The sequence below is a fragment of the Sciurus vulgaris genome (assembly GCF_902686455.1).
Source record: "Sciurus vulgaris genome assembly, chromosome: 1".
Lineage (NCBI taxonomy): Eukaryota > Metazoa > Chordata > Mammalia > Rodentia > Sciuridae > Sciurus > Sciurus vulgaris.
The window spans coordinates 141,437,405-141,509,493 of record NC_136461.1 but is presented as its reverse complement, the minus strand read 5'-3'; positions in this window follow the sequence as shown (position 1 = coordinate 141,509,493).

Below are 72,089 nucleotides of genomic sequence, written 5' to 3'. Positions count from 1 at the left end.
TAGTTTTATTACATGTGTGGGAATGATTTTTCTCAGAGAATAGAAGTCTAAAAATCAGTGAGAAAATACCACTTGCCTTAAATGTGAATTTTTCTGGAAGATATTTATTATGTCAAAGAAGAAATTTATATGTAATTTTAGTTCTGACATATGTGAACCAAGCTTGGAACATATCTTGATTCTGCCTGCTTCTCTCGCTCTCTACAAATGTTGTTCTAGTCCCGGCCTCCATTCTTTCTTGCCTGAAGTACTGAAATAATTTCCTGACTTTTTCTTCTACGTTGTGTCTCCAGAATTCATTCTTTTCTCAGCAGCCAGTGATCTTTAAAAACTGAAGTGAGATTGTACCACTCTCTCTTGATGACTTTTTACACTAAGAATTAAATCCAAACAGCTGATCTTGTTCTACAAAGCTTGCACGATCTGATTCCTAGCTTCTCCAACTACACTTTGCCTTACTCTTTTCTCACTACACTCTCTTTTTTCATGTCCTGCCTTTTCTGTGTCCATTTTGTAATTAATATCATTCAAAGCATTTTTGCATCTTATCTAAGTTGTTGAATTTATTGCAAAAATTTATTAATAATGTTCACTATCTCTTCTTAATGCTTTAGGATCTGTAGCGATGTCTCTACTTTCATTCCAGTTATCAGTAATTTGTGTTTTCTCATTTTTCTGACCAATTTAATTAGAAGTTTATCAACTTATATTTTTCAAAGATACAACTTTTATTTTATGGATTTTTCTCTCCTGAATTTGTTTTTTACTCAATTGGTTCCCACTCATTCTTTTTTTCTTTTTAGATCTTTGAAGTACTGACATTTTCTCCTTCTCTCATTATTTAATATGCAATTAAAATTAACACATTTTAATTTTCCTTTTTTTCTTAGACTCCTGGATTACTTATAAGTTGTTAGTGTCTCAGTATTTGGGGGATTATTCAGATATCTTTCTGATATTAAATTCTAGTTCCTTTCTGTTGTAGTCAGAGCCATGTAATGCAGATTCCAGACTTAAAATTTATCACAACTTGTTGTCTAACTCCGCATATGGTCTGTTTTGATGAATGTCCCGTGTATGAGGACAATGTGTTTTCTTTTCTGTAGCTGCTGCGTGTAGTGTGTTACCAATGCCAATTAGTCAAGTGTATTGATGACGTTCAAATCTTTGACTTAATGACTTTCTGTATACTTGTTCTATCATTCACTAAGAGAGAAGTTTTGGTATCTTTTATCATTTGGATGTGAAACAATGTGAGAGGGTTCAGAGGGGAAAGGATTGGGTTGTGGGAGCCTTAACCCAATCAGTGAATTAATCCCCTGATGGGATTAATTGAGTGATAATTGAAGACGGGTGGGGTGTTGTTGGAGGAGGTGGGGCATTGGGGGCATGGCTTTGGGGTATATATTTATGTCTGCTAGGTGGAGTCTCTCTCTGCTCTCTGATCATCATGTGAGCTGCTTCCTTCCACTACACTCATCAGCCATGAAGTTCTTCCTCACCTTATGCCCAGAGGAATGGAAACTACTGTCTGTGAATTGAGACCTCTGAAACCATGAGCTTCCAAATAAACTTTCCCTTCTCTACAGTTGTTCTGGTTGGATCCTTTCGTCAGAGTGGCAAAAAAGCTGACTAAAACAGAAATCTCCACCTGTGAGAGTGGATAAACCTCCTTTCAATTTTGTCTATTCTAGTTTCATGTATTTTGAAGTTTTGTTATTTAACTACATAACACCTATAGGCTTGTTATGTATTTCTGATGAACTGATCCTTTTATCATTATGAAATATCCTTTCAAAAAGCTTATTTTTGACTAACATGCATTAGTTGCACATTTGTGGGGTTTGTAGTGAGTTCATTGTGATTACATCACACGCATACAGCACGTACTAATCAGCATAATTGTCTCTAGACTAGCCCCTGCTTGTTGTGAAGTCTGATATCAACCTTTGTCTACTTTTTGTAGAGCCATTTCTGCTTTCTTATATTTGGCGTTTGCATGGAATGTCCTTTTTCCAGTGTTTACTTTTACCCTATCTGTGTCTCTAATTCAAAGTGACTTTCTTGTAGTCCACATATAGTTGGGTCTTACTTTGTTACAAGTCTGATAATTTACCTTTTAATTGGATGTTTGGACTATTTAATAACATAGTTATTGATATATCAGGTTTAAGTCTGTTATCTTGCTAGTTATTTTCTATGTATTTCTTTTATTCCTTGTTCCTATTTTCTTCTTTTCTTGTGTGCTTTTAAATAAGTCAATTAACTTTTAGCATTCTATTTTACCTCTATTCTTCTTTTATTAGTTATGTCCTTTATTCTTTTAGTAATTACTTGATGGTTTATAATATGTCTTGAACAGTCTACATTCATTTAATGTTATATTACTACATGTTTAATGAAAGAAACTGACAATAATATACTACCATTTTTCCCATCTTGCCTCTACATATGCTATATATTTGAAAAAAACATGTTTTTGCCTTAAATAGTCAACTGTCTTTAAAGAAATTTTAAAAGTGAGAGAAATTGATTTTTTGTATAACTCATATATTAACCTTTCTTGTACGCTTTTTAAAATTTTTGTAAATTCTAATTTCCAATTGGTATTTTTGCCTTCAATACAACCAATTATAGTTTCTGATATATCAGTTTTTGTTTGCTTGAAGATGTCTTTAATTGTATTTTTATTTTTTTGCAAGATATTTTGCCTATATATAGAATTCTAATTTGACATTATTTTCTTTCAGCACATTAAATATGTCATTCCATTTTTTTCTTGCTAGCAATGTTTCTTGTTAGAAATTGGCAATTATTCTTTCTTTGTTCTTCTCTATTTGGAAATATAACATTAGAAATTATCCTATCCGAGCACAAATTGGATAATATCTAATGCTATGTTTTCAAATTCAGCGATCTTTTTTCTGCAGTATCTAATCCATGAATTTACTGATTCCACACCCCCCCCCTCCCCCCCGGATATTGTGTTTTTCAACTCTGGAAGTTTCATTATTTTTTTTTTTAAGTTTTTATTATCGTCCTCATTATGCTGATGTAATTCTTTAAGGTCTTAAGCATATTTATGACAGCCATTTTAAGGTTGTTGATTGTGTTGATTGCTAAGTCCATCATCCCTGTTATGTAAGGGCCTGTTTCTATTGACTGGTTTTACTTCTTGGCACAAGTAAGGTTTGGTACTTTTCATATATCTTGAGTGCCTTGATTTTTGTTATTTTTCTTTAACAATTATATTCACAGGCAGTTAACTTACTTGTAGAGCAGCTGAAACCTTTGTGGAACTAGAGAGGTCTTTGCTCTGGGACTAATTTAGTCTTGTTCCTCATGCATGCCTCTCCTCTAGTGAATAGTTCTATGGAATGCCCCACATATTCAACAAGCTCTCTTATCTTGGCTTATGAGAACTCAAATGTGCTCTCTGCTCTGGAGATTTTCCAGCATCCCCTAGTATTATTCTTTGTTTGGCATTTGCCCTGCATGTGTGCAGTTTTGTTTCGGACAAGGGCACTGGAGACCCTTATTCAGATTTCTGGAACTCTTTTTATGTATTGCTCCCTCCTCTCTGGTACTCTTACACCAAGTCCAGCCACCTCAACCTGCCTGTGTTCAGCTTGCCTCTTGCCTCCAAACATGGAAATAAACTTCAAACAGAAAGTCTGGAGCAATGTGAGGAATTCTCTCATTTGTTTCTCTTCTTTTAGGGGTCAGGATTTTGCATTATCCATTTTTCAATGACTGAAAACACAGATTTCATACAGTTTGTTCATGTTTATAAGGGATGGGCAGGTAGCTTAGCCGAGAATGCAAATGAGGAACAAGAATTTTTCTCCAGCCATTATGACCTTTGCTAAAAAAAAGAAAAAGAAAAGGAAAAAAAAAGTCTAGTTGGCATTAGTTTTAAGATCTTTGAACTTATTCTTTCTACTTATTCTTTCTACTTATTCTTTCTCTGTGACTCTCCACGAGCTGTCATCCTCTCATTCTTTACCTTCCTGTAGAAGCTTTCCTTGGTCACACTATTTAAAGTCACTAAACTATTCTATTAGTCCTTCCTCTCTCTTTCCTCCTTCCTTCTCTTTGCTTTCTTTCCTTTTCTTCTTTTCTTGTTTTCTTCCCAGCTATCCCCATCTATAATTATCTTTAAAGTTTTTTTACACCTGTCACATTCCCCATTTTCCTTGTCATGCACACTTCAAAAGCACAGAAACTTGTTTGTGTTCTCATGATTCTTGGTCCCTCGAGTGGTAGTTGACTCACTGCAGGACACTGGGAAATGCTTCCTGAAGAATAAAGATAACATCAAGATGTATGCACTGAAATTGTAAGGTCGAGAGGTGCTAAGCAGCATAATACCAAAGGCCTAGACATGAGCATAGGGTATTTTTATGTGTTCCTGGGAAATCTTCATGGAAAGTGGAGAATTATGTCCATGAGAAAATATAAACTGTGACATTGAATAGACATTTACTCATATTTGCTATTGCTCTCTGATGTAGACTAAATATATTATACTATTGTTGGAGGCATCATGTGGTTTGTGGCAGTTCATTCAAATTGGAAATCCTTAAGTATTTACTTGACCATTAGCATGTTTTGTGAAATATATCAGCAAAGTGAAGAAAAATAGTATTTTCTACAGTGGTGTACATGAACATTATGTAACCAGTTTTAAATTTGACTGACAATGAAGCCACTGGCCTGCTTTAGTATGAAATAACTGTGTTTATGTTACCTGATTTTAATTCCAAAGTAGATCAGAAAATAGCTGACCTAAATAGACATACTGTTCCTCTTAGTTTTACATTCTCATAGGTGCATGGCTTTTATTAATCATCCACTTCACTAAAATGTAGGTCTGCATTTTCCTGCATTCTTTTTTAAAAGAATGTCTCTCTCCAAGACCTTGGGATTTGATGTTCTCTTAGTATTATTGGCCTATATCATAGAGGTCTAATTCTTTCCCCAGTTAGGGATTAGTATTGAAAAATATAGAGGACATTGTCATAGGCTTTGGGCCCACTCTTAGTTAAAAGAGTCCTGCGTCTGTAGGGTAGCTGTTTTTTAAAATTATCCTCAACAATTTGTTACTGGGGCAGTTTTTGGACTATTCTTGCTAAGTATTGGTAGCTTTATTATTTCTTGTAGAATCATGAAGTACTGGAGATATAGCTCAGTGGTAGCATGTTGCCTATCATGCATGGGGCCCCGGGTTTGATCTCCAGCACTACAAAATATAAACAAATAAGATTATGAGTCCATTTTGATACAAACTGAGACATATCTTTGATTTTAAAAAATCATACTTCTTAGTAATATCTTAATACATAAACATTCTTAAAATCTGTGCTATATTATAACAGTATAAAAAGTATAAACTTAAACACCACTTTAATTTATATAATCAAGTAAATCAATAATTCATAATTTTTAGATATTTTAAAAATATCTAGAGTTTATGGCTTCCCTGCCCAGTCGATGTCAGTTCAGAATGAATATTTGAAGGTGAAAAGAAAAGACTTTGAGATGTGGTTAGAGTTAAGTGTTTATTTATGCTTTACTTACAATTTTTCAGATGTGAATGGGAAGAATCAGGTGTTAGTCCTTCAAAATTTTCTAAGCATTGTGACTCTCAGGCTCTTATATGTGCCAAGGTACTAATGCACATCACTGGTAGCTTTTATGTTGGAGCAGGAGTGATTTTCAAGGTCACATGTAACAAGGGACCAAGTGTAACTTATGTTTAAGACTCTAATTTACCTGGTCTCATTTACTGTTCTCATACACTTGTTATTAGGCCCCTAAAGATCTCCGATGATAAATTAGAAGGCTCACCCCCATGAGTAAATGGAATCTGCAAATGATTTTGTGCCCAAAGTATGTTACCTACTCTTTCAGATATTTGTTTATTAAAAGCACTCAGGGTCCCTGTCAATCTTGTCCCCCAGTTTGACTGTCCTAATTGATGAAGATTTTGTTCTGTTATTCCTTTATTTTTGTTTTTAGATTGGGCTAGCTCCCTTTTACTCTTGAAAAATAAAGAAGATAGAGAAATAATAATTAACCTCCTTTAGGAGAAGAAAATCAAACGTGTAAGAGTAAACAGAAAGAATATAATACAATCATAATATAATACTCTTAAGCTGTTGCCAGTGCCATGTTTCCAGTCATTCTTTACCCCTCTGCATAACTGCCTTCTATAAATATTTGTTGAACAAATGAGTGGATTAGTGAATAAATCAACCATATTAAGATATATTTAACATTCTTATGAAAATAGCAATTTTTTCCCAGATAGTTAAAGCCCAAAACACAGAAGAATTAGGACCTTAAGTCTATTCTTTCATTAGCATATTTACTAATAAATACTTAACAAATAAATGCAACCTACTCTTTGTGACAGATGCAATGTGCCCAACAGAACCATCACTGCTGACTTCTCTTTCTGTCCAGTGGTCATTGTTAAGGGTGTGGCAACACCCGCTGGCGAGAGATCCTCATGAATCTCTACACCTAAAGCTGAAGATTTGTCTTTTTTTTCTGATTTTTTTTTCTTTTCTTCTCCTTTTTTTGGTTCTGGGAATTGAACTCAGGGGCACTTAACCACTAAACTACAGAGCTGCATCCCAAGACCCCCTTATTTTTATATTTTAAAAATACTATTTTTAAATTCATTTTTTATTTTGAGACAGGATCTTGATAAGTTGCTTAGGGCCTCACTAAGTTGCTAAAACTGGTCTTGAACTTGTGATTCTCTTGCCTCAGCCTCCAGAGCTTCAGGGATTATTTTTCTGTGATTTTTAAACTAAGGAAGGTCAATCTGTTGTTAACATATTGTGAATATTTTAATTTTGCTTAACAGTCTTTATGTTCAAAGAGTTTGGATAGAAATTTGCTAATGAGAGGTTTGTTCATAAGCACCACCATATTGCCTGACCTTTTTTAAGATGTCCTACTTCAAACACCCACTTTCTTGCAAAGTTTCAAATTCTCCATTTGCTTTTGGTACTCAATTTTTTTCCCCCATGAGTTTAAGATGCTTTTCTAAGAGGGAAAAGTGTATCAATAAGTTCTTCAGCACTGCTAAAATTATCAGTGAACATCTTGTCAGACAGTGATGTGTGAATCTGTTTTGTATGCCTCTTTCCAAGGCCAGGTTTGTTGATGGAGAGAAATGCTTTCTCATTTTTAAACTCAAGTCCCACCCTGTGTGGATCATATTAGTATAATGCAGACATTGTGGGACAAGGAAACATATGAATGTGTTTTCTAGGTTACTTGTCTGACCATGTTCCCTTAAAAATTACGTTTAAAACAATGAACTCTGCCACTTGCCACTAATGTTCTTTGAATGTTTCCAGAGATCTTTTATTTGTTTTGGTCCAGGAAATGATAACCTTGTTTTAAGAATCTCTGAATTAGAAGTGGAGCTTTCTTTTGTATGTTCTTTAGTGTCCTTTGATTTGGTTCCAGCAAGCATCAACCACTGCAGCTGTCCTAGAACAATTTGCTTATCCACTAATGCCAACTATGAAAGAGGAAATAAACTAGGTTTGTATAAATGTAGCATTCTAATGTGACCACTAACATTAAGTCACTAATGCGACCCTCTCATTAACTATTACTTTCAATTAGGTATTCTCAAACAATTAGCTTTTGAGCTACATAATCTTATTTATAGCATATACATTCCCTGATGAGAAAAGAAATTACTTTGGGGAAAGCTGAGTCTTAAACTTTTAATTTAGGTACTTAATTCAGATACATTACTTCACCTGGACTTTCTTCTGCTGGCATTGCTAAACTCAACTCTCTTGATCATGTGATCCTTCAGGCATCACAAGCCTCTTAAAAAGAGAACTACAGGAATCCATGAGTGCTTTTAGCACATAGAAAGTAATACAGCAGAGACCTGCTCTCTGCAGACAGGATTAAAAGTTTTCAGATTTTCAAAGCATTCTCAGGAGAAGGACATCTTATTAATACTATCTAAGACCATATATTTGTAGATTCCCATTATTATATAAGTATTTGTCATAAGCTTCTGTTTTTGGTTCTTTGGCTCGATTTTCATTCATGAAAACTGAGACCAAATTATTGTAAATGTTGCTCTGATAGATATCAACCCTTCAATGGCATTTATTGTGTCTGCAGTCACTTACTACTTCCTAGAGTGTGGTATCAAATTCTTTACACATAGGACAGGTACTTTCCCTGCAAAGAGCTTACTATATAAATGTGAAGTCTTATGATAAACATTAAATATGCATTCACCCATTTTTCAAGAAGTTCACAGAGGATGCCTAATATTTTGTAGACACTGGAGAGATGTCTGTACTAATAGACAAAGTCCTGCTCTCACAGAACTTTCATTTTGTTTTAGGCAGAGAATTGGGTGGAAAAGGACAGATAGTGCCAAGAAAACCAATAAATAAAATAAGAATAGATTGGGATAGATTCAAACTATAAAGCTTTTTCTCAGCAAAGGAAACAATCAACAATGTGAAGAGAGAGCCTACGGAGTGGGAGAAAATCTTTGCCCCACATGCTTCAGATAGAGCACTAATCTCCAGAATCTATAAAGAACTCAAAAAACTTTACACCAAGAGTACAAATAACCCAATCAATAAATGGGCTAAGGAAATGTGCAGACACTTCACAGAAGAAGATCTACAAGCAATCAACAGATATATGAAAAAATGTTCAACATCTCTAGTAATAAGAGAAATGCAAATCAAAACTACCCTGAGGGCTGGGGAGATAGCTCAGTTGGTAGAGTGCTTGCCTTGTAAGCACAAGGCCCTAGCGCCAAAAAGAAAAAACAAAAAAACAAAAAAAAAACCAACTACCCCAAGATTTCATCTCACCCCAAATAGAATGGCTATTATCAAGAATATAAACAATAGGTGTTGGTGAGGATGTGGGGAAAAAGGTACACTCATACATTGCTGGTGGGGTTGCAAATTGGTGCAGCCACTCTGGAACAGTATGGAGATTCCTTAGAAAACTTGGAATGGAGCCACCATTTGACCCAGCTATCCCACTCTTTGGCCTAGACTCAAAGGACTTAAAATCAGTCTACTACATTAACACAGCTACATCAATGTTTATAGCAGCTCAGTTCACAATAGCTAGATTGTGGAACCAATCTAGATGCCCTTCAATTGATGAGTGGATAAAGAAACTGTGGTATATATACACAAAGGAATATTATAAATGGATGGAGAATATCATCCTAAGTGAAATAAGCCAATCTCCAAAAAAACAAAGGCCAAATGATTTCTTCGATAAGTGGATGATCATCCTAAGTGAAATAAGCCAATCTCCAAAAAAACAAAGGCCAAATGATTTCTTCGATAAGTGGATGATGATAAGTGGATGACGATGGGTGGGAGGGAGGCAAGCAGGAGAATCATACAGAGGAAGGAGGAAGGATGGTTTGTACAGAGGAAAATGAGGGGTGGGGAGGGGGTGGGGGGAAGGAAAAATAATAGAATGAGACAAACCTCATTACCCTATGTACATGTATGATTACTCAAGTGGTGTGACTCTACTTCATGGACAACCAGAGAAATGATAGTTGTACCCCATTTGTGTATAATGAATCAAAATAAAAAAAGATAATAATAGATTATGATAGGTGGAGAAAAGAAGTAACAGAATACTTTAGAAAGAGTTGTTGGGAAAGGTTTCTATAGAACTGACATTTCATCAGCAATTTGAAGGATGGAAAGAATTTTGCAGTGGGAGACCCACCTTGGCAGAGGAGTGAGCAAGTGCAGAGGTCCATGTAGCAGCAAGTTTGACCTATGGAGAAATGATGATAATGTCAGTGTGGCTGCAACACAGTGAAAAAAAAGAATAAGAGACTGGGGAAGCAGTTTGTTTGAGAAGCAAAAATTAGAACTTCAAGGCCAGGAGGCATTTGTTTTAAAATAGCGAAGTCATTGGGACATTGTAAGAAAGCTGTATCTTATGAAACTTTAGCAAAGATACATGGGACTGCTGTATAGAGACTAAATGATAAAGGTAAGAGTAGAAATAGGGACATATATTAATGATTCACATGTGAGAGGATGGTGAGTGGTACCAGAATAGAATCAACGGTGATGGAGAGCAATGAATAGATTTGAGATATATGTTGGAAATAGAATTGATAGAATTTGATGATGGTTTGGTTGTAGGGGATGAGGGAAATGGAGAATAAAAAAAAGTTTGTTGATGTTCAGCTTGAATAACTGGGTTTCATTTGCTAAATGAGAGGGAAGACTGGAAATATGTAAACTGACATCAGAAGCAAATAAGGAGGAAGTAAACTACAGTAAGTCATGGGGTCATGGCGGTTGTGTTTTTCTTTGTTTATATATTTTATGCATGCCATATTGAACAATTATATGCAAAGTTCTATATGAAGTGGTATATGTAAGAAAATAATAGATAAAATTTCTTGATTCAGTCATATTTTATTTGAGTGAAATTATGTTCTATGTATTCTGGTAAATCCATCATAGTACTAATTGTTGCTCTCCAAGTTGAAAAATTGACACATTGAAAGCCAAATTAAAACATGATGCTATGAATATTTTATGGAAATCTACATAAAGGATTGTGGGAATGGAGAGAGAGAAAGACATAGTCATCCCCACAGAGCAGGGCAACTGGAAACTGATCAGTCTAGCATCCCTATATGTGAGGAGTTTAGGGTTAGTGGTAGGGCAGAGGGATCAGTGAGCATCTCTTGACACTGTGTTGGAGAACAAGGCTCACTTGTGGTACCCAGATCCTCATGGCACTGCCACTGCCTCCAACCTAACAGGTAGGCCAGGCTTGCAAAGTGAGATATAAATTTTGCCAAGTATAAATGGTAAAAAGAGGATTCCTAGGGAGAAGACAAAACGTGATTTAGAACACAGAGAAGGAATTAAAGGAAGTGAAACGGACAAGTAGACTTAGAAATGGCTTGTGAATGATATTCTTGCCTGCTGTGCTCAGGAATCCTGCTCCATTCTCAAGGAGATTCCTATCTGGAGTGCAAGTTGTGCCACTCATGTGCCTGCCAGTGGACTTATAGGCCTTATGTATGACATGGCAGATTGAGAGCTAAATACATTCTCAGTGAAGACTTGATGGTCAAGAGACTGTGTGTCTTTGCTAAACTGTCATACTCAAAGTATTGAAATTTGTGTTGTACATCCCTAAGAATGAAATCAGTGATGTCTTCCTGGGAGCCAGTAAGGACCTGCAAGGGACTTAACTGTTGAGAAATTTCATGTTTAAATCTTCAGGGCTAATTTCACTTCTCATGCTCTCTTTTTCTTTTTTACTGTAGGCTTCAAGGAGTAAGCCCACCTTCCTTTCCTCTTCAAAGCTATTATGTTCCATTCTGTGTCTTGGGTTTCTTCTAGTTTTGATATGGATTCCAAATACATGATGAGTCTACCAGTTTCCAAACCTCATTTTTTTAGAACCCACCCAGGTAATAAAGTGGTTGAGAGTTTGGGCTGCCTGGCCAATGATCAGGTTTGAATACTTTGTCATGTATTAGCCATGTAAACTTGGATATGTTCTTAAACTTTTTATGTCTTACTTTTTTTTCTTTTAAACATATAAGATGAGGATAGTACTAATGTTCACCTCATAAGCTTGTTGAAAAGTTTAAATTAAATAATGCATATAAACTTAGTGTAGTTCTGTAAGGGTATAACAGTAAGTTCCCAATAATGTGCAGTTATATTTCATAGCTTAGAGAAAGCAGTTGGGTAGGCACTCAATAAATGTTACCTGCTAAAATCACTAATCCACATCACAAATTAACAAAAATAAGAATGATAAACTTCAAATACCATATGTAATCCATTTCTAATGGCTGTAACATGAAGCAGAATCATGTTCAGAGAAACTTTTTCTCTGGTCCTGTGTTTTCTTTTTTCCTTGGCATGTGTGAAAACAGCAAGCTTCCCCAATTCCTCTTAAACAGTTCGAGAACACCTGGGGGCAGTTCTTCTGCTCTGAAAAACTATTCCTCTGGCCACTGATCCTTTTCTGCACCACTTGTGGCTCCCTATGGCCATAGTTCTTGCTGCTGCCCCTGTGATTGCTGCCATAACTTTTCCCGATGTTTAGCTGCTGCCTGGAACCTGCTCCCCTTCCCAGTCCAGAGAGCTTAGAGATAGCCTGTCTCCTGTCTTAGTCAACTGTTGCCTTTCTGGGATCTGTTTCGGATTCAAATGAAGAAGCAGCTTTTTTTCCATTGATGGGGCCCTCTGTGTTGGAAGCTACTATGAAGTACTGCCTCTTTCTCTCAGTGTATAACAGAGAGCTCATAAGAGCTTTTTGAGATTTTACTGGTTACTTTCCAGCAGCCAATTATTCCTAAAATTCAGACATGCTTTCTGGATGTTTTAGTCAGCCTTTTGCTGTTGTGACAAAAAAGACCTGATGAGAACAATTTTAAGGAGGAAGAGTTTATTTTGGGGTTTCAGAAATCTCAGTCCATATATAACCAGCTCCAATTCTCAGGACCTGGGATAAGGCAGTACATTATGGAGGAAGTGTATGGTAGAGGAAAGCAGCTGGGAACATGGCACCAGGAAGCAGAGAAAGAGCTCTCCTCATCAGGATAAAATAGAAACACTGAAGGCATGCCATCAAGAAGCCACCTCTTCCAACCACATTCTACCTGCCAACAGTTACCACTCAGTTAATATCTATCAGGGGATTAATTCACTGATTAAGTTAAAGCTCTCATAACCCCATCATTTCACCTCTAAACCTTCTTGCATTGTCTCATACATGAGCTTTTGGGGGATACCTAATATCATCTAAACTATAAAACTGGGGAAGTAGCTGGGAAAGCATATAGTGTGGAGGATTTCATGGTGGTCCTATAAAACTCACACTGGGACAGTTATCAGAAGCTCCTCTAGATTTTTTTTTAACCTTTATTCTATAAAACTAACAAACAAAAACCTCCTAGGTACTTCTGACTTTCCTTAGAAAAAGCATTTGCTGACTGTTTTTCCCCTGAGAAGTTCTTTTTAAATTTCTCTGATGACCTGTTTTCCAGATAGCAGCACTATACAAAGAGAGGACACCTTCTCTGTCCCCAACAACAAATTTAAGGAATAAGCTATCTATGAGAAAACACTGTGAATACAGGTACATGCAAAATATTAACAAAAAATTATTTGATAAATTTCTCAAAATTTTAATTTTCTTGCTATGTTTGTTAATTTTCCTTTGAGAATTAGAAAAATAGGAAGAAAGGCAAGATTTTAAGCATTACTTGGGAAAAGCACTGAGAGGAATGAAGAAAGATAATAAAACAAAGTAAAGAGAAAAGGATAAATTAATAAAAAATCTGGATTTCACCAGGTACCTTATACCTGTTATAAAGAAGCCATGTTCTCATCCTTTTCTATTTTTAAAATATTTTTGTTTTTAATTTAAATATTACCATTCTTTATGTCTAATTCTTAAAAGTTACCAAATCTAAATAATTCAGAAGTTTGACCATTCCATTTCTAAAGGTTTAAAAGATACACTTCACAATAAGGTAAAAGTAACATTTGATTTTTGTCTAATGGTCCCAGATGGGATTCCATAAAAATAATACTCTGGATTATCATTTCAAAAGAAATTTTTTCAACCCCCTCCAAATTAATAAACTATATAAAAATAAAGCAAAAATAGGCAAAAGAGTATTTTGTTTCACAAGATTAGATTAAAATGTGATATATTAGCAAGTAATGGATTTTAGAAAGGAAAATCAAGACTGTACTTTATTAAGGCCTCCACAGTATTTAGGAAATTTAGGTGGAATAGTTGGCAGCAATTTGAAGGCACTAGTGAGCAAATATGACTGATGAATGTGGGGAAAAAGAACACTTTTATACTGTTAGTGATATTGTAAATTATTACCACCACTCTGGAAATCAGTTTCCTCAAAAGACTAGGAACATAGCTACCATAGGATCCACTCTACCACTATGTGGTGGTATATCGCTAATAAGTGGAGGTTGACACATAATGAGGGGGAGGGAAGGGTTAGAGTTAGGGTTAGGGAGGGGGGCAAGTATAGAGGAAGGAACTACTGTATAGAGGGTAAAGAGGGGTGGGAGGGGTGGGGGGAAGGGAAAAAAATAACAGAATGAATCAAACAACATTGCTCTATGTAAATTTATGATTACACAAATGGTATGCCTTTACGCCATGTACAAACAGAGAAACAACATGTATCCCATTTGTTTACAATAAAAAAAAAAAAAAAGAATTAAAGTCAACACAGTATAGCGGTGTATGCATACCCATGTTTATAGCAGCACAGTTCACAATAACCAAACTGCAGAACCAACCTAGGTGTCCATCAATGGATGAATGGATACATAAAATGTGGTATATAAACAAAATCAACCTTTTTAAACCATAAAGAAGAATGAAATTATGTCATTTGCAGGTAAACGAATGAGCCTGAGAACATTATGTTAAGCAAAATAAGTCAAATTTAGAACATCAGGGGTCATATGTTTTCTTTCATATGTGAAAGCTAGAAAGAAAAAAGGAAAAGAAAGGTGTTTGGGAGAATATCATAAAAATCAAAGGGAGAGCAGTAGAGTGGAAGAAAGAGACCAAGGGGAGGGAAAGAGGAAATACTGGGGAATGATATTGGCCAAATTGTACTGTTATGTTTTGTGCATGTATGAATATGTTACAATGAGCCCACTATTATGTATAATTATAAGGCAATAATCAATATATTTTTAAAAAGAAATATTAGATAAAAGTGGAGGATAAGCCAGAGGGTGGAGCCCTGAGTGGGCATTCAGTTCTACATGTTCCTTCAGTAGAATACCAAGAAGAACTGGCCTCACAAAGGCCCACTCAGTCTTCCATAGGCCCAGATGGACCCCTACTTAGAAATCAGGAAATGTGTAGAAGGGGTAAGGCAGAAAGTGTCTCTTTTAAATTTAAGGTAAAATTGTCCTAAACTTCACTATCAAATTGTGTTATAAAACTTGACACATGTAATCCCAGAGGCTCAGGAAGCTGAGGCAGGAGGATCCCAATTTCAAAGCCGGCCTCAGCCACTTAACAAGATCCTCAGCAACTTAGTGAGACTCTCTCTCAAAATTAAAAATAAAAAAGGGCCATGTTTCAATCCCCAGTACAAAAACAAACCCCACAACTAGATGGGGGCATCCTTTTCCCATTCTCAAACCATAGGTGGGAGTTAATCACTTACTTTCCCTTTTGCTGTTTTCACTTGTTTGTTCTTCTGTTAAATGGTTAAAAACCATTAATTATGAGGACTTTGACTTTTGATTACAGCCAACATTTCCTTCTTTTAGTGCTGCCATCTCTAATTTTCCTGATTCACTTTTTCCTTGACCTTTGTGAGTGGGGCAGTTCTTCTTGTACTTAAAATTATCACTAATTTTAACACTTTTTTGCACCACTTGTAGGGGCCAGAAAGGCCACATAAATGCCTGGAGCAGCTACATATATCAGAATTGAACAGTTAGTATTACAGCAAAGCTAAATTTATGCTCTGGTCTTCATGCATTTAACTCCATGAAGAGAGGAAGTATTCCTGTTTTGTATATTGTGTCTCCATGAAGTACAGGCCCTGGTGTTTAGTCAACAGTCAGTGATTGGGAAGTGATTGACTACATGAATTACTGCACTGAATTTTCCTCCCACAGCTCCTGGGAAGTGTCTCTCTTTTATGTTAGTGATACTCAGAATTGCAAAATTTAACACAATATACTGAAGCCTTCTTATTTGACTTGTTTTAAGTAAAAAAAAAAAAAAAAAAAAAAAAAAAAGAAAGACATTTTACATTACTATGTTTTCCTTCTTCAAAACTTTTCTTCCCTTGATATCTGATTCCATTTTTCTTCCTGTCTCTCAGGACTCTCCAGCTAGATCTTATTTCACTACCTGCTTCCATTCTCTCAAGGATGATAATGCTTCTTCCTTTCTTTTTATCTCTCCTTTTTTTTCTTTCTTTTTAAATTATTTTTACAGATTGCATTTTGATTCATTGTACACAAATGGGGTACAACTTTTCATTTCTAAGGTTGTACACAATGTAGATTCCCACCATTCATGTAACCATACATACACATAAGGTAATACTGTCTCAGTCTACTATCTTTCCTTCCCCCACCCCCTCCTGCCCCATTTTCCTCTACACCATCCAAATTTCCTTCATTCTTCTCAACCCTGCTACCCCCCCTATTATATATCATCATTCACTTATCAGAGAAAACATTTGACCTTTGGTTTTTTGGGCTTGGCTTAATTCACTTAGCGGGATATTCTCCAACTCCATCCATTTACCAGCAAATTCCATAATTTTATTTTTCTTTTTGGCTGGGTAATATTCCCCTTCTTTGATCTACTTCATCAAGTCTGATAGCTTTCAATATATTTACCAATTATCCCCCTTTTTACTTTAAAGAATAATTTAAATTAAAATTTTATTCTTTCTTTTTAAATGAATACATAATACATGTGTATATTTATGGGGTACAGTGTGATATTTCAATGCATGTATACAATGTACAATAAATCAGAGTAATTAGCATTATATCTTTAAATCAGTGCTTTTCTCTGAAGTCCCACCTGAATGCTAAAACAAAAATTCTAAAATTACAAGTTGCCTTATGAAGATCTCCACATGAATGTTTCTTACATTTACCTCCAAACTCTCATTTCACTACCAAACCTCCTCTGTATTCCCTTCACAATCTACCACTGCATATGCTTTTGGGGTTCTCATAGTAATAATGTTGGGTTAAGCACTACACGTCAAAAGTGACTAAGATTTTGACAGACAAGCATTGAGTAGAGACTAATAAAAATTATTTTTGAGACAAACATCATTAACCTATGTACATGAATGATTACACAAATGGTATGAATCTACATCGTGAACATAGAAATGAAAATTTGTACCCCATTTGTGTACAATGAATCAAAATGCAGTCTGTAAAAATAATAATAATTAATAATAATAATATCATTAATAATTAATATTATTAATATTATTAATTATTATTATTGTATAATTTTAAAGGCTATTAAACTAAAGTCAAAGTTTTTATCAGAAGATATAATATGGCAAAGTATCTTCAGCTGGAAGCCAAAGAAAGCTTTCCAAAGTGGGTAATATTTAGACTGAGGGGGTGGAAGAGGCGGTTACAAAGAGAAGGATCAGTGTGTGTGATATGCTGGGGTGGGAAGAAAGGGTTTGCTCTGAAAGGACAGGAACCTCATTAAGGAGAAGGATGGAAATGGGTAGAATTCTGTTTTACATGTCATGTACAGGAATTTAGGCTTTATTCCATATAGCAATGTGAGTAATTAAGGAATTTTCAACAGAGGAGTGACATAATTATGCATATGAAAAGGGCCATCACCTACCCAGTCACCCAAACCAACAGAGTGGTTTCCTAAACTTCCTTTTGTTTGAGATCTCCCGTCTGTCATATGAACCAATGACATTTCTCCAAGTGGTGGGCCTCCTTCTTTCCTTCATGTCTTGGCGCATGTGTCTTTGTCCCTGGTGCCCACTTTCCCCACTTGGGGGATCTCTAACTGTCCTCTGTGTTTGAAGAAGATCTTCAGGAAATCTCAAATCTTCTGTCCTTCTCGTCTGCATTCTCATCTCCAAGTCACCTGTCGACATTCCCATAGTGGTCTCTATGTACCTCTATCTAGTGCTCATCGTACTGCTTTGAAGTTGTGAATTTTATTTCCTTTCTGTTCATCTGGGTTTTAAAGATTTTTGAGATCAATGTCTTCTTTCATTTCTGGATTTTGAAAGGCTAGCAGAGTACAATAGAAACTCCTACTGAATTGGTTTTGAATAAAGAAATACAGGAACCAAGACTGCTCTATTATTTTGGGCACGATTGCACACTTATTTTCTAATAAAGTTTACTTACCCATATGTGTTGGGTATCCATATGGATATATAAATTTGCATATTGGATGTCTACTGAAATTACCTACATATATGCATAAAATAACATTTTGTGAAAAATCTCTGACAAGCAGAAAGCTGGGCTTTCACTTTGGTTTTTGTTACTTTCTAACCACATCATTTATGAGAAGTTAGCCTACTTCTCTTGGGTTTTTTTTCCTTAACTGCAAAATGATGATAGCTGCTAAGATAGTTATGTGAACTAAATATAAATCAACATAATGCCTAACTTAATAAATAGAAATTCTTCCCCTTCTATTTTTCCTTTTCTTTCCTCATCTTTTAAACACTCAAGTAAATGTGGACTTAGAATGTATGGCTACTGGTGAGTTCTTCTGAGAAACATCATACAAAATAAGAAATGACTTCACATCTTCAATACTAGTGATTCAGAAAGTCTCAAATCCTGAAATGTGGGGTGGGCAGTCAGGGAGGTTGTAATATAGTTATTATCTCTGCATATTATATTTTACTTTATATATCATATATTTTACCTTATATATTCGTATTGAAATATTCAATGATTTTTTCTATTATTTTTATTAGACTTATTTTTAGTAGGTCAATATGTTTGTGTTTTATAGGCAAACACAAAGCAATGCAAAATTTATTGTTTACTAAGTGATATGTATGTAATGGGTGATAATACATCTATACTACTGAAACAAAGTATCACATCAAAGATGATAGATTAATGTATATATGTATATACATATAACCACTTTATTTATATGTGTACTTATATTGAAGGGAAATTGTTTTAAATATAATACTTTTTCATTAATGAATAATAATTTCTTATTTAAGGACCTCTTCATTGTTTTGTATTGCTTGCAAGTACAAAAAAAGCAGTATGTAATTTGTGCTTTATTAGGAAGAATTAAATAGGATGACTTAAATAGGTTTATAAATTGAAAAGGTCAAAATTTTTATTAGTTTTTTGAATAGTGGACTGCACTCAGCAAACTATTATGCCTTCTACTTTATTCTCAAGAACTAAATTACACTGGCATCTCTGTTCTCATTTTTTATTTATTAATTCTTTTTTATTAACATATCAAATGTACAAATTAATGAAATTCACTGATATTTCCATACATACATATAACATGCATTGATCACATTCATCTTCCCTACTTTTAACCTTTACCCCTCTCCCTTTCAATCCCCTTTGTTCATTTAAAAAGTGTGGACTGTTATTTTGTTAAAATACATTGCTATTTAGCTCTTGGGGATTGAGTGGTGACTAGTTCCTAAATTATACTTTACACTTATTATAGATCAGAATGAGCAGATATTAAGTTATGTTTTGGCAGGGTAGAAATGGCTACAGGCATGGGAGGGTATCCATTTTTTTGGAGAGACTTCAACATCTGAAGATTGAGTACACGAGAAAATTTTCTTTCATAAGTCATCTCTCTGGAAGTTTCATGAATGGAAGCAGAGGAACATAATAAAGAAGATGTGGTAGTGCTGTAGATATTTATCATTAGAGAAGTCCAACTTCAGATGGCTAATAAAAATGGAGACATAGTTTCGAGGTGGAAAGAGCATGTTGGCAAGAGCAAATATGGCCCCAGTATGGACCCATGGGTACACTTGATTGCCAAGATGATTTAGCTGTGGAGTATGAGAACAGTCATAGACTAGACAAGTATATTTAGTCAGGATTCTTCAGGGAAATAGAACTAATAGAATAATTTAGACAAGGAGAGAGAGAGAATATTCTTATCTCCTCTGCTTTTTGTTTTATTCATGTCTCAGTGGATTGGATTAAGCCATCTCACATTAAGGAGAGCACTCAACTTTACTCAATCTATAGATTTAGGTGCTCATCTAAGCCATAAATATCCTCAGGAATACAACCAGTAAACAACTATCTGGGCACCCCATGACCCTGTCAAGTGGACACCTAAAATGAGGTGTCACAGCCAGGTTTGCATTCAGAATTCTAGAATCAGAGTAAAATCTCAAATGGTAAAAGTGTAGCTTGTGTCCACGTCAGAAAAGTAACAAAAATAACTTAGTTTTGAAGATGAAGATCTGGCTGGGTCTCAGAAGCTAGGGACACCCAGAATAATAGAACTTATCATAGCTGCAAGGGTAAGCAAAGTCCTACAAGTCCCGATATGCCACAGTGAAAATAAATTTCTAAATGATTTTGTAGGAAGGAGACTGGAGCAGTCTTATGACTGGGAAAGGACTTGGCCATAATTGATTTTGGCACTGACTTTCATTATGATTCACACACTCAAAGCAGGGAATACGGAAAATGCCCCTCTTTAAAATTTGCATAGAGATTGAAGTTTCCCAGAGCAGGGATATTCACAATATTGCAGGTTTCTGAATGTCAGTGTTCTTTTCGATGTGGTACTCCTGTGCCTGGCAGCCTATATGAAGTGATGGTTTTACCTGGAGTGGAGCAACTTTACACTTGGAGTGGGCAGGTAGTGCTCAGAACGAGGACAGTCTGAGGAAGGAATTAAAAATGAGTGAAGAGTCTGAAGACCCAGGACAGTACAGATGGGAGAGAAATGCCCATTTGGGCTGTGAATATCTGGAAAGTGGTGCAACAGGAGAAAAGAAGCTGTTGAGTCTGGAAAGCATCTTGGCAGCATTTTGGAAAGAATTATTTGACAAAAAAGAAGCCATAGGAAAAGTATCATGAGTTAAAATTAAATGACAATGAAATCTTAATCTGGAGTTAAGATTTTAACAGGATTTCTTGAAGATTGGATAGCAAGTAATGAGTCAGCTGACTTGGAACTGAAACCTGGGTGAATAATCTGATAAATGCTTGATTACTGTGACAAACTGCATCACGTCAACTTGAATGTCATTATAACTATCTGCACTTGAATAATTCTGACATAAATTAAGACAAAGAAATAAAGACCCTGCACAAGTTCGAGTTGTTAAGTATTATCTCTGGCTGTTTTAGTCAACTTTTTTACTGCTGCAACTAAAAAAACTGACCAGAACAATCATAGAGGAGGAAAAAGTTATTTGAGGGCTCATGGTTTCAGAGTTCTTAGTCCATAGATGGCCAACTCTATTCCTCAGGGTCCGAGGTGAGGAAGAACATTATGGTGGGAGAATGTGGCAAAGGGAAGTGGCTCACATGATGGTCAGAAAGCAGTGAGAGAGTTTCTACTTTCCAGATAAAAAATATATACTCCAAAGTTGCACCTCCAAGTCCCACCCCTTCCGGCCACCCCCTGCCACTTCAGTTATCACTCAGTTAATCCCTGTCATGGGATTAATTCTTTGATTGGTTTAAGACTCTTATTACCCAATCATCTTTCCTCTGAACCTGCTTGCATTGTCTCACACAGAGCTTTTTGGGGACACCTCACATCCAAACCATAACACTGGTTAATTAAAATATAAGTGGTATTGTTTCAGTAATACATTTTCTCTATTTTTAATATATAAATGTAAAATACATACTTCCTGTACAACATAGGAAAATGTATTTTAGACTTCTTTTAGTTATATGCAATGAGACCATGGGTCTATGGCTTCAAGTGCATCCTTCTATTTAGACATTCCTTCAACAAATTATTATTCATCATTGGTATTGTAGTAGGTGCTGATTTGGGGGGAATAAGTGGAAGATTTTCATTATAGAATATATGGTATAGGTAATGAAGGGTCAGGAATGACAGAAAATTCAAAGAAAATTTAGAAGCATGTAGTAACAAGGTCAAAAAATAATTTATAGGTCATGTTAAGCACTTTGGACTTATCCTGAAGTCAAAGATGACTTGAGATTTTTGAAGAGTGTTAATCTGCAAAACTATTTTCAAGTTTGCTTTTAAAGATATTGTTATGACAGTATAGTAAAATATAGTTAGAAGGAAATGACCTAGAGGCAAGATACAGTTCAACCTCATCAGAATGTTAAGAACTTTCAAATTAAAGTAATGGCAGTAGAAAAAAATGAAGAAGCAGATTTAGAAAATATTAAGGTATAGACTGGGTAAGAGTCGGTAAAAACTGGATGTACTGGGTACACGAGAGCCACAAGGGTCAAGAATGGCTCTAGTTTTCTGGAAGGTAGACTGGACAAAATTTGGTGTCATTTACTAAGAACGTTAATTCAGGCAATCTGATGTGAAGGGATTGCATAATAAGATTTATTTTAAAACATGTTAAGTAAAGCATGGGTATAATATTCAAATGGAAATATTCACTAGGGTCTAGACATGTCAGCTAGTGCTCAGGAAAAAGTTGGGGGGAGAGATTTTGATTTAGTAGTTATCAGCCATTGAAGTAATGGGAAAGGATGAAGTCACTGTCATGAACTGAATTGTATCCTTGAAAAACCTATATATTGAAATTCTAACCCCAATGTGACATACTTTAGAGAGAGGGCCTTTAAGGAGTCAAATAAGTTTAACTAAAGTAGAAATGTATGGTCCTAATCCAATAGGGCAGGTGTTATAAGAAGAGGAAGAGATACCAAAAGTGCATCTGCATAGAACAAAAGTCATGTGAGGGCACAGTGAGAATGTGGTCATCAGCAAGCCAGGAAGCGATCCCTCAGAAAAATCAACCGTGACTTCACCCTGATCTGGGACATTTCTGTGAGGAAATACATTTCTGTGAAGAAATAAATTTAATGGTATTTTCTCATGACATCCAAAGTCAAATAATACAGTCAAGAAGAGTACATAGGGCTAGGAGAAAAGACAAAAACAAACTGGAGGATAACATCATTTATAGAAGAGAAACTAGACACTACCAGGAGCATCCCAGAGCTAGCATAGAGGTAGCTGCTAATGATACAAAGGGAAGACTTGACTGAAAATTGAGGACCCCAAGAGATAATGAGAAATTACATATTGAGGAAAGAAGGGAAGAAATTAAAAAGTGGTAGGAGTGTTGATAAATTATAGAGTTATATAAATTGAAACTAAAAGTTAACAAATTATGTTTATGCCTTCAAGCAAGGTTTGTTTATTTGTTGTTTGTTTTCCCTAAAAGAAAAGAAGAGGGTGGGGTAGAAACTTTAAGAAGATAGGGAAGATTAATAAAGCAATTGAGCACTCTGCTTCTGGTTAAGATGGGGTAATAAGAGCTAGATTTACTTTCTTACATTAAATAATGTAAAACCTGTACACAATATAAAACATGGTTTTCAGACACCAGATATCAGGTAAGGAAATACAGTTATCCCTTCCCTAAGAGACAGGGATAAATAAGGTAAATCTTGTTGTACCAGCTTGTTGCTTGGAGAGTTCCCAGACATAATTTGGGGAGCAAGAACCTACATGAAGCTTGGCAAAATTCTTGAGTTTAGGAGAAACCCAGAGACTTAGGGGAAGCCTAGTTAAGTAGAGTTTAGAAAGTAGAGTCCTAGAGAAGGGAAGGAGGGAAAGGAGAAGAGAGGAATGATGAGAGAGTGACCATGAGGGAAGGAGGGAGGGAGGGAAGGAAAGAGAGAGAGAGAACACACACAGACTCAATAGAGTCTCTTCAATTCTTCAATTGATCATGGCGTGCATATGGAGGAACCATACAAGGATGAAGAAACTCCTATAGGTAACAGAGGAAACATTTACTAGAACTCACCTGTTCCCACTTGCCTTAATAGAAAAAATAATTGCAGTTGCTGGAGCATCTGGTAGAATACTCAAAAAGATATTTCTATAGCACTATGGCAAAATTTGTCCTGAAGACAGCTCCAGTCTTGCCTATAATATCAAGCCTCAAGAAAGCCAGACTTTCCCCAACTAATTTATAACCAATAAAAATGTTCAGGGCTATAGGGATCCAAAAATATCTAGCACCCAAGTATTTTTGTAGGAATGTGAAATACTCAGTACTCAGCAAGGTAAGATGTAAAATGTCTAACATCCAGTGAGAATTGTAAAATATGCAAAAAGGCAGGAAAATATGACACATAATGAAGGGAAAATTTCAGAGAAACAGACCCAAAATAATAAATAATGGATTCCATAGATAAGGAAATTAAGACACTTGCCATAACTATATTCCATATGTTTAGGAAAATAATGAAAGAATAAAACATATCATGTGGAGATATGAAAGATATATTAAAAAAAGACAAATCAAAGAAAAATACATTGAGGTGACAACATATATTGATGTTTTTAAAAGTCAATTCAAAACTGCAGAGGGAAAGATTAATGCACATAAACAAAGCAAAATAAGATGATATGCAGAATGAAAAATGACTAAAAGGTAAATCATCAGTGATTAGTGAAACAATGCAGACTGAATAATACACATTAAATTGGAATATCTGAAGGAATGGTCAGAAAAATATATGAAGAAATAATGTTTAAATTTTTGAAAGTTTGTGAGAAGATATAACCCCAAGCATAAGACATTGGGAGAAATCTTCCTCAAGGTACATCAAAATGAAATTCCTTAAAATCAATGTTTAAGAAAAAATCTTTTTTTTTATTGTAAACAAATGGGATACATGTTGTTTCTCTGTTTGTACATGGAGTAAAGTCATGCCATTTGTGTAATCATAAATTTACATAAGGTAATGTTGTTTGATTCATTCTGTTAAAGAAAAAATCTTTAAGGTCTAACAGAAAAAGGATATAAAAGGAACAGGAAAATACAGGTAAGAAAGACAACAGACTTCTTGGTGGAAAAGTGCAAGTGAGAAGTCAGTGGAGCAGAATCTTTGAAATATGGAAGAAAAACTATCCCTGAAAAGTCTCTTTTGGAATAAAAGTGAAATAAAATATTTTTTTAGACAAAAGGTGAAAAAAATTAGTAATTAGTAGACCTACATGATAAGAAATTTTAAAGATCCTTCATTTTGAAGAGGGGAAATACTAATTGGAGATCTGGGTTTATACTTAGGACAGAAGAGCATCACAAGTGTTAAATATTACATTAATACAAATGCTTTTTCTTCCTATTTGAAAAATTTTCAAAAGACAACTGATTGTTTAAAGCAAAAACAATGGCAAAGTTGTGTGAAATTTACATTTAAGAGTAAAATGTATGATATAATAGCACAATAGTTATGGGGGCAAAAATTCAAGTACATTGCTAAGAGATTCTTACTGCATGTAAGCCTTTATAATAGCTGAATATAGACTGTTATTAGTTACAAATATATATTATAGAATAAATGCAATTGCTAACACACATGCAAACATAAATACATGAATCTCAAATGAGTTATGGTTAATGTCAACAGGAAAAAAAAGTGCAATCATAAAAATATTGTATAAATTCATAGGAATGCCAAGAAATGAATAAAGGAAAAAATGAACAAATAATCGAAGTAGAAAATTTATAGTGGGATGGTAGAATTCAACACAACCATATAAATATTCACATTAAAAGTAATTGTTTACACACCCTCAATTAAAAGGCAGTGGTTCTCAGAATGGATTAAAGAAAAAGAACCAACTATACTCTGCCCATAAGAAACCCTCTTAAATCATATTAAATGTAAAGAGATGGACAAAGATATACTATGTTAACACTAATCAAAATAAATCTGATGGAAATTTTAAGTGATGCAATCAGTTTGAAAAAGTTTGGCAGTTCTTAAAAAAAAGCTAAATATATAACTACCATATGATCCAGACATTCCACTGCAGAGTATTTATGCAAGAGAATGAAAGCATATGTCCATACAAAGAATTGTGCCTGAATATTCATAGCAGCTATGCTTGTAATAGTCAGAAAAACTTGAAAAAAATCCAAATGTTCATCAATAGTTTAACAGTTAAATAAGTTGTGATTTATTCATAAAGCAAAATACTACTCATCAATAAAAAGAAATGAGTCACCGATAAATAGGACATAAATAAATCCCTTAATATTGAAATAAGCCATATATGATACTATGCACATTATATAAGTTTCTTTACCTAAAATTAAGAATATATAAAGCAATGTTTAATGACAGATAGGAAGATCAGTGTTTGCCTGGAGATGGAGAAGATAGGAGGTATTGAATAACAAGTGGTATAGAGAAATCTTTGAGGATGCTGGGTATATCTGTTACCTTGATTGTGGTTGGCAGTTTCACTGTAGCTAAAATATGTTGTAAGTTATAAAGCAGTTCATTTTAAATATGTAACTATAGTTTATTGAATGTCAATTACACCTAATAGGAAATAGCTATTGTAGAAAGTAATCAAGAAAGATGATTAAACATATGAAACTATTATTAGCAAGGGTTAAAAGTCCAACTAAGGTTGAAGACCAGGAATTGTTTTTCTAAATTTCATACAACTGCACACTTCTTTTCATCAGTGTTAGATGTTGAGTTATAGGAACACAATGAAATTTTCAAGGGACTGGATTATTTTTAAATAAATAGTAGCATTTGCTCTTGGGTGATAAAATTCATATCTCTGGATAAAATCAGTTTTATGAAGTACATTCACTAATGCACAAGGTCTGAAGAAATTCACTAAATGTTACCTTGAAAGAGTTAATTCAGTAGAAAGTGTCAAATTTTCTACTAGTGCTTAGGCATTTGAGAGAATCTGAATTAATGTATTTTCAACTATCTTGATAACATGCTGTATTAATAAATGTCTTCCAATATAATATTTGCTCTACCAGCTCATTTCATATCTCCCTTGTACTTTTTAATAAACTGGTTATAGATGAGCTTAAAAGCACTGAATAACAATGGACAGAGAATTGTATATTTAGTACATTCCTTGACCTACAGTGTTGGAACATAAGCTTTCAAATAAAGATTGCAAAAAAAAATTCCATTTAATTGTTCTTAGTTCTGCCGTTTGCATTGCATGTCTGTGTACAGCACCTTGCAATCCTAGTATAGAGTGTTCTGCAAGGGTAGATTTGCTGTGAGCTTTGCCTCTTTCAGCAATGCTATGATCAACTATAACTCAAAAATACCAGATGGCTGACTGTAATCAAACAATAATGTAACCGAGAAAGATTAATCCTGATTTTTGAATATGATGTTAAGCTTTTGCAAACCTATTTCAGGTTAAGCTGTGGTGATTGATTTATGGTATTTTAGACATATAAAAAAATAGGATATTGTGATATTTGAATTGTAGGTCTAGATTTGTATTTACCATTGTAAAAATCTCAGGATCTGATCTCAACTCATCCTTGTAATGTGTCCATATCCATATGCTTAATTTAAAATAAGTAAGTTTAACTGTACAGTGAATTTAGAATCACAATGAAAGCTTTCCTTGATTCCATTAAGGTTGCAAGGTCAGGCTCCCATCCTGTGTCTTATCCACATGTCATTCATAGCATTATCACACTTATTGAAATCATTTTGCCTTTTTCTTCCATGTGAACAATCAAAGAGCAGGAACTGGGGTTTTCATTTTTATGTTCCCAGCAGCAAGGGAAAATATGTTTGTTCAATTAATGAGTAAATAAAATTGAAATCATGGCATCCAGTAATTATAGTCATCTTGAATATTTTCATCTACATCATCAATGATATAAATGTTTTAAAAACACAAATTTGTTTTCATAACAGAGTACAGTTTTCAGTATATTACATGTTGAACAGTGCTAGTCAGCAGATACTCTTAAAGGCCAATAAAAGTACATTTGATTAATTGGTTCCATGGCTAAAAGGAAATTAATAACTGGTTTTCTCTACTGTCCATTTCCTAAACAAATAGAACTAAGTTTTACAGAGAGATACCATTTATTTAGGAAATGTGTTCTACAAGGTAATTGGTACTTTTTCTCCTCAAAATCAAATGCCCTTGCAATATCCATGTTGTTGCAAAATGAGTAGAATGTGTGGACCTTGGGGATATCTTGGTACTGACACCTCCTGCTCCCTTGAATCCTTTTGAGGGCCAGGTGTTGCAAAACAGGTTCCACTGAGACATCATTGCTTGTCACCTTATTTTCTTGCTTAACTCATGAAATTCTTTGTTTTCCTTCCATTGCATTTGTATGGCAAATAACTGTCCCAAATTAATTTTAAGTACTTGCCTTTTTGAAATCTACTACTCCTAAGTTGGAAACAAAAAATGGGATAACGTAATTCACACATTTATTGTCTTTGCCCCACCTACCTAGTGCCTTCAACACTATCTAGAACTATCTTTTCCTACCTGTTACTTATTCTTTCCACAAAAGTGATTTTGAATCAGGCTTCTTTTAAAATGTTAACTCTACCACGCCCCATTTTACCCTCTGCTGCCATTCCTCACCTCAGCAGATGATCACTGGGTTCCTGTTCCAAAGAAAATTAGAAGTAGGATGTCTTCATTTTTCTCCCACCACACCTCCTGCTTCTGTTACTGTATAAAATGTCTTCTTTTTTCCTGGACCAGTTCTTGTAATTTGTTCCTGTGTAAACAGAATCTTTGAACTATTGGTAATCTCTCCTCCCTTTTCCTTCTTTACAAGCTCGTTCCTATCAACATTTAAACAGGTTCAAATTTAAAATTCTCACATTCCCTCTAGTATTTGATATCCTTACTGTAGCGGAATATCTTTTAAATTTTGTGTACTTCTGTTATTTTTATACCTTCATCTTTCTTTTACTCCTCAATATACAGAATGGTTTTCCAACCTACTTTGTCACTGAAACTCATTCAGAAGAGCCAATAATGCCTACTTTACAGAAAAATGCCACAAATACCATTCAAAATCTATGTAATTTCTCTCCTATTGATATTTGGAATCGTGGATCACTATTTTTTTTAAACGTTTCCTTTGGTTCCCCAATCAATTCTCTTTCCTGATTTTCCTTTAATCCTCATCTCAAACTGGTATGTTGTCTGCTTTATATTTCTTTTCCCCTTAAGAATTTTTATTTTTCCTGCAAGTGAGGCCAAGGTCCTGTTTTCTACTCATTGCACATGTTCCCTGAATGACTTGTTCTCTCTTTTGTCCTGGCAGTTACCATCTCTGGTTGGAATTTTCAAATCTGTATCTCAGATTGCTCTTCTGAGCTTCCTTTGGTATCCAACAAGAGGGTGAGAATCCTTTATCCAAATTGCTTGGGACCAGAAGTGTTTCAGATTTCAAAATATTTTCATATGCCTAATGAGATATCTTGGGGATGGGAATCCAAATCTAAATACAAAATTCATTTATGTTTCATAAACATCTTGTACATGGAATCAAAAGCTACTTCTATGTAATATTTTTAAGCCTTTTCACACGAAGCAAAGTTACATGGTGTGGAATTTTTCCGCTTGTAGAAGTGGTTGGTATGCAAAAGGTTTTGAATCATTTCTGATTTTGAATTTTTGGATTAAGGGTTTTCAACCTATATCTTCAGGAGGACTTCATTTGAGTTTCACATATAAATTAATTTTGATGTGTTTCAAAAATCTGTCCCCCTCCCAGCTGTGCTTTTTAATTCCTGTGATGTATTACAGGGAGGGGCAGCTTCCAATTGCCCAGCTCTAGGTATAATTCTGGACACATATTCCTTCATTCCCATATACAAAATTAGTTGATTATCCAATGCTGTGGATATTGCCTCTGAACATCCCTCGAATAATCCAAATTCTCTCAATGCATACAACATCTTCCCTCCTTTGTGCATCTCTCTCACTTGAGTTACTAATTAATCCAAATGGTTTCTCTGCCTCCAAGTTGTCGCACTCTAATCCCATCTCTACCCTCAAGCCAGACTGGTTATTTCTCAACCATCCAACTATGAAACATTCAATTTAAAACTTTTCAGTGACTCTACATCATCTTCAGAATACACAGCAAGCTGTTAGCGTGTCTTACAAGTATTTCATGATTTGTCCCCTGCATCCTACCCCAATCTCAGTCTTCTAGCACTACTTCCAAATTCTCAACATGCCAGGCTCTCTCTCATTTCTTGGACTTCCCATATGCTGTTTCCTCTGTCTGAAATATTCTTACAAATCCTCAACTTGAGCACTCAGTTTTCATTCTAAGACATCATTTACAAAGTCTTTCCTATTATTTTGAGTCACATTTAACTGTCACTCCTGTTTTCTCCAATAGAATCCTACACCACAACCTATGTAGCATCAGTTAGAGTTCATCTACATTTCCCCTTATACTGGGAGTTTTATGACAGATAAGCCATGTCTGTTTTATAGTTCTATTCCTAGTGAATGAAATACACTGATGCTTAGTGAAATTGTTGGGGAGAAAAATTTCTCACCCATTATAAGGTTCACAACTGAGACACCTATAATAAAAGACATTAACAAGAGAAAAGCATACACATTTACTTAATACATTTTATATGACATGGAAACCTTCAGAAACAGACCTAATGAGACAGAGAAAAACTTTTTATAGACAGTTGTGCAGAAGTTTTGATCTAATGGTAATAAGTTGGGGAAAGTTTAGAAAGGGCTGTTTATTCAGACATTTCTGTGTCTCTGTGTCTTCAGAGATAAGGATATTGGTTTCCCTTGGGTACATGGTAGGCACCTCTGAAACCAAAGTTTTATGACCCACTTTAGAGAAAGGTCGGGGAAATGATTTACTGACTTCTTTAGGGGAGATAGGAGAAGGGGAAGATAACAGAGAACTTTGTGCTTGTTCTATCGTCTCTAGTGTCTAGGTGCCACATTTTGTGACAACATATCCCGATCCCTATCAGAAGTTTATTGAATGAATGAATGAGTATAAATAATGAATTAAATCTAGCTTCAATCATTCACTTATGGTGAATTCTGTATGTCAGTAGAGTTTCTTATCTCATTAACATCTATATAAAATTGGCTTGAGCCCACATTTCTGTCTGTAGAAATTTAGATTTGACCTGGAAATTTTGTCAAGTCTCTAGTAAGTTTTTGTTCTCATGAATACTTTATCCTCAGCTCTTAGAACTATTATTGCTTTTCTGCATAAAGTGAGACCAGATATAAAACTCGGATCTTTTCACAATTTTCAGAGCCTGTATTCACCCATTTTCTGTTGCCAACAACACAATATCACAGACCGAGTGAGTTATAAAGAAAGAAGGTCTATTTTGGCTTGTGGTTCTGGAGGTGCAAGGTTGAGGGATCCCATCTGTTGATGGCCTTCCTTCTGGCAGAGTCCTGAAGTGATTCAAGGCATCCCAAGGTGAGTGGCTTCGAGGGCATATTTATTTATGCCTCTTCTGGTCTTTCTCCCTCTTCCTATTAAGCCACTAGGTTCAATCATGGAGGGGAGGACTTCACCCTGATGACTAATTCTAATCATATCTCAAAGGCCCCACCCCCAAACATAATAGATGGATGTTTTCCATTATCTTAATGCCTCATAATGGGGATTCAGTTTCAACACAGGAAGCCATGGGGGCACCTCCTCCAACATATCTCAATCATAGCAAAGCTTACATATAATAATCATAAGAGGGAGAAACTACTGAAACAAGGGGCAGGAGAGCATGGTGGGATATAAGGAGGGTTTTATGTTTCAGCAATGCAAGCAGTTTCCCATGAAACTTAGTTATCACCAGGGGTCTCTAACTGATAAATTTCAGTGGTTGACTTCACTTCCTTTTCTGTGTTCTTTTCTCTATGTGTCCTTTCTCAATCTTTTATAAAAGCAAATTCCTCTTTGCCTCATGCACAACAGTTTAGCTGCCCTCTGACCTTATTGTCTTGGCTCTTGTCTGATCCATGCTTTCACATCTCACTTTTACCTTAAACAGTTGTTGAGAAATATGATCAGTCAAGGAAAGGTCCTTTCTTAAAATAATGCCTTTTCCATCTCATTGTGATTCTTTTATTTATTCCTTCATTCAACAAATATTTATTTGAGTATATAATGTGCTAGGTACTCTAGGCAAGGTGATATGAACACGAAAGTTAAAGGATGGTGTCCTTACCTTGAAGCACTCAGTCTCAGTTGGGAAAGCCACACCATGCCCTAGGAAGTTATTTTTACATACTTAGAGAACACAGAGGAGGGGATGGCTATAGCAGGTTTGGATGGTAGACTGTTACCTGTGTAGGGGAAGGGAACGTTTAGTCAGATATTTCATTGTTGTGACCAAAGACTTGACAAGCACAATTAGAGGAGAAAAGGTTTATTTGGGGGCTCATAGTATCCAAGATCTCAGTCTATAGACACCTGACTCCATTGCTGTGCCTGATGTGAGGGAACATATCATGGTGGAAGATTATGGTGAAAGAAAGTGACTCAGAACATGGTTACCAGGAAGCAGAGAGAGAGAGACTTTGCCTTTCACCAAGTACAAAATATATACAGGGATGCCCCAATGGTCCACACCCTACCTGCTTGTGGTTACCCTTCAAGTAATCCCTGTTAGGAGATTAATGAACTGATTAGGTTAAATCTCTCACAACCCAATCATTTTGCATCTAACTTTCTTGCATGAGCTTTTGGGGGATAGTTCATATATAAACCATACAGGGAATAAGTGCTGTACTATAGAAAGGAGGTAGCATATCTAAACTATTTCAAAAAACTTTGGTTTAGAAAGTAGTTGCGGTATTCCTTGAATGGAAAGAGGAATCTGAGTGGTATCAGAGCATTCATTTTATAGCCAGCTTACAGAGGAAGCAGGTGGATAACCAAGGACAGTAAAGTTTAATAAATTCTTTTCTGATGTTGGCTTTGTAGAAGCAATCAGGAGTGTGGTACAATGGAAATTCCAAGTGTCTAGATTTGTCTATTGTAAATCTAGCTCCCCCACTAATTAAAAGGTAACTGAGCAAGCTGTTCAATTTCTTTGACTCTCTTTCCTCTTAAGTGATGGAAAAGATCTTTAACTCTTTTGCAAACCATTATGAGGACCAACTGAGAGAAGGTTTGTGGAAGTTTGAAAGAAATACATAAATAAAAGCTATTCATTAATATTAACTAAATTCCCCAAATCCAAAGGTCAGTGTTCGGTATGCAGATGCTGGCTTACAATAGGTTTGTGGGGGTGGGAGTTGCGGTTGGGGGAGTGGGAATGGGAGTGGAGGTTCAGTCCCAGTTGGACACAGGGGAGTGGAAGGAAGTGATGGGAATGGGAAAGACAGTGGAAAGAACTGGACATGACTTTCCTATGTTCATATGTGAATACGCGACCCGTGTAATTCCATATTACAAACAACCACAAAAATGGAAAGTCATACTCCATGTGTATATGATATATCAAAATGCATTTTACTGTCATGTCATGTATAACTAAAAAGAACAAATAAAATTTTTAAAAAAAATTTTCAAATTTTAGTAGTATAAAAGCTTAATATTCAGAAATTTAAACCTGACGGCTCTATGAACTCAAAGTTCCAAGCCTTAAAAAGACTCCATGAATATGGGTAGAGTAGATAAATAAAATTTTATAGCCAACTTCCTTTTAATTTTATATTTACATGTACTTAGCTGCAGTTCTAAATTGACAAGGCAACAGAAAGATGAGTCACAGGAAACCTAAATCTGAAGTTTTCTCACTCCAGTAGATTGAGGATCGCCATACCAGATTCTTAATACCGACTGTGGTTTCTAGGTTTGGTCCATTCAATCTGATGGTGCAATTTGCTTGGAGATTTCTCCTTCGCCTGTGTGTTTAATAACAAAAGGTGATTTTCAAACTGAGAGTCAAGTTACAAAACAACAAACTGTAACATCACTTGAAGGTCACACACACCAAAAGGCAAACTGAGATCTATAGAAAGGATCCTAGTGTTGGCAGGTTCTGCTCTGAAACTGTTTCAAGAAACATTGCCAGAGGTAAAATGCACCTTTAAAACAGAAAAGGTTGTGGAATTAGAAAAAAAAAAAGTTCCATAATTAACTGATGTAGATGATTATATTACTCTGAACAAAACATTTTATAACAACATATTGGGCTTAGGAATTATTTACTAGTAACCTTCTTTTCTCAAATACAGAATGAATTATTTGCAATTTCATTTTTTTTTGTAAAGATTGATATACAAAGAAGAAATCCAAGTCTTTATCAACCATTCTTTTAAAATTAAAAACTAATAGCAAAGTTCTTTTTAATGAGCAAAATCATTAATAAATAGAATTTAAATATTACTTTTTTAATTGTTTTGTATAGATCTGTTGTAAATGTAATTTGGAAAGCAAGGAGGCTGCTTAAAGCTATGATTTATATAGTGTGTTTTGATGTATTCTAATTAATATTCATTTACGTTATTCAAAGAATTAAAGTAAAAATATATTGGGACAGTTCTAGGACAAAAATAAATGGATGAAATCACCAATAAATTTGATTCAATCCTTTCCTCAGTATTCTACTTAAAAACAGAATATAAAACTACTCATTTCAATTCAGAATGACCCAAGGAGTCTAAGTACATATTGTTCTTTAGTTTCTGCCTAAGAAATGAACATTTGATCTAATTTTAAAATTATCACAGAAATGATGCAAAAGCATCTAATCCTATCCTTTCATGACTAGGTAAAGCATTTGGCTGACTAATTTTATATAATAATATGATTATTATGTAAAACTTGCATTTGATCAGGTGAAAATTTCTGTTCTGATTTCATGCAAATAGGAATTGAAATGTGAACTAGTATTGTATTCTTTTGATTATGTTGAACAATAACTAATTATATCTTATGCCAATTTCATTCATGATTAGTGCAATTATGAAATTATTAAGTTCCACAACATGGCTAAGCTCTCTTGATGTATTATTGACTCAACTAGAAGTACACTGACCTAGTCATAGAAGTCCCTGTTCTAAAATAGTGTTCTTCAAAAAACTTAATGCTTTATAAGTAAATGTTTTCTTTCTCACCCCTAGGAAAGAAAAAAAATACATTTAAATAAGAATTATACAGCAACCTTACAGCAATAAGTATTTTCCTATAAACACTGTATTCCCAAGAGGGCATGAAAGGAAAGATGTCTTAAAAATTATGGTGATTTAATTTTATTTTGCCCTAGAATGACATTCTCTTGAGTATTTGTGAAAATGAAGATGAATATGCAGGGATACATTCGGTTGATTTTGTGCCAGATGGCCAGTTGCAGAGGCTGAACTAAGCTGAACTGATTGATTCGTTTTTGCCATATTGCATGCTGGCGCTTACCAGAGTTCACATCATTCAAGTACTAACAAATTTGGTAGGTTTGTTCTTTTCTAATACATCTTAAAAAACTTTCATGGGATGACCTCTGTTTTAAAATGAAACTTTTCCTTTATTATATCAAATGGTCAGCTCTGCCAAAATTTTCTTAAATTGAACTTTAATAAGAAAAGAAGTAATTTGTACTTTCAATGTACTGTTTTAGGCTTAGATAAACTATTCATGTTGAATGGTAAATATTTAAAGTTAAGAAAAATAATTGTCTGTTCAAATTTCAGGGAAAAATCCAGTATAAAATTCTTACGATTTAAACTAGTAAGTCCACATAACTTTCTGGGAAAACAGAGGACATAGTTCTTATGTTCAAGGTGCTTTATCCTTACATTCAGAAGATAAGTGGTGTATCTGTTGTAATATTGGTGTCAAAGAAAAAATTAAACACACTTACTACACACAGTTACCCAGTACTGTATTCAAAAGCAAAGTGATAAAGTTGTGAAAATACAAATGTGCAGGACCCAGAGTAGAGTATTCTGTTACAACTCTGTTTCAGTACTCTCCTGGGGTATTCTGGTCTCTCTCTTGTTCATCAGCACTAACTTGAAGGGATGGACAGAGAAATGTGACATATACAAAAGCTAGGGGGCAGGATTCCATAGGACCACATATTCTCTTCATTTTTCAAGGTCTCTACACTTGGAGGCTACTGCTTCAGTCATGTATGTGTAGATTTTGAATATAAGGTGCTTCACAGTGACTGATAGTTTAAGAAGCACACAGTAGCGGAATTAGCTACCAAAACCCTGAATAAGAAAAAAAATTACTAAAACACTACTGACCTGGGGTGAGCAATGACCCCAGTGTTTTTCTCTTTTGTGGTTGTGTTCACATTCAACTCAAATGAGGAGATGAATTTTCAAAACTTTAGTGTCCCCTGCTTTAAAATACACATTACATTGATTATACTATAATGGGATGAGTGTTTAAAGAATTATACATTTGGCATAAAGTCTCAATTTTTCTAAAGAGTAAGATGTTCTTGGTGTCTACCTCCAAAATCCTTAAAAATAAAATGGAAAAAGAATAATGATTGTAACTAACATAAATCAGTTTTAGATCTGCTAATACAAAGAAAGATTTTGAACCTTTATTGGCAGACAATTTCACAATATTAGGGGAGACTATAACCTAGAAAATACTTTTCCAAAAAATTATCTCTTGGCATGACATATCAAGCTTTAAATTTCTAGTTATTCATCCTCCACAGATATTTTAGAGAAAATGGAAAAAATTTAAAAAAAATATTATCTCAAGGTGCATGAGGCCAAATTCTAATCTATTTTAGTCCTCATTGATATGTTTATCAAGATTGTGTAATATCGTCTGTGAATGATGGGTGGATGAAAAATTTAATAAGGAAACAGATTTTATTGTGAAAAGACCACTAAAAATGGCATTACCTAGAAATGAAATTTGACCTTTATTATTTGAGTTGAAAGAGAAAAAACTTGTCAAATTATTCTGAGAAATTAGCTTTTTTTCATCTTCTGAAACTTGTGACTGACTGAACATATAAAAATTTCTGCCATGCCAAAAACTCCCATGGCATCCATGTTACCTATAGTGATTTGGTGAATCAAGCAGAGCAGTTAACACGGCAGACTATAGAACTGAAGGAGATTAAAGAGTGAACCCACAGTACTTTATTGACCTAGGTCCCCACATTAACCTGATCTGATCCTGTAATTACTATGAATAGAATAGGGCTTACAGTTCTCTTTAATAACACCCCAGGCTTTTTTATTCTATAAAGAGATTTTCTATTCATGTTCTTTACTCCTTTCCAGATTTACAGATTTGTAGCAAGAAAGAATGTGTATGGCTTTGCTAACACACCGGGAGAGAAAGATACCTAATATTCAGGGGCAGTAAGGGACACAGTCCAATTTGTCCACTTTTTTTTTTGTTTTTGTAGTTGAACTTACTTTAAAGTCATATTCAAATTATCCAATCACCTCTTGCTGTTTAAGAGGAATAAAAGTTGAGTAACTAATCAACTAATAATAAGGAAGATTTGGTTTTAAACTTAAGAAACTACTATAATTCCACAATTTCATAGTATTCTCCTCATTGTAACTTTTAGAGTGCTTACCTTTAAACTTATATTGGAAACCATTAGCTACTTTGACCTCATCAGAAGGATACATAGTCAGAAAAATTATATATTTGAGTCATATGCAATGCTATAATTAATAATCAGTATTTTCTTTCAATTTAGAAAAACAGCTGCAGCAAGCTGATAAGGTATATTATGAGAGTAAAGTAAGACCTGACTATTAATAATTATGATTTAGAGTAATCAAAAGTAGTGATGTAATCACTTCACTTTTAAAAATGGATTAAAGTCTATAAGTAGTTGACCAAGTTAAGCATGAAAAAGTAAGAAGTGCTCAATGTTAGGAATTGTAAAGTTAGAGTATCATGAAGTCTAAAAATATTAAGTAAGGATGTTACTTCTGCATTAATAGGTCTTGATTTTTATTACAATTATGCAAAGCTGAAAAGCACACCTTGAGCTTTCAGAAGTCATAAGAGTGCTTGTGAGTGAAGTCAGGGTGCAATTGTGAGAGAGTAAACACAAAGGGTTATGTGAATCTAGGTCAGAGAAGGGGTTCACACGTCAGGGAGCTAGCTTTATGAATATCACATTCAACGCATCAAGTAGGAATACCCTTTGTATGATTTCCATGAACATTTTATTTGTCAAAGTAATTATCTTTCTTAAGTGTCAGCAAGACTCCATTAAGGGAATAAATTGTTAGTCACATTTTTTGAGTAAATATTTAAAGATTAAGTATGTTCAAGAAAAAATGTGAACTACAAAATAAAATAATACTTTGACAGTTATGGGATATTGGACAAATGATATAATTTCATTTCTTTTTTAATGTCTCTGTTTAGGAGTTAATACAAGTAGAATATAGCATTCAATGTTAGAACTTTGTTTTAAGATCTTTTAATTTTCTCTTCTTCCCAAATAGAAGAATTATTGTAAGTCATTTTGATTAGACTGTCAAAAGCTTCTTTGTTGTATTTTACAGAGAATAAGAATAATCTGTATCACGCTTTTAAGGAGAAAGAATTTGAAATTAGGCAGGTTAGTAATTGGCCAAACAGATTCAGTTTGCTGGTATTCATTATGAAAACAATATTGCTTTAGAAATGTCATGTGCATAATATCTATGTAATGGTGGGATTCTTTTATGCTATTTTTGATATTTGAGGTTTTATTGTTGAGAGAATATTGCTAATCTGACTAATGACATCATGAAAATATTTCAGGCTAAAAGAAACAAGTTAGCAATGACTTATTTTAAAGAAGTATAAATATTTTGTACTTTGTAAGTGTACTTGGTAAAGGATTCACAGCAAATCCCCATCTTTTTGGTAACTATTTTTACCATTAGAATGAAATAGCATTTGGAAACAGTAGGATAGTTTTCATCTGTAGGATTAAAAAGAATCTGAACAGAAAATGGATTCATATAATCTTCTTTTGGGGTACCAAACGTAGAAAAATATATAGCCATTGATTTATTATAAGTGGGTTGAATTTTCTCTCCTGGTGGGCTTTTCAAACCTTCAGTTTCTGTTCTTACCCTTGCTGTGTGAATATCATTTTTATATCACTTTTTAAAAAAGGAATTTCCCCTGAAAGTCCACCAAAAATAGCCTGGAATCTGATTATCATCCTTCCAAGAAAATTTTCATGGGTTTGGGTCAGTATTATACCTCTGTTCAGCTCATTTAATTTTTACCAGGTTCTATAATGACAGAATTGTTCATGAATGAGAGTGGGCATTCTGGCCTTTAGGACCAGACAGGATTTTATCTGAAAGACACAAAAGAACCACAATGAAGGTAATAAAATCCCATGCTATTAGGAAGTCTATGAGGTGGTGAATTTTTGTGGTTATAGTAGATGATAATGTAAATATTTCCCTTTCCCCCTTAGAAAATTTAAGTTGAAAAATAGAGTAGAGGAAAAAACGTACTTTAAGAAAACCCTTCCCAAGTACTTACTTTAGGATGCTTTTTAATTTTTAAATTTCTGAAATCATTTTAATTTTCTCTAGCTCAAACATAATTGTCTTAACAATGAAGAAGCTAGAATGTGATTAGGACCTTTAAGGTGAATATGAGAAAAAACAAATCATATATTTTAAAATTCAATCACTATTGTGTTTCAATGCCATAAATGCAAGTTTTTAAATAACAAATCATATTTTGCATAATCACTCACAATTATTACAACGTATGGACTGTGAGTCCTGAGAAGCTTATCTTGGACTTTAGATTGATATTGACTGTAGGTAAAGATTTTGACATTTGTTTTAGAAAAAAATTGCTTTTAAATGCATGCTTTACAGCTATAAATAAATTAATATTTCTTTTGATTTAATAATCTATTATAAATATTTTACTTTTCCCATAAAAATATAGAAGCTTTGTTATAACTTTATACTATTATAAATTGGTTTATATTTTCCTATTGCTGAAAATCATAAAATTATTTAATTTATAGTTGTATTCATTAGTAATTATAGCAAATTTGAGTTTAAAAATCATAAAGGAGGGTGAGCAAGTTTCTTTCCAAATGTAAACTAAAGCAGTGAGATTCACAATTTTATATCCAAGCAGTTAAGTCTGCTATGTGGTTTAGCTCTTAATTAACAGAAATTATTCAAAAAGACATCATTTAAAAATTTTTATATATAATCATACTTTGCATTTTTATTGTGTTCTGTTTGTTGACTGTATGGGGATTCCTTGAGTACAGGTAAATCCCCCAGAGAGTTTTATTTTCTTTTTAAAAATTGGTGATTTTTTCTTCCTTTCCCTTTCATTCCTTTCCCTTTCCCTCTTTCAAAATATGTATTTTGCACTCCATAAGATTCATATACTTATATGGGGCTCCTATTTTTATTCACTAAAACATTGATCTGTTGGGAAAACACTTAAAAAAATTTTTCTTTGCTAGAAAGTTTTACTGTTTTTTTTTTTTAAAGAAAAATATTGACCAAGATTGGAAAGAAACACATTATACTGCTGACTATTTGAATGGTGGAGGTAAAACTAAAAGTTAAATCAGAAATGAGAATACACAGCAAACAACAAAAATATGAGCTTAATTTAAGAAGACCCTTCTTAAGCATTCATTGCTTGTTGCTTTGCATTACTTATGTGAAAAGAACAATGTGCTTTGCCATGTTCTAGATAATTCCTCTCTTTGGATTTAGTGTGCATGTTAATATGATGAATAATACAAAGATACACACACATACACATGTATATATTATTTTACAAAATTCTTGGCTATAGGTACATAGCAGAGTTTCCATTTTCCAGTTTTTTTATCATTTATTTCTTTATGGATTATCAAATGCAAATATGTCATGGGTCTGGAAAACAAAGCAGATGGGCATATCCCCCCTGCCCAGGTCAATTATATTCTTTATATCATTGCAGAACTTTAGTTTTACTCAATTTTTCTATCAATATATGTGTAATTGTGTGTGCTTGTGTGCCTGCATGTGTGTTTAAATTAACCATAGATTTGCAAGGAAGAGCACCTTTACATAATAAAGTTTATGTTGAAACATTTTATATGCTATTTGAGCAAGTCTAACTATTAGTAGCATCATATATAAAATTAGGTCTACATTCATGATTTTAAAAATTTACAAATAGGTGCTGAGCATCTATTCTGTGTCAGGTATTTCTCATACGTTTAATCATAAAAGGTAAATATTATCACCCTTATTTTACAAGAGAAATTAAGGCGTAGGCTTGCCAGAGCTAATTCAATCAATAAAAGCAAGAGCTAGAGTTTTTAACATGTCCATTTGCATTCACTTGGCCTCTTCATCCCAGCATTAGTATGAAGATCTAAAGTTTACAAAGTATCCTGACATAAAAGATTCCAAGCTCACAGTTGACATAAAAAAATAAATTCTAAAATACTTAAAAAGCAAATGAATTTGATGGCATTTATGGTTGTTCCTTACTTGATGATTTGACAAAGGATAAATGTGTTATTTTACATTTTATAGAATGACTTTAACCAATGTGCAAGATCCACATTTTTTATCCAATATAAGTGACCTATTGGGCATAAGTGTTTCAAATACAATCTTCTGTTTGTAAATCAGAACCAAGTACTAGATGATATATGAATGAGATTAGAAAAGGAGATCTTAAGGATCCCTCTTGATTCTTTTTGTTTTAAAAACTGACAAGCGTCTATTTGCATTTGCAGATTGGCAGGTGGACTGAAATATACTAGCATTGACTTTTTGACACCTTTTAGAGTTTCTTTATTTCCTGTCAAATATTTTACACTCCGGTTTACTCCCAAATAATGAAATATCTTCATATTGACTTGTTTAATTCTATTTTTAAACTACAGAATTTTTAAAAATTTGCAATGTGTATAACTTAGTTTCATCCCTACTCTCTGCAATAGAGTGGGGAATTTTTTTTTTTTCAAATAATTTTCTTTTCTTTTTTTTTGCTTTGACCTCCCAAGATTTAATGATGATATAATAGATTAAATGATGCTGGGAAAAAACATTCATTGTGTTCACTTTTGGCTTTTGAAAACAAAGGTGCTGTGAAACTCCTTCTTTCCAGTCTGGCCATTCTATCAGTTATTGAGAAGTAGATGGGTTGAGGAAGGGAAATTCAATCACAAAGTGCTCAGACACTTCAAATTTTCATTAAAAGGGCTGAGGAATCCAGTCCAAAGTCTAATAAACCAAATTATTCTAAATGAATTGTAAGATTTCATACTTTTGGTGATAGTAGCAAACAAGTGTCCTTTCCTAGCAATTCATTCAAATTAGTAGTAAGAAACAAACACACCAGTGGTAGAGTCTGGATATGGTCCTTTATCAGAAGGTCATCTTGTATAGCTAGACATAACATTACCCTTTGTACAATTCTTACAAAAATATTTAACCTAAGTCTAATCATTAGACAACAACTAGAAAAAAATTAGATTGTAAGACATTTAAACAACTCACATGAGTTCTTCAAAAATTTCAATGCATACAAGACAAATGCAGAAAAGACTGCTCTAGATTAAAGTCAACAAAGTGCAGTATGTGACCCATACTCTTTGATTGGATTCAGATTCCTTCATCCAAATAAGCTATAGGATTTTATCCAGAGAACTGGGGTATTTTACATTTGAACTTTATAATAGGAATTATAATTATAATTGTGGTAGTGTTACATTTTTTAAGCGTGATAATGACATTGTTCATCTAACAGAATGCCTTTGCTTTGGAAGCACATGCTGAAGTATTTAGGGGTGAAATGTCATAATGTTGGTAGCTTAAGTTCAAAAGGTTCAGCATAAGAAAATATGATATTGCCATTACCATAATATTGCCAATATTCAGCAATTGCTGACTGAGAGAGTGAACAAATGTGTCAAAAATGTTAATAATTATTGAATAAGTGAAGAATATATAGGCATTTGTTGTATTATTTTAAATTTTCCATGGCTTTGGAAATTTTCAAATGAAATGGGGGATTGCATTTATTTCTTATTTCAGTGAACTGTAAAAATAATTTATTTGAAACTAGCATACTATACTCAATGTATACAGTTAATTTCTATTACTCAAGCCAAATAAAACCTTTTCATTCACAGTCACAGGGTTTAGTACTCAAATTGTCCAAATAATTGCTTTATAGATTCATGTCACTTTTAGAGAAAATAGCACTTATGGATTATTCATCAGAAATCCATTGTGAAGTATATTTTATATCTTCAACTATAGCAGTATCCTTTGCTGAATTAATTGGGATATGTTCTATTATCATAGAATTCAAAAGACTCCAATGCTTTGATTAGTTTAGCAATGGCAAATTTAAACCATAATCTTACTCTAAAATTTTGCAAACTAAATTTTTGTTGTTAAACTGTATTTATTATGCAAATCAAAAAGTAATATCTTCCAAATTAATATAAAATATATTGAGAAATGATCACTATTTAAATCATCCAATATGGTTTTGCATTTATTATTGTCTATAAGACATGGTTTTAAGTTCTGTTTAATAAGTTTGCATTGACGTGAGTGTGAGTTCTCTGCCTTGTATTGCAGTCAAACGTAAGCTGTAATGAATAGGCCATAAGCTCCAGCCTGCAGGACTTCAGAAGATGCCCCTGTTGTATGTATCAGGTTGGGGATTTGTTTTGTGGTGATCACCCTTTTTGATTTGAAGATTGCATGACAAGGAACTATTAAAGTAAAGGGCAAAGAATTCAATTCCTTGATGTCGCTTTTCTTGGACAGGCTTTAAAAATAGGTCACTTAATGTTATCTGGATTTGTGTATTACAGCAGCACCTGCTAACACTGCTATGCTTAAGGGTCTACCGGTGTTTTCAATTTCAGGGTTTCTAGACTGGCTCCTGATTCTCTAAATCTAAATAGGCTTCCATTCAAATAGTAGTGAGCGAGGTCTGTGGGAGATATATATTTTTTATACCATACTGAATTAAAAATGAATGTTTGCCTTAATATATGCTGAGAGGTGAAAAATGAAAGTGTGGGATTAACAAAATTGTCCTAATGTTAAATAGCTCACCATTTGCTTTCTTCAAAAAAAAAAGTCTATGAATCGTGCAATTAGATATCTACTTAAAGATCCATTAAAATGGTAATTACAAGTTTCTGTTATATTTTAATCATGAACATATTAATGTTCTACCTTTTAGCTATTGTTAAATTTCACCTTTTAAATGTGTTTAAGGCTTTTTAGAATGGGCAATTATGCTTTATTATCATGTACTATTCAACTAATATAAAGATAATGCCACTAATATTGCATATAGATGTACATATACACATTCAGGCACAGATTTTATATACTACCACTTCATTCAAGAAATACATTTTCTGAGATGCATGTATGTAAGCTTCTAAGTGGTATGTAATAAAAATAGTAATGATTCTTTTCTCTATAAATATTGAAATTGAATAGTTGTCTTTATTACTTGCCACTATTCATGTCTTTCTTAAAGCTGTATTTAACAGTCCCATTGAAGCTGTTTATGCCTGTTCAGAAATATATTTGATAAATGTTTTATTTTGTGGATTCATGACTATTTAAAAATATCTAAAAGCTAACCATAAAAGGTGACCATTCTATACCATAGAGTAAAAATATTGTACTGCCATTAGAATCTTATTAAATATGATAAAAACTACCTTCTTGCTTGTCTGTTAGTATTTTGTCATATAAATTAGGAAGTATGTAGTTACATTGCCCTTTAGTAAGTTACTTATTTTTAGTGATAATTCCTAGATTTCTATGAAGATGTAGTATATCTTCAAATAAGAAATTGAAATATTAAACTGAGGGTAGTAAATATTTATTATTTTGATGACATTAAACCTATATTTGAATAAACATGGGCAACCAATGCTATCTTACAAACCACTCCTAACTTAATAATACTGTACCAATGCATTGAGACTGTTCATGATGAAATTAATTTAGATACAAAAACTAAAATTCTTACAATATCCAGGCTCATCAGGGTTAGATAAGAAATTATTTTGAAAGAAGTATCAATGATAGTTTTTCTAACACCTCTGTTCTTGAGTTTCTTTTTAAGGACTTTGATATTGAGATCACATGCTGCAATATTTAAGCTTGATGGGATGAGTTAAGGATAGGGGCTTAAGATGGCTTAACTGGCATTTCTGCTTACATTTTAAAGACTTGGATCAGTGTCTTCTGAGGCATCTTTGTGGTCTATCCTGACACACATGAAAATATTAGCTATGCAGAAGGAACTTTGGGACAGGGACTATGCTTTGCATGTTAGTTTAATTTATATTTGACTAAGATGCTTATTTCATACAAAGGTTTCTATGGGCATTGATTTTTTTTTTCCTGTTGACATTAAATGAGAAAGCAAAAAAAAAAAAATTTTTTTCCCTGAAAACCAACAGTTTTCTACATAAATGGGTTCAGACTTAATTTTAATGGAAGTGAAACATAGTCAATAGAGGCAAATTAAAACCATATAATTTTGTAATCTTAGTTTAGCTATAATTGCAGCAATAAAACAGTGGAAAGAATAATTGTGGAACATATGTTTGTGAGTGACATTATCTAGGTGACTTCCCCTTTACGGCAGTGTGCTGTCCTATTTGTTTCCCCCTCCCTATGTATTGGAATGACAAACCTGCAAGCCTGGAGTTAATGCTGATTGCAGCAGCTGCTTACACATGGAGTCTCCATAGCAACTGTGAAGGTTGCCATGCAACCATATTCTTTTAGGGACAGTGAAAATGCCCAAAGGCTTACTAAAAATACATGGGGAAAAAAAATCTGAAATTTTCTTACTACTTTTAGTGGTTATAAAGAACTATGATACAAGTTGAAAGCACAGGTCAAGCAAATAAAAACCCAGCCCTGACCTTTCAAAAATTGCTTGCTGTTGCCTGAAATCTCAAGCTTTATTCACAGAGATGACTTTTGATCGATTGTAAAATTGGTAGCTTATGCTAGGCAGCCCTTGAAGACGGGAAGATTCAGTATGGTGCTATTGGTATTCCTCATGGGGTTAAAGGTCAGCAGAAAGTCATCAATGCAATATTGATTGGTGGGGCTGAAAAATGCCCATGTTTACACCTTCTCGCTGCTTAGGGTTGCGTACCAAACCTTAAGTAGACTCATGCAGCCTCTGAGCGCGCTCTGGGACAAACCATTCCATCAGCAAATGTGACATCACTTCAGTCAGCTCAGCTGTTTCTTCGGCTTTCTATAAATAGCCAGATAAAAAATTGAAGACTACTTGCAGAGAATTTAGCCAACCAATCTGCTTATCCAAATCATTTAAGATAAGTAGAGATTCTGGTTTTGAAATCTTTAGTTTCCTATGTTTTTCAACATAAAATGTTATTTTAATAACAGAGTCTCTTTCAGTACATATATAAGGTCTGCTTATGTGTATCTAATTTTATAATAGTTTGACTCTTTAAAAAAGTGACCCTTGTAAGAAACTGAACAGATATTGGCCAGTATCAGTTGCAGTAGTCTTCGTTCACATGTACAGATTTCTTGATATCATCTAGTGTATTATTTTAGGAGCAAAAAATTCAGTAAATAAATAATATGTCAGGGCAAGATGGCTATCATCAAATTATAATATTGTAAGGTCTTTAAAAATCAGTAACATGTTAATATTTCAAAAAGATAAATATGCATTTTCTTTTAATCATATTTCACATGTAATCAGTCATATTCTAACATTTTCCTATGCAATTTTCTCAGATAGTTACATAGGTATACGTTTGAAATGACTCTTTTTACAAATACTCTGATATTGCAAACCATTCATATTAGACTAATAATAACATTTTTGTCATTAGGGCATTTCTCAATATTTCATAGATTTTGTACTAGTGAAGATGATAGCAAATTACTTGGTTCATAATAATAGAGAATGTTACTACTTCAAATAGGCAAGACAGATTTACTTAAAACCTATTTGAATGGACTGTCTACAACTTAACAAAATATGTGGTTAGTTCACTTCATCAAGTTAGACAATCAAATGAATGCTTTGTTTCCAAGACATCGAACGTTCCGACTGACCTAAGATGTGAATATACATATATACCTGGAAAATAGAATAAACCTTCATCAGTGTGAAGCATCCTTAAGAACAATGAAGAATATACATGTAGAAAGAAAAGCTCCTTCTACGTACCAGCAAATTTCTTATGTCATTTTCCCCACCCCTCTCTGTTGCTGCTAGTAATTTGCGTTTTTAAAACACTTTCATCTCCTTCTTTAGGAAAGATTATGAAGGATAATATAATTTTATTCAAGTCTATTCTTTTCTTAAAATATTGAACCAGATAAAACTAGACTATTAATGAGCTTTTTCTGTTCAGTATTTCTCTTTATTGACATTTCATCAAGACTCTGGCAAATGATACTAAATTGGATTAATGATTGAATTGACAGCTAAATTTGTTTTTTAAGAAAGATTTACTTTATTTTAAAGCAGATAATACCATAGATACAAAAGTAATCTATAATAGAGTAATATAAAATGTTTTTTTTTTGAAAAATCATTATAAAATTAAATATGTAAAAATGTATTAACTATTAGATTTGATACTAGGTTATTTGGACACAGAAAATGCTTTCATAAAATTTAGAAGTATTCAAATGGACAGTTTTTAAACAAATTGTGATCATGTATATATAAACTGCACAATAAGTAGTATAAACCATCTAGAGTAGGACTTTAGGTTTATATTCCACAGTGCTGCTAGTTTGTAAAATACATATCATACAATATAAATTGAAACATGATATAGCATGCAAGCTTAAATAAATTAAGGTAGCATTATCTTCCACACTCTAGTACATAAAAAAAATAAGAGAAAACTTTGCTAGTTTTATAATTATTTGTTTTCTTTTGGTATGTATTTGCCATGTATTAAAACTACACATTTATATTTTATGTTACTCTAGTTTGGTTTTAATTTGAATCTTTCTCAGGGAGTAGTTCTGAATTTGCATTTTATAGCTTGTTAACAAATTTAAGAATACAAATAGACTACTTTCATTGGATTTGATAGAAAGGACTCTTTTTGAGTATGTGCAAATCCCCAAAATATTCTGGCTTTTTAAGGTGGTGATAATTTAAATTGTTTTTTTTTGATGAGTGATCCTAAAATAGTGAGAAAAATTTTGCATAGCTTTTATTTAAAAACTGAATAGAATAAGAATGTATAGCTATGGTTATAGCTTTATTTAATTGATCTCAAAATACCCCTACATGTTCATCTATGCCCAAATGTAATACTAGGAATACAAGGGCTAAAATTATACTTAATTTGCAGCATCTGTTTTATATACTCTCAAGTTTTTTTTTTTTTTTATTTTTAAGGTAAGCATTTAACAACTTGGAAAGAGAAATTATTAATAAAGTGTCACTGTTATATTAAAATATAATGAAATGCATCTTAAAAATAATTATGTGATCCTATTTTAGGTTAGTTTGTCCTAGGGGACATTATCAACACTCTAAAAAAATTCAAACTTAAAAAATATCTTTTACTTTTTTTTTTTTTTTAGGACAGTGAGCCATTAAATCTCATGAGTAATGTTGAAAAAAGCTGGATTGTGCATAGATTGCTTTTTACCCAGGATGCACTTCTGTCTGCAAGATTCTGAATAGAGACACACCTGCTAGCTAGCTGATAACACTCTGGGGTCATTTCATTGAAGAAACTGTCAGCCAGGAGTTACTTAAAATAAAGCCACAGACAAAATCATGACCTGCACTGTGGAGACTAAAAAGGTGTAAAAGCAGAAAGGAAATGTAGATAAATGCACATTCCTTTGTACCATAACAAAACTTTTACATGTAAATTCAACTGAATAGGAAAGAATGGGGAAGAATGTTTCCCTCTACAGTAGAAACAAATTAGATTGTTCAGCTGCACATTTGGCTCTCAGCCAAAGGAGTCGTGTGCCATGCTTGTTTGCCTACCAGTGCTGCTTAGATTGGCAAATGCCCATGCAGTTTGAAGAGGGCAGGCGGATGACTGGATGCTTGCCAGGAAGTGTGTGGGACTGATGCCACTGCTGGACTCCATAGCCTGGTAGGAATGAGGAGTACAAAGGCATTCAATAATCTGAATGTCCCTTTGCTTCAAGAGAGTGGTGCCAGGCAGCATTTAATGAGAGATTGCTTTGTTACAAAGTCCTCAACATCAAGTGGGCTGGTGAGCTCATTAACCTGACTGCAGCAAATAAAAAAGGCACACTCAGAAGACTCCCATGATAGCCTACTCAATGGTGTAAGAGCCCTTTTGCTTCCTTTATGGTGATCCATTAGCAAGCAGCAGTGTAAACACCATAAAGCAAGCCAGGTTTCTGATTGTTCAACTAAAGTCTGTTTCCCCTTGGGGATTATACCACCAGTTGATATAGGATTTTTCCTCTTAAGGTTTCTATCTACTATATAATGACCGTCTTTGCAACGAAGGATTTTGGGGGTTGCTCTTAACAGCACAGCTCCAGTTAAGGAAACATGAACTGTTCAGGTGTCTGAAAGAAGGTAATGATGTAGGACACAGAGAAACAAACTACAAAGTGGAGTGATCCCAAGAGGAAACCTTGCTGCGCACTTCTGAAGCCCAAAATGGTGAACACATTACGCTACTTTTCTGCGTTCCCTTTATTTTTAGCTTTCATAGGGCTTTGCATTCATACAGGAGATAGGCCACCCCTGCAGTTAGGAGACAGTTCACTGAGCATCTCTCTCTGAGTGCTACTTCAGCTCTCTGGGGATTCTTTTACTCTGCAAAGGCTCTTCAGCAAGGATTCATTTCTCCTCCATTTGGAACGCATTTGATGGTTGGTTGTGGCAAAAATCCAACTTAAAAAAAACACTGTCAAACCAAAAGGTAAGACCCAAAAGAAAACACAAGACATTACAACATACATCTTTAGAAATCTGAAGGTCATCTGTTGCCTTGTTATGCCTTGTTCTGTGTCCAATAACTAATGTGGGGAGATCAGTATGTGAATTTAGGGATCAGTATGAGAAATGAGAAAGAAAAAGTCCATGACTTTCAGGTTACCAGTTCAAATCTAGAAGCAATAACAGATTAGTCCCAATCATTGTTTATTGATTGACAGTGGTGGTCAAAATGAAATGAGTTAATTGCCTTGGTCCTATGTTTAGTTAACATATGTCTGTAGTAATCAAAATTATTATGCATAATTGCAAAAATAATCTGGATGTAGATATCATTTGTTTTGTTTCCTCCAAAGCCATTTTGGAAAAAGGATGGAATCATGTATGAGAATGTTCTGGCCCTTTGTTAATTTTTTAAAAATAGAATGTATAAATTTAACTTTTGCTTATTTTTTGAGTGAAATATGAAGTCATAACTAGACAATTAACTAAAACATGAAGAACTAGTGAAAAAGTTCTATATTTTAATAACATTGATCCCCTTCACTTGACCATATAAAATAAAAGCAGTGACAGGTGCAGTAGTACATGCCTGTAATCCCAGTGACTCAGGAGGCTAAGGCAGGAGGATTACAAGTTTGAGGCCAGCCTCAGCAAATTAGCAAGGCCCTAAGCAATTTAGTGAGATCCTGACTCAAAATTTTTAAAAAATGAAAAAAATGGGCTGGCTCAGTGGTAAAAATGCATGAGTTCAATCTCAGTACCAAAAAAAAAAAAAAAAAAAAAAAAAGTGGCTGTGCATCTCAGTTTCTCCATTTATATGAAGAATGAATTATTTTCAAGGATTATCGTCTGTATATATGAATGTTCTGAAAGATAATTATGTTGAATTTGATATAGGTATCTATAAGGGTATATAAATATCTCTATACACAGATATGCACTCTATATTTAGTATATATGTAAAATATGGTTAGAAAGGTCAAGTTGAAAATAGTGATGACTTTACTTTGAACTGGTAGCTTACGTTAAAATGGAAGCATACAATAGGAAAAGTATTCTTTACTGGTATAGAGGGAAATAGATTTTTAAAGACCACTAGAAGAGCAAAAAGGCTTAATGATATTTTAGAGGTCTTTTTCTGGATGGTGAGGCTTTTGGAGAGGTGCCACCATGATTTATTTTGTCTTGCTTCTTGTTGTTTCCTTACTATATTTCTTCTCCTGTCTTATAAAAATAATTTTAAAAATTCTTTTAATTTGCTTCACAGAGATATCTAAGCAGAGAGATACAATTGTGCAGGAGAAAAAGCAAGGGCTTTAAAACAATGCAACCCAGGGTTATAATTCCATTTTCTTCATTGATGAGTTGTGTATCATTGGACAAATTTCTTGACTTCTCTAAGCCTATTTCCTTACAAACTAAATAGGAATGCGTGCTGCATAGGGGATTAAAGGACTCAACATCTGAAAGGTCACCTGCACACTGCTGACACATTACAGTTGGTATTATTACTGTTCTTTCAGTAACTTTGCTATTTGGAGCTCTTGTTCATTCCTTTTTCCTGTTCTTATGGAATACTATCATCCTGGATTCGTTTTATTTAGCTATTTCTAGTGATTTCCACTTGATAATCTTCTATTTCCTGTGGTTATCACTTGTGATAAAAGAGAAGCCTTTAGAATTGTAAAAACATTATGCCCGTTCCCACAAAAACTAACCATAGATGTGAGGCAGACAGCATATTTATCAATCTTTCCCTTAGCAATAATATATAGCTGAGTCTCTGAAACAAAGGCAAGTCTTCTTTAAGCTCCATTGTCTGGTCTAACATAACATAATACCGAATATTAGTATTCTTTTATTCTAGATGCCCTTCAAAAGTTACCAACTTTTGGATACTGTGCACCACAAACGTAGGTCAAAGGGAGACGGTCCACTAGGAGGCAGCACTGTGGGTCACCGAGAAGGTTCTTTGAGGTCAGACAGAGTTGGGTTCAAATCAACCAGTCTTTGACTAGCAGTGTGAGACTTGTACCAAGTCTCTTTACTCCCCAAGGGGTTCTGGTTGTTGTTGTTATCCAGAGGCGGAAATAAGGTTTTCTCTGGAGTTACTGGAAGTCGCGTGAAAACGGCAACGTACAATGCAGGGCACATCAAGGCTTTTTTAGATTCTTATCGGCCACTTTACCCGCCAGAGCTGCGAATGATGCTGGAACCCAGAGGGCCTGGGTGGAGGGATGAGGACATGATGAAATGGCAGGAGAGTGATTCTATAAACAGCTGGGGATATCAGAGGACAACAGATTGGAGTAGTGGGGTGAGGGGGAAAGCAGCATGTGTTTCTCCTTGAACTTAAGCCAAGTCAAGAAGAAACTGTTCCAGTTCCGTTGCACAGCAGAACTACAGTGTGGCCAATGTGGGACTGCAGATCACTGCAGAAACTTTTCAGCGTCACAGGAAATGATCCAAGACACCATCTACTCCAGGTAACCTCAGTCCCTGGTCTCCTTTCCATCCATGCTTGCTGCTCTTACATTCCTTTTTCAAGTTTCTACTGTCATGTATAACTAATTAGGACAAATATAACATTTTTAAAAAATGAAAAAAAGTCCTGTAAGTAAAAACTAAAAACAAAAACAGAAACAAAACAATCAAAACATGTGCCTTTAATACTCTTCCCTTGACTCCTTTGTCCCAACTCTTGATGGGGATCAGACTTCTTCAGTTATCAAAGGGCAAGGAGAGCAAAGGAGGGAAGGCCACGACTGCTATTGTCCACTTTAGTTAATGAAAGACTTCAGTTAATGAAAGTGAGTGAATCCCATTATCTTCCTGGCTAGAGTTTGTTCATTTAGTCCAATGAACAATCTAGCATTTGGCACAAAAATAAAATTCTCAAGCCCTCTGGCTCTGAGGATTTCTCATATCGATCACTCATCATTTCCCATTTTGAATCTCACTTTTTGTCCTCTTCCTAGTCAAAATCCTTATATTGCTACTCCTCTGTTCCCCTTTTGAATCTCACAAGACCAGGAGTTACTCTGGCACTGATTATCTGTTACTACATTTGCATATGTGTTTGTTCATTATGTGTTTTTGGCTTCAAAAGCAGATCTTGTAACAGAAGTTATCAGGAGTGATGCTGCACATTTCCTTTGAGTGGAGATCTTTTCTCAACCTGGCACTGTCATTTTTATGACCACAAGATTGCAGAATCTTCCTTGTTGACTATACCTTATGCACCAAAACATGTTTTTCTAAATGCACAAAGTTAGTCATTGTAGTTCTATTAACATTACAGAAAAATATTGCCAAACATGAAAACTAACTTTTATCATTTCAACCTGTACATAAACACACACACACACACACACACACACACACACATATATATATATACACACACACACAAACATACATATATATACTTTATAAAGTGTCCTAATTTATTTTAAGGTCCCTGACATGTTATAATGCTATTTGTGGATAAATCCTTTCTTATAAAAATGGCCTGTATACAAACTCATATGTAATACATCCATTAACTGTCTAGATGTGATCCTTTATACTTTGTGTGCTGGTAGAGTTTCTTGGCCAATAAGAGCTAGGGTGGCAGTTTGTGCTGATGTCTCTGCTAATGAGTGTCAGTGTACTATAATGCAAATGTGCTCTTTTCTGTTTCTTTCTCCATTATTGTATGATCCTTCGGACAGTTTTTACTCAGCATGATAAGACAGGAAATGTAGTGGGTCTATACCATCTCCCAAAACACTGGCAAGGGATATCTTACCATACTTAAAAATTAGCTCTGCAAGTCACTGAAGGAGCTTAATGAAGTGGTAGGGAGAGCCAGGTAAAGATCAGGTAATTGAGATTGGGTGGTTTGCTTTGCAAAGAGTATCCAAAATGTCAGTGCAGCATAGAAGCACTGACCAACCATGTCATGAAGTGCAGTTGCAAGCACATAATGCCATGACTTCATGGGATTGAAGTGCATGAAAAGGCGACTCTATTCCTGACTCTCTAGAAGATGCTGAACACACATATCTCTGTAGGAGCAGTTCAGTTATTACTGATTCAGCCCTTCCATTTCTAGAATTGAATCCCCTCCAATAAATGGGAAATGTGTGTATCCTTTATATGCCAAGTTGACAGACTAATAGAATTCTCTGATCCAGGAAAAAGTTTTCTTTTCAGATCAATACTACCCATCACCTTCAATGGTTCCCCAGGCCTCTGCTGATGAATTTTGGGTCATGCATAAATTATTTCCTGTTTACTTTTCCAGATTTAGCTCTCAATGTTCATCATCAGAATGTGCCATTTTGAATGTGTCATTCCATCTCTAATATTTTTGTCCTCTCACATCTTTACCTAAGAAGACAGAATCCTTTGGATCTCTAACCTGATATCCCTTCTCAGGAAAGCCTCAGAGTAACTACGTTCCCGTGCCAGGTCTATTGCAAGATTCTTCCACACTGCTAACTGTTCCTTCACTGGCTTGTCACAATTCATCTTTCTTGCTTAATTATAGTACAATATTACGATGATTGGGCAAGGGCAGAATTATTTGGGTAACTTCACTCACCATTTATACTGAATACCTAAAAAGATATGCTTGGCATGTTGCACAAACTCAACTATTGCTTGTTCCATGACTGAATGCAGTCAAATTCACTCTCTGATTTTATTTCCACCATCCTCCCATTTCCCCACACTCTGTTCTTCCTCCAGTTATCTTACTATGCTATTCCCCAAATACATAATGTGCTTTCACATTTATCTGCCTACATTTGTCATCTTCCTTCAGTCTGAAAGGCCTTCTATGCTTATTGAAATTATACTCATAGCATCAATGTTTTGTTCTTGTACACCATTTCCTCATCTCCCCACTAGAAATTAGTTTCTTCCTAATATTTTCACTAGAACTTAGTTGTTTCTTTCTCAGAACTTCTGCAACATCTAATTATATCTTTCTTTAGCACTTTTTTCTCATATTGTTTTTGCATTTACCATTTTGCATGCTCTTGGAGGGCCCAAATTATGCAAATGCTCTTTGTTCCCAGCCTGATTTTCCTAGCACATAGTCATGTGCCTTGAACACAGATTATATAAGATTTACAAATGATTTTTTTAATTAAATTGATTTGTAGTTAAATGTTTATTTCTTGAATCTTCAGAGGATGAGCTTGCTGGGAAAGATAAGAGTGTGATCTTCAGCTGTACTTTGCAGAAGATGTGCTTGGCAGAGAAGCTGTGTATAGGTCATGAGGCAAAGGGGAAGGGAGGCAGGACAGTGAGGGGGCTGCATGGAGAAGCTGTGCTTATGAGGGACAGAATGCTTTCTGAGTCGTCTGTGGGGAACCTGGGGGTTGGACTGGTAAAGCAGGTAGTGTGTTTTGCTTAGTATGCCTCAATGTTTTGTGTAAAGCCTGCTTTCCCCTCCAGGAAAACCTACAATCAGTGTCTGTATTATTCTTCATGCTTCTGGAATTGAATTTGTGGGGTTTGGATTGTGGTTGATGATAGGCAGATGTAGGCCTCAAGACATTTGGCTTTTTGTAGATTATATAATGTTAAATACTAAAAAGAAGACATAAAACAGGGATTGGGAAAGCACAGGAATATACTTTTCTTTTTTCAGATAGAATTCACAGATGCAAGAAGAAAAATCCTTTTTTTAACCCTTTTTACTAAACCTTCAATTTATCCCTGATTCCCGTTTGGTATTTTATATTCCTACAATGGTTTCAAAGTTATTCAGTCATTAAAAAACTTATCATAACATTTGATGCAGTCAGTGACGCGTTAAAGGTCATTTATGGTTTATGTGAAATTACATTGTGTGAAGTGACATATCAAGTCCCGATGGGCTCAAGAGAAAATACACTGATTTTGGGGTTAAAGATGTAGTTAGGACAATGGACGTGATGTGAACTCTCACAGCTCTGGAATCCTGTAGACTCCTGGGGAATAAGGATGTTAATTGCTGATGTCAGTTGAATAGGGATGTGGAAACAAAAGGAACCAACTTATTATTCGTGCATTGTAAGACCCGTCTGTAGCTCAGTCGTACTAAAATACAGACTCCCAGGCTTCTAGGGTTGAGGGTTTGAGTAAGTAATTTAATGTTTAGCAAATCTGGATCCTTCAAAGTCACTCACATTAGCAAAGATCCTGAGAAAAGAAAATATTACAATGTATTTATTGTAACAAAATTTGTTAGCACTTATTAAAAATTTTTTATGTGTGGTATGGGTATAGCATTGTTCAACTTGGTGAAAATTAGGAGGCATTATAGGGTTCTTTCTGCAATCCCATTAGGCCTGGATGTCTTAGGAAATTACTTTTTATTTTCCTCAGGAAATTCCTATTGGAAAGAAACATATCTCTCCTGTTCTCTTGACCTCACAGGTAACTTTAACTCAGTCCCATCTCCCACAACTACAATCCAGTAATTGAAAATGGGACAGTTTTTGCATGTATATCATAAGAAGTTGTAAAAATAGAAGAAAAAGCAAACCTACCCTTCTCTGTTTAATAACTGTCTGCTAGAACTCCGTTACTGTAGTCACCCCAGGCTTTTCTTTCCCAGACTAAGTAATCTATGACTTGAACCTTTTATACAGGCCTCATGTTGCAACTTTTTCTTACCACAATTGGTAATTCACTCTAATACATATATCTCCACCACATATGTGTTCTGTGCACATTTTAAGTGAGAGTAGAGTGGTAAGCAAACAGTCCAATATCCTGCTTTCTTGGAGCTTGTCTTCTCTTATACTGCCCTAAGTTACTGGGCCTCCTGAAAAATGTAAAACACAATTTTTCTCCTCTAAGAAACTTTATTCTTATAGAAAGGGAAGGACAACATAAAATCAAGATTTGTTATATTTATTTACCAGTACTGTGCTATGTGTTTGTACAAAAAGTAATGCCATGCAGTTTTCAAATACCTTTTAAATTATATACTATTTTCTCAATTTTTATAGTGGAGGAAATTGAAATTCAGTGAAATTAAGTGACTTCCAAATTTAACCCAAGTAGGTAGAGTCAACTGGAACTAGGTTTTATATTTGTTTTTATTATTTTATTCAAATGAACTTTTTTTTCCTCCTGAAATCGTATACATGAAGTAATACAAGGCATCATTTTTTTTTAGAAGTAGTACTTTAATAGTGCTTCTCAAACTTAGAGCTATGAATCACCATCAACTAGAGGTTTGTTGTTGTTTATTTTTTGTTAATATGGGATCTGCTTCACTCGGTGTGGAATGGGGCCTAAGATATTACAATCCACATTCTAGATGATGCTAATGCTGCCTGTTGAAGGACCACACTTTGAATAGCAAAAGGCTATGGAAATACAGAGGAGAGAGAAATGTTCAGGAATGGGAAGTGTCCTATGAAAGAAGCGACATTTGGTTGACTGGAAGAATTTCACAAGGCAAGAATGAGGAGGAGATGGAGTAGCAGAAAAACATAAAGGTCAGAGAAATAAATGCAGCATATGTTGTGCAATGGGAAACAAGTCTAAGATAATAAAATATAAGCAATATGCAGGGACATTGTGGGTAATTAGAAGCCAGAAATGCTGTTGTTGAACAGATTACAGAGCTCCTCAACATGAGGCTAAAGACTATGGGATTGATTCTAAATGCAAAAGGCATACACTGGAGATTTTTGAGTGCTATATCTTATAAACATATGATCAAGCTATTGCTTTCAGAAATTTAATCTGTTAATCTTGGTAGGAGGCAAGAAAACAGTAATGAATTAGGATCTGTACAATGGTTGGGTACCAAGTGATAAAAATCTTAAATTTCAATAACAGGAAAAATACAAAAAAAATTAGCACAAATAATGAAAATAATTTCTTAATTTTATAGGTGAGAGTATAGAAGACTCACTGAATCCAAAACTTACCATCTATGGGATTAACAGAATGTTGTTACCATTGACAATTCAGGATACAGGAGGACCCATTGAGTAGAGAAAAAAATAACGAGATCAATATTCAACAGTTCTTAGAATCCACTGCCTTCCTCCACTGGTTCCATTCTTACCACAATTGTCCTTGATGTACATAGCTAGCAGGTAGGTATTTGGACTGATCCAGAGTGAGGAATTGTCATTAATGTGGCAAAATGGCATTTGGTAGTAAAGGTGGTATTGGGGTGGGATGTCTGTGTTTAATGGAAAAAGACATGAAACCTGGCAGTTGTGAGCGATGAGTAAACAGAGCATCTGTATGTGCTTCATGTCATCATAAATTGTGAACAGGTGAAATGAAAATGGAAGTTTGAGAATATGACAGGATATAAAGATGTGACCAGAGTGTAGGATATTAATGTAAAATATTTCAAAAGTATAACAGACACAAGTGGTAATTAAGTCACTACAAAATTTATGGCTGAACTGGAATGGCAGAAGAAAATCTGATTTGAGAAGCTCAAGAAACTTTGAGAATATATTTTTGAATGCATTATTTGCAAAGATGATAAAATCTATCAGGTTGATGTTTAGAAGATAGGATATAGAGAATATAATCAAATTTGAGGATGTGGCTATGTAATGGGTAGATTGTGGTGGTGAGAAAGAAGTGTAGAAAATAGTATAGCAGGATGGTATTAGAAGTAAAGGAAGAGAGACTTTGTATGGAAGGTGAAAGTAGAAGTCTGAATATGGCATTGGGATTAAGAGAAATTTAATATTTTCCTGTTTCATGGGCAAGAGTTTATTTATTTATTGGTGGGATGGGGAGAAGGTAGGAGAAATGGCAAAAGAAGGGTTGATTGATAACCCAAAATCAGAAAGAAATTTGAGAACTAAGTGGGAAATGGGGTGGAGATTAGAAGAAGGAGTTCTGATTTCACTGAAGCCAGAAGTTCAAATATTTTCTGTAGTTTGGATCTTGAATGTCCCTCAAAGGTCCATGTTTTGAAGGCTTGGTCCTCAGCCTATGATGCTGTTGGGAGAGGGTAGAACCTTTAGGAAGTGGGTGCTAGTGGAAAGAAGTTAGGTCATTAGTCTGTGCCCTTGAAGGAGATGTGGGGACCCTGGCTCTTCTTCCCTCTCTACTGACTGCCCTGAGGTAAGCAGCTTTGCTCTCCCACAGGGTCCAAATGCCCAAAAGCAATGAGCCAATTAGCCATGAACTAAAAATTCCAAAACTTTGAAAAAAAAAATCCTTTCTTCCTTATAGGTTGATTATCTCAGATATTTTGTCTCAGTGATGGAAAGTTCATAATATATGTATGGAAGCACACCTTTGAATCGGGGTATTGAGATAAGGTAGAATTAGAGTGGAAAAACTCAGAAGAGACATTGTACCACCTAGGGAACCTCACGCCCTGCTCTAAATTTAAAGCTTCTGTAACTTAATGTGATAAAAACTATTATAATACCTTCTGTTATTGATCCTTACAAAAATATTAGGTGATATCAGTCTCATTTCTATCTTGTAAATGAGCAAAACACATTGGAAAGAAAGTAAGAAAAAATATATAACAAATATCTAACTTAGAAGCAAAATAGAAGAATACAATAGCAAAGTGAACAATGAAGCCCTTCTATAGAAGATATCTTGTCACTGGAATTATTTGGAAGATTGACTAATCCTGTTATTCCACAGAAAACGTTGATTTACTGGCATTGTCTTCGTCAGGGTTGGCAGACGTTTTCTGATAATAAATAAGTGGCATTGCAAGCCATGCAGTTAGTAACGATTGCTCAATTTTCTGTTTTGGAATGAAAGTAGCACAGACAATACAAAAACAAACATATATAAACTGCTTTCCAATAAAGCTTTATTTACAAAAGCAAGAGCAGACTGGATTTGACCTGTGTCCTGCATTTTGTCAACCTTTAATTGAATCATTTCTCCTTCTAAAAGATGGACTTTTCAATACCATTTTGATATGGAGATCCTCCAAATGGAGAGCTCCAAACCTGAAAAAAAGCAATAAAAGAACTTCTCAATGATTCCTGCATTCATAATCCCAATCATTCAATTTTAAATTCTGTGGTATATAGATAGCAACCTGCCATAGGATGTCATTACCTACCTATTTACTTATTTCCCAGGCCCACTCTCGGTTCTGTGGCACTGCCTTTGCTTTTGTGGCTTACTTTCTCTTTTTACCTTTCTTCTTTTGTTTCTGACCTCTACAAGATGTTGAGATCATTTGAAATGGTAATACTATCCCTCAAAGCATTAGACATTATGCCCAACTTGGTGCCATGAATTTAATGAACATGCATTTTAATATCTGGGCTATTGGCTAGAGAACTGTGGAAATATAGGAAATTAAAAGTTTCCTGCAAAATATTAGAAAAAAAATGTTTCTTCAGAAAGAATATCAAATTCTTATTTAAAAGTTTGAGTTAGGGATATGTGTGAACATTTCAAACATTTTCATAAAAAATTTTCCCCAATAGACTTACTTCATGTTTGTTCACAAGGAAGGATCATGTTAATATGACATAGCATCACATATTTAAATAGTGCTTTTCTCTGGAGGACATATAGCTTAATAAAATTGCCAGATAAAAACAAAGGTTCATAATTTGAAGAAACTTTTTGGACTATCCCATTATATTCATCTTAACAAGATATGTCACTACAGTAGTATTAAATATCAGTCTGGCATTAAACATAATAGGCCACTACGGCATGCTCGCAAACAGAGAAACAGAGTTACAATAATTATGAGTAAGTTTTTTCAATTGTTTTCAGTTACTTAAAGTGAGCTATGTGCCTTTGTGTTGCTCATAATGTTTCTTTTGCTTTTTTTCCCTGCAGTGTAAAGGAATATATTGCAGTGTGTATTTGAATTCCCTTTCCTACATAATGTTCATTAGGTGTAACATTTCATTTCAATGTTCTATCATTTTGGTTTATATAAATCTAGAACTAGAGCAATCATTTATTTTTTAAAAAAAAATATTTTCTAAAATTTAAATTGTAGTTCTGGTACCACAGTTAGTGTTCTTAATGTTATGTTACTATCTTACTTACCTCCTTTGGGTGTATCTGAATAAGACCTTCTCAAGGTATGAGGAGAGAGGTGAGAACAGGGAACAAGAAAAATTGAAAATAATTATTTTTTCCGTTTTTCCCATATTTTATAGGTGCATTATAATTATACATAATGATGAGATCCATTACATGTTTGTTCATGCACATAACAGTATAATTTGAACAATATTGATCCTCAGTATTTCCCCTTTTCCTTCCCTTCTCTCTTTTCCCCTGGTTCCTTTCCTCTATTTTCCTGGTCTTTCTTCAGTTTTCATGAGATTCCCCTGCCACTTTCTTTTTCCTCTCTAGCTTCTGCATATGAGAGAGAACATATGACCCTTGACTTTCTGAGTTTGACTTCTGAAAATAATTATTTTTATTAGCATTCATAGAAATATCTACCTCAGAGATAAAAGCCAGGTCAGAAGGAAGTTATGCCTTATGCCAGAGGTAAGAAAAATGGGTAGAGGTAGATAATAGAACCATTTATTTGTCTTCTTATTTGGTGCTTCATGATATTTTGAAACCCAACTTTTGCTAACTCTGAATATTATAATGAACTAATTTTAGGCTCATTTGAGAATTTTAAGTTTTACCATAGTATTCTTTGAAATGTCTTTAGAAAGGGTTAATTCTTAGTCTGTAAGACTTATTTACTTGGGGAAATAAAGTTACTCAACTCAGGCTAATCAGATTTAAGTTCTGGGTCTGGCATCCCTGACTAAGTCAGATAGCTTTGCTTTGTTCTGTAGAGACTAGGTGCATCTGTCATCTGGCCAGACACATTGCAGAGATCCATCACTAGGCGGTCCAGGTGCTGAGATTCAAATGAAAACTATGCAAGTCCATTTTCACAGGAAAAATGTAAAGCATGCATGTTTTAGAGAAAGTGGGTCATTAAATAGACTTTGTATACAAAATATCTGAAGCATACAATAATATATAAAGAAAAATCATTTGAAAGATAGGTTTTCTGTTCATTTAATTCATTATCCTAACAAAGCAACCACAGCAAAAGAGGATGCTAAATAGCGTTGAATCAAATCAAAACTTTGGTTAAAATTCCTGAATTAGAAGGAAATCTTCTAGATAAGTGTTGATAGGTGCATGCCTGGTATTTATTTACTTTTTAGTGATCATTACATTTATCACTATTACTATCATGGCTATTATTACTGTTTTCCTTCTAAAGATAAATTATTTTTCTCATCCTGCTTTGTTTACCATCAGCTTGGTTTTCAACCCTCACTTTGTTCTCCATTTCATTTGCATTGTAACCAATATACACACCAATTCTTGTTTTCTGTCGGAGGTAGTCTCTTTGTTTTTCCATTAAATTCAACTTTGGACTAATATTCTAGATTTTTGTTACATTTCTTCCTTCTTTTTACCACTCCAATTTTTTGGAGTGAGTCTAGGAATATATGCAATTTGTATAATACTTTTCCATTATGCATTTTCTATAAATGAGACACTGGCAAGGTACTATGAGGAAGTAGAAGATAGCATTTCTAGAATATACCCTAAAGATTATAATAATAAAAAAAAGAAATCACTGTATATCACTACAAATTTTTTAAAACTCATAACACTTATAGGCACTGATCTTAGCTTCATGACTCAAACTGCTTAGATGACTTAAAAACTGTACTGAAATAGAATTTCTAATTTTTCCATAAAGTATTTATGAAGACCTATGCTTTGACCGGACTCTAAGTCACAGTTTCCTCACCTGTAAATTTTGGGGGAATGGGTTAGACTAGAAAATTTTCAAACTTTTTTTTTTTTAAGTAGCAAAACCTACTTTGGAATTAAAGATTTTACTTGGTACCCTACTGATAAGGAAGGGAGCTCATGTAGCACTTCATTGGTTCAGCCTTCTTACTGTCTTTCTCAGAGATCTTTAGGCACTGCCCTGGAGCATAGCTTGAAATCCCGTGGGCTACATGATGTCCAAAGTCCTCCAAGTCTGAATGTAAATGTCCACCATCTTGGCTAGTACAAATAAGAGGTACTGAATATGTATTGAACTATAGAATTGATTTGCATTAAGAGGTACCACCTGGTAGTGCCAGCACTTTTCTGAACTAGCTTGTATAGAAACAGAATTAAATATTCTTTACTCTTTCTATTCAACTGACTTCTAACGTTTTATAAGACTGCAAACTCAATCAATCCCTTGTTAATTCTCATTTACACAATGTTAAGGGGCACATATTTGAGTCCCAGAGGATAAGTAATTTAATGTTTATTTGGCCTTATGCAAACGCAGATGTTAGGTAGTAATTGCTTAAAAACAAACAAATGTTAACTATTAATAAAAAAGAGAGTAAGGTAAAGGATAAGCAGCCTTAAGAAAAATTAGTCAATAGCCTACTCAAAGAATCATTAAATAAATATTTTAAATTCATTTTATTTATTTAATAATGCTTCCACAAATATTACATTGAGGTTTCCAGAGATAAAATTAATGCTTGATAATCATCCCCTCCCCAGGTCAAATAAGACTAGTAGATTAAAATTTTAGAAATTTAGAATAACTAAAGATCATTTTTATTACACATGAATAAAAAATTCTAACTAAAACATTAAACATTGTGGGGAGAAGCATTTCTCTTAGGAAACAGTTTTTTCACACTTTATTTGCAGATGGTAACTGCTGGAGTTCTATATTTAAAAAGTATATAGACAAATTTTAAAAGATTATTAAATTTTTTGAAAGATTAAATTCAAATGGACTTTTCTTTTCTCCACCCCTAATAGGAATAAATGGATTATCATAAAGAAATACAAGTAACTTTTGTTTAGTCTGGGAATAGGAAAAGCATGGACAATTTAATTTTACAACTAATTAACAAGACTCGTTTTAAGGCAAGTAATTTTAACCTCATCCCCATTGAAATGCAGAGCTACTAACTAATTGCAATTCTAACTGGATTTAATGTTTCTTCCATTATTTTTCTTACACACACCCGGAAGCCATGGCCAAATTAAAAAAAAAAAAAAAATACTCATAAGAAAGTCTGTGGAAAAGAAATGGATCAGTGGTAGAGGACCTAACAAAGAAATGACTCTATGGACTCAAAAGGAAAGTGGCTGAGATTGAATTCTCCCTCGATATTGAATTTGACTGGATTGTCCCCAAATAAATTCTTGTTGATTTATTTCCTCGATCTTCCTAATGTATATGAACCTATACATTAGGAAACACTATTAGTGTGATTTCTTTTTTACAATGCTCAGATCAGATGAAATTATCAGAACATTAGAAAGAGTTCTCTTGTTGTGCCATTTCATATGGAAATGTCATAGTTCCCACATCCACTTTGTGTTAGATTTCCGTAGTCTTCATGACCTAGGAATAAAAGACACAAAATAATGGCTGGGTTTGTTTCATAGTCTGAAGTATAAGGGTGGTGCTATTGACCCCAGAGTCTTCCATTTGAAAATCCATTTTGTCTTGTTTTGTTTAATATTAGTATGTAGAAGTGCTAAACATATCCAGACTATAATGAGGTCTTTGAGAATTGAATACAAGGAAATATTCATGGATCTTTGAATGTGCCTGCCAGATCTTCCATGTTGACTCCTTCTACCCCAACAGAAGACGGACCTTTAAAAAATTCTCTTGAATGTGGCTCATGCAGACTTCTACCTCTTAGAAACCAGAAGTGAGACAACTATGAAGTATGCTCCTCTAAACTCAGGTACATTCTGGGACCAACAAACTCAGAAAAATCAAGCAGACCCACATCAGGAAATGAGTTACCCAGATTTGCTGCAGGAGCACCATGTTTTACAAAGTAAGGACAGGTTAATGTGGACGTGTATGAGCTTAATGGCATCTCTTCCTTCCACTACATTTTGTAGTTGTCAATACTAGGACACTAGTATTGAATACTTCTTGCTACCTACTTCTAAATCTGTTAGGAGTGATGATACTGAATATAGGAAGATGTCTATTTATTTATCATTTCTTGAATAAAATAGGAAACCTCAAGTTTAGGTCTTGTTGAGATAGTCGAAGTGGTAGGAAAATATCTACAAAACATGAAATGTAGCAAGATTGTCTACAATTTAAGTGGTTGAGAATTCACATATTTGGTCACCTCCTAGGTTGATATGAGTGAATTGATCATTCTGAAATACAGTTAGGTGATGGAGAAATGGTCCTAGAAAGATATTACCCCTAGGAAAACAATGGAGTGTGTGCTATAAACTTAAGTCCTCTTTTCTCTGTTACGAAGGTTGTATTCTTAACTGACTGTTTTCCCTGCTAAATTCTCAGAAGGCAAAAAGCATCTGGCACATAGTTGTGCTTTTTAAATGCTGGCTGAATAGTATCTATTTAATCTGTGGTTCTGTTCCAAGTACAAGTGAAAAATTTTAATGTACTATGGATGGTGTTTGGGTGGGGCACAGACTTTCATCATGAGACCCTTCCTTCAACTCATTTCCTAGGCACTAGAGTGTGGAATATGGGCTCTTTAAGGATTCCACAATCTCCATCATTGAGTGGGTCAGCATGGCATTTTGCAAGCTTCATCTCTCTCTTTTCCTATTTGGTTTCCTAAGATGCATGTTAAGCTTCATCTTTGCTATAGATAGAAAAAAAATTTTTTCCTTTGGATTACATTTAGTCTTATCCTTGATATATTAAAACACTGGCCTTTGTGTTGATCATCTGTTTATAGAAATGTGTAATTACCTATGACCAATGCCTGTGATACACATTTTTAAAAACAATATAATAAAATATGAAATTTAGGCCTTATAAACAAGTCTTCAAGTATCTTCACTCTTATCCACATATAAAAAATAGATGATTGGCACACTATAATTTTAAAATATTTGGGATCACGGATTTATCTAAAGAATTGGAGACCTATCATTGATGTGAGTACTAATTATTACCTTGTTGATTGTAGTTTATTCAGAATAACTGGTTTGCTAGAGAACTTTTTGTCTGTCTTAAGATAGCATTGCTGTACTCATGACATTGTTCATTTAGTAATCATCTGGTGAGAGTTTTCTAAGATGCAGACACTAGGAACTGAGGATTAAACACATTTCCTTCCCTGAGATTTCAATCTAGGAGTGAAAGAATTAAACAAGAAAATACATAGAGTACCTTGATTAAATAACACTATAAAGTACAGGAGAAGAGTAGAAGGGTAATTAAATAAGACATTGGAGGGACATCTCAGAGGACTTCCTGAATACGTATGTGTTGAGTAGATGAAGAATAAGACAAAAGGACAAATGCAGATTTGAACGAGGATTACATCTTTGAGCAAAGATTTGCATGTAATGAAGCTAGAATTATGAGTGGTAAATAGTCCATTGTGGTTCTAAGGTGATTTGTATTCTGAATGATATGGAAACCAGTTTTAAGACTTTTTTTTTTTTTTTTTTTTTCCTTTTTAAGAAAGGAAGTGTCACCATCAGGTTTGTAGTTTTGAAAAATCACCTTGGAAGCATTGTGAAAGACTATGGGGAGGAGAACTGAAGATGTCAGCCATGCTAAAAATGAATAAACAAATAAAGAAATCCTTTAGGAGGCAAACAGTTTGTGTTGAAGTTTGGAATAAAGCAATGGAAGTTAAATTATTAGAAAAGGGGGACTGATAATAGATATATGAAATTTTCATTTCTTGGGCTGAAAAGTTGTTCCATATTGAAGGGGGCAGGTGATGAATTAGAGGAAGGAGCTTATGATAAATCCAAGATTTCTGGAGTACAGGAGGGAGATGACAATTATAAATTTGATTTATTAAATATAAGATACCTGTGGTGTATAAAGATGAGATGTCTAGTTGATTAAGTCAAATATCAGTATAAGGCATCTGAGTGTTAAGTTAAAAATACAGACCTAGGTGTAGTGGATGGTTTTTAAGCTAAGGGTGTTAAAGTAGAAATGTACACTGAATGATAAAAGTAGAAGACTGAGAGTAAACTTACTGGGAGGAGTCACATTTCAGAGAAGAATGGAGTGGTTTAAATCTGCAAAAGAAAACAAATGAGCAAAAACCGAAAGTGTCACAGAAGTTGAGGAAGCAAAGAGTTTCACAAAGCAGGGTCAGGTTAGTAATTCACAAAGCCCCCTAGAAGTCAGAAATTCAAAAACAGAGTCCATGGAATTTGGTAAAATTGGGCCGTCACTAGTCACCTTAGAGAAACCATGTCAATGAAGTGGTGGCTGTGAGTCAATATCACAGTGGGACAAGGATGGATGGATGAGAGGGGAATAGGTGACAGTGTAGGCTTACTGAGAGTATGTCGTGAGTGCCTTTAACTCCTTATAAAGAAAGAGGAGAGTTCAGAGAAGGAATTAGTAAGCAAAATTAGTAACCAGAAGCACTAGAAGAGCAAGGACATTTTCAGACAGAAGACGGCATTTGATTTGAAATAGAATATGATTTTTGTAAAAATGGAAAGAATGACAACATGCGTCATGCTGAAAACATAATCTCAAACACTGGCACACGTCCAAATCATCCAGAGAAGTTATAAAGCACACCCTGTGTTTCTGAGTCAGCAGGTCTGGAATAGGCCCCAGGATACTGCATTTCTAACAAGCTCCCAAGGTGGTGCTGATATTTTTGGTCGAGAAAACAACTTGGATAACCAGTGACCTAGAGAGGAGTTTGTGCGGAAATGAGTTATGTACAAAATAGTAATAGGAGAAGAGACTGGAAAAAAAAAGAATTGCAGTCCGATGAGAGAAGAGCTTGAATATTTGGCAAAGACCTTTTTTGTTCCTTAGAAAATGGAAATAACAAAGTTTCTGAACAATGATATGGTTCATGCTTTACTCGTAGAGATCTCATTTATTAGTTCTAGGAAGGATTCATTTATGCATGTGTGTGTTAATTTACTGCATGTGTTAGTCAGCTTTTTGTTGCTGTGACCAAAACACTTGGAAAGAACAGCTTAAAGGAGGAAAGATTTATTTTGGCTTATGGTTTCAGAGGATTCAGGTTTTGAAATATAGAAACATCCTGGTGGAAAGGCATGGCAGAGCAAAGCTGGTCAGTCCATTGTGGCCACAAAGGAGACAGAGAGAGAGAGAGAGAGAGAGAGAGAGAGAGAGAGAGATAGGGGAAGATACCAAAGAGAAGAGAGAAGATAAACCCTTCCAGCGCATGTCCTCAGAGACCTACTTTCTCTAGGTCCTACCTTCCAGTAGTCCATTTAGCTGTCAAATAGATTGATCCACCGATGAGACCAAAGCTCTAATGATTCAATCAGTGCCTAAAAAACCCACCTCTACTTTGATGGACATTCCAAATCAAGACCATAACCCTGTACAATTATTTATAGAATACTATGGGAACCATGATACTAGATAAGGAAGACTTACAGGAGATTGTTATAGTTTGGATATCGAATGTGCCCCAAAAATCTATATGTTAACAGCCTAGACCTGAGGTTGGCACTGTTGGGAGGTGCTGTGGATCTTTAGGAGGTGGATCCTTATAGGAGGTCCTCACATAATTGCAGGGGAGAGTGGGATCCCAGCCCCTTCCCACTCTTTTTGTTTCCTGGTTCATGAGGTAAGTGGTTTTGCTGTACCATGAGCTCCCCATCATTATCATCCAGCATGTCCACCACAGGTTCATTGTAACTATTTATTTATTTATTTATTTATGTATGTATGTATGTATGTGTTGGAGATTGAACTCAGTGTCTTGCACACACTCTACCTTTGAGCTATGCTTATAATGACTGAACGCTAACAAAGAGGTTTATTCAAGAGGTTTCTCTCTACTTAAATGGTATAATTAGGAACCCTAGTAGTGACAGCAGCACTGAAGAAACAAAGTGAGTTCAAGAGGTGTTTCAAAGAAAGAAAGGAAGAATCAAAAATGAACATAGAGTTTTGTAACTGATGGAATGGCTAGGCCATTACAGAAACATGAACATCAAAAGCAGGAGTGACTTCTAGAGAAAATTCTTTTTTTTTTTTTTTTTTTCTGGCGGTGCTGGGGATCAAACCCAGGGCCTCATGCTTGCAGGGAAAGTGCTCTACCAACTGAGCTATCTCCCCAGCCCAAAAATTCATTCTTTGAAGTACTATGTCAGATAGAATTTCATTGGTATTCTTCCAAATTTAGAATATTTATGTGACCTTTAGGTTAAAAATGTGCCCAAGATAGTAGAACTGAGGGGAGAATTGAAACCCAATTTGAAGCTGATGCCACAAGAATGGAGTTAGCTAGAGCTGGAAGAGCTTGCAATGACTCAGATTGCATAGTTATATACCAAAGTTCAGGATTTCAGGCATAAATCACTTCCAAGTGTTGATAAGTTTTAGGATAAGACCATGGGGGTGGGTGGCTGAAATCACTTCCAAGTGTTGATAAGTTTTAGGATAAGACCATGGGGGTGGGTGGCTGAAATGAGGTAAGTCAAAAAAGCTTTGAAATCGAGGTGGTCAAGAAATCCAATCTAGGATTTTAGATAATTCTCATAGACTCTTTCTTGCCCACAAAGAAAACTGAAAGAAAACTGAGATGAATTTTAAAGTCTTCAGTGCAATCTGGGAAGTGATGAGGAGCTAGCATATGATAAGGTCAAGCAGGAGTCATATCAGATATAGACGTCAAACTAAACTTCACAGTTTAGTCATCAACAAGATTTTTTTTTTTTTTTTTTTTTTTTTTTTTTTTTAATGAAGGAGGCAGTATTAATGGGACAGAAGCAGAGGGAAGAGTTCCATCTCTTCTTTCCCAGGTCACTACTCATTTCTCAAATACTGCAAAACATGCAGAGTAAGAGAAAAGCAGTCCTTATTTGAGATGGCCACGAGGGGAGCAAGATGGAGAGTCCCTGTGGATGACCAGGATAAACTAGAAGTGCATTTTGTGAAAAGTTGTGGTTGGGGGTATGGGGCAATTCCTTGGGTCAAGGGTCTCAGTAAGAGTATGCCAAAAGGGCAGGAGCAGGAGGATGATTAGAGAGGATAAATATGGGATGTAAGCAAATGACTGGTAGGGAAGGGGAGAGTGGAGGAGCATACATTTTTTTTGAAAAATGACAATACAACATTCCCGGTACTTCAGACATGGGAATCCATTTAAATTTGTCTGACCGTATCAATTTTTAGATAGATCTACTGAAAAAATTTAGTGTTTTTCAAATGATACAAGGTTATATCACTTTTAAAAAGGTGTGCATATTTGAAATTTGTTCAAGAGTGTGAATTTTGTGTTATCATTGAAGAATCTATGAGAATATAGTAGATTCTGAGAGCTTATTTTAAATCAGAAAATGTAGATGTGACCTTACAGTTGTGAAATTCTAGTAACTCAGATGTTAAAATATATTGGTTTTCCATTACTGCTTTAAAGTAAGCAATTTGAAATGTCTAGCTGGTTAAATAACTGTTCTGAAAATATTTTTGAAAACATATTTCTAATGTGGTTTTATATAATTTATTGAGAAGACAGTACATGATTTTAATTTTGTTTCCCCCTTAGTTTATCATCAGTATTTCTTTATTGACCTTATGCTATTTTTTATATCCTTTCTCCCCTGTTTCTTTTGTGGAATAGTTAAACCACAAGTTGGGTTTACAAAACTCCATTGGTTTTAAAGGTCAACATGTAAATGAACTAATTAGGTCAATGCAAATCACTATAGCACTTTCTGTTACAAATCTCACACCTTTTAAATTCTTTCTGAATTAAATAATGAGCCATATTGTTAACAGAACTAGCATAACATTAAAAAAAGATATTAAATACTTAAGCTTCCTAGATAAACAGAAAACTAATTTGCAGATATTTTACAATGATAAAATAATGCATAAAATTAGAAGTATAAGATTTACGCAGTACAATATTTACAAAATGGAAATGTAACCTTAGCACTGAGAAGAACAGGAAATTATAAAATGGAGTTGAAAGGAATCAAGGAAATGGAACCAACTTTCCATTTGTCCAAAAAGAATTTCTCTATCAGCTTTCTGAAATAGTTTATTAAAACAACAAATGAACTGCCAATAAAGTAAACTAAACCATCTCCAAACAAAACAAAAATATGTCATTTGAAGTATCTTAGTGATTTAGAATTTGTGGATTTCACTATTTTGCTTTACATGCCTAAATAAATGTATATGTGCATATATATTTATATAGAGATACAGCTGAGCTACATATTAGTTTCATATAAAAAAATTCTTTAACCTTTCTGGTTACAGTGTTATTGTTATACTCTCTTAGGAATCACTAAATTACTAAATCGTTAGAATACTTTCAAGCATGGATGTTGCTTTTAACTATTTGCATGTCATGGGTAGATTAAAATCAATTTTAATATTTATTTGCAAAATAGTTTAGTGCATCTAGAAGGTGATTGAAGTAAGTAAATACTATTCTAATTTCTATTTCTGTCATTATGTATAAACTATTGAACAAGTTCATTCTCAGCCTTATTTCAGAACATGAAATAGGAAACCCCTTTTCTTCTCTTTTACTGCTTTGAGCATTTCAAAGACACCAGATGCCTTGGTTCTGAAAATAATAAATACTTAAATTTTTTATTTTGATATGCAAATGAATCAATCCCTAAAAATATAATAAAACTGAGATAATTTACTCCATAGTATCTGCCAATTTATGAACTCTCCGTAGAAGTTTTACTTCTTTTAAAATCTTAAGTATTTTTATTTTAAAAATAGAGCAGGATTTAAACAGGAATAACAAATGAGAGAGTAACTTATAATGTATTAATTCATGCAACAGCAGCTGCCTCTTTTGCTATTAGAGTGTGCTTATGTTCTCAGTTTGGGTGAGAGAGCTCATGTGAGCACACTTCTCTTGTAAAAGAGACAGCTGCTGCTGCATGTATTAATACATATCAAATGGCTCCAGAGTAAACACAATGCTATAAATTACTTGAGGCCCTCTGCTGACGTCATGAACCCTGAGACTGTAGGAGAGCTGATGAGGCACTTTTCCTTCTGTGTGACATCACTGCAAGAGCAGAATAGGGAATGAATTTCATCACCTTTTTTTATGTTTGCTGGCCTAAACACATTATCCATGACACCATTCATATTCACACAAAGTGCATATCTCTCTTATCTCAAGACGTGCTGTTTATAGATTCATCTTTTTCTTTTCCTTCCCTGATATCCTCCCTGGTCGTTGGTACGTACTGGTACGTACTGGTACTAATAAAATTTTGAATGCCCAATCAGAATTGGCTCATCTTCTAATAAACTGATGCAAAAGGGAGACAGAGGAGAGGAAAGATGGAAGCAATCAGGAATGCATCTGGGGGAGCCTTTAAGTTAATTTAGTAAGACCTGGCTACGTGTGTCTAAAGAACGCAGGCAAAGACAAGTTCTGGAGCTTTGATTTTGTAATCTCATTTATATGTTTGTGAAAGTATTCTCTAAAGCACGGTGCATTTTAAACCACATTCATAACTTACATTTAAGTTGTTTACTGTATGAAATGTTTTATTTTTGACAGCTCATAGAAAATTATACAGTTATCATAATAGATTTACAGATAATTTAGGAACCTATTTAAAC